The sequence below is a fragment of the Schistocerca cancellata genome, chromosome 2 (assembly GCF_023864275.1).
Source record: "Schistocerca cancellata isolate TAMUIC-IGC-003103 chromosome 2, iqSchCanc2.1, whole genome shotgun sequence".
In the NCBI taxonomy this organism is placed as follows: domain Eukaryota; kingdom Metazoa; phylum Arthropoda; class Insecta; order Orthoptera; family Acrididae; genus Schistocerca; species Schistocerca cancellata.
The window spans coordinates 882,764,336-882,836,424 of record NC_064627.1 but is presented as its reverse complement, the minus strand read 5'-3'; the positions used below and the strand labels follow the sequence as shown (position 1 = coordinate 882,836,424).

At 43.5% G+C, this 72,089-nt stretch overlaps 1 protein-coding gene across 1 annotated transcript; it reads left to right on the top strand.

The window, feature by feature from the left end:
• The first annotated feature begins 26,035 nt into the window (after positions 1–26,035).
• Positions 26,036–68,185, top strand: LOC126159529 (neuroligin-3-like). The gene is made up of 2 exons (XM_049916557.1): positions 26,036–26,366; positions 67,953–68,185. The coding sequence occupies exons 1-2, from the start codon at positions 26,036–26,038 to the stop codon at positions 68,183–68,185; spliced, it is 564 nt and encodes a 187-aa protein (XP_049772514.1).
• Positions 68,186–72,089: the final 3,904 nt, after the last annotated feature.

The window sequence follows — 72,089 nt, the reverse complement described above, 5'->3', positions numbered from 1 at the left end:
ACTGACATCAGCTACGCACCAAACACTAGAAGACACTACTTTCAAAACGATCTACAGTGGTGTGGAACCTCAGTGGAAATAAACTAACGTGATCACAGCTGTTTAGCTTTATAGCCCTAATAAGCCGAAGAAATTAGCGATATCACTGTACGTACTGCGTCTGGTGCGTCAACGTACTGGTTCACGTACATGTCTGCATCGATGGAAGAACTCCAGCCACAGAGTAAAATCTTCCAAACACTAGGACGGCAGAAGGCGGTCCTCTGACTAATATTCTCTAATACTGTCTTCTCCTCTCTGTATTCTACAGACGAGAAACGCGAACTCCCAGCCACAATTACCAAATTCAGATAACGTCTCAACGTAAGTATAGACAGAAGAAGTGCTCTCAATTACTGAACGATATGTACTCAACGACGACTTCCAACCCGGAGGTGAAGTCCAGAATCGTATAGGTTCGCATCACTACAGTGCCTAACTGTTCTAACTATAAACTCTACTGAGGGCAAAGGCAGTAAGTCCGTCTGTACCAACAAAGCTGATACTGAGCGACCGTCACACAGAGGCGCTCACAATGGAAGGCTTTGTCTCTCCACTGCTGGCTTCCCAGCAAGGCTCGGCTCCCCACCATCGTAATTCCGAAAACGAATAATATTCCCGAAACCACGGAATATTCTATCTCTCTGCAGATTCTTCCGAACGCCAACCAGCCATATTTTAGTCTTTTGTCGTCCAGTGCGGAACGTTTGCAAGGATATACCTATACTCATACAATGATAAGCTTCTGAGCAAAAATCCACGCAAATAACCCTACCTGCGCTATTTCCAAGGTGACGCTTCCTCTCAGCTGCGTCCAAGATATTCATAGTTTCCGAATTATAATCCTTCCTGTCCAGCTACAAAACCAGCCGGTCACGACCCTATTGTGCCCCAGTACTCAGGTGTCCCAACAACCGTCTTGCTACTTCCTTTGTTTAAGCAGGACCAACACACCTGTGTGGGCCTTCCACCCAGGGCTTGAGTTCCGCGTGCTGTTTCATTTCCACTGTCGTTCCAACCTCTACTAGTATGATAATGAAGTCACTGCGTCACCTTTCAGGCAATAAGCGTTAACATATACAAGGCGTATGTGAAAATGGCAGTCTCCTTTATATATTCATATATACGATGTAGAACCTATCACAAGATACCTAAATGTGTTTGTACATCACACCAAAGTATGTGAATGAGTGCTTGTAAGGTGTGAAATTGTAGCCACCTCACAACCTAGGATATCACAGTTTGGATTCCAGAAGGGTTGTTCGACTGAAAATACTATTTATATGTTCACTCATCAAGCCTTAAATAGAAATTTACAGCCATTTGATATTTTTTGCGATCTTTCGAAAACTTTTAATTGTGTAGATCATATTACTGTCTTACAAAATAACAAGTTTTGTGGAACTGATAGCTTTGTACACAGCTCGTTCAAATCATTTTTACGAGACTGAAAAATGTTGTGCTGAGTAATTGGGACCATGTTAGAAAAGTAGAAAATTTCAGTGAGTGGGGAAACGTTACAGAGGGCGTTCCACGTAGTTCAACTTTGGGTCCACTCCTTTTCCTGATATATTTGAATGATCTTCAGCTTAACATTCAGTAAGCAAAATTGGCGCTTTTTGCAGATGGTACTAATACTGCAAACAAAGGAAACTTCAGCACTGGTTGAATAAATCTGAAGCCGTTTTATTATTATTATTATTATTATTATTATTACTATTATTATTGCATACTGATGTCAATCACATAGCAATAATCTAGTGCAAGACTGTCTCGTGGACTCAAAGAATGACACACAAAATCCAGCTTCAAACACAGGTGAACGTGCCGACTAGCTGCTAGGATTCAAAGTGGCCATTTCGTCACGATAAACACCTGTGTTTGATGTTATGTGAGTCCACAGGACTTAGTCTTGCGCTGAAGATGGTCCCCCTTTAATTGAAATCGATATGCAATAATAATAATAATAAAGGACTCAAATTTATAAGACCAATGCCGGAGTTTCTATTGTTTGCAGTACTTGTTGTATGGTCGTGGTGCGCCAACTTCCGAAAGGAATCCAATCTCCAGACGATGCTAGTGTTATGACAAATGTCATTAGAGAGAGAGAGCTACTAAAGAGATGGGAAACGATATTTTCCAAAGAATTATTTGGTGGTTGTCTGAAAAGGGACTTTCCCTAACTTACGAAATAACACACTATATTTGATTCAGTACGACAAATAAGAGTCCCATCAACAACTGAAGTAGCAAATAAGTAGGAATCAGTAAATAGGGTACAATGCTCAAGATTTCTGGGTGACATACGGATGAAACTTTAAACTGGAAGAAGTATATTTCTGAGCTTCTCGAACAGTTAAATTCAACTACTCTTGCTCTTCCTATATTTGTATATCTTGAAAACAAGCGTATCAACCTCCTTTTTTGCATGTTTCCACATAATGACATCTTAGGGAATAATTTTATGGCGCACTCACAACTTAGAAAGAAGGTACTGATTGCACAAAAACGATCTTTAAGAGTTATATGAGGTGTTCGCCCACGGACGTCACATAGGTATCGCCTCAAAGAACTCATTTTAACTGCGCCATCGCAATACATGTATTCGCTAATGAAATTAGTTATAAGTAATTCATCACAATTTGAGAGAATATAGTTGCCAATACCTACAACACTAGATAAAAAAATTACCTTCACTATCCGTTCAGTGGCTCAAAAAGGAGTTAATATGCAGCAACCAAATTTTTGTTCATTTGTCCATTGACATTAAATGTCAGACAGGTAACAAAGTAACTTTTAAGTCGGGCCCGCCCGGTTGCCGTGCGGTCTAACGCACAGTTTTCCGGGCGTGAATGAGACCCGGTCCCCGGCACGAATCTGCCCGGCGGATTTGTGTTGAGGTCTGGTGAGCCGGCCTGTCTGTGGATGGTTTTTAGGCGGTTTTCCATCTGCCTCGGCAAATGCGGGCTTGTTCCCCTTATTCCACCTCAGCTACACTATTTACGCGTACACCACCATTGCCGGCCGGTGTGGCCGTGCGGTTAAAGGCGCTTCAGTCTGGAACCGCGTGACCGCTGCGATCGCGGGTTCGAATCCTGCCTCGGGCATGGATGTGTGTGATGTCCTTAGGTTAGTTAGGTTTAATTAGTTCTAAGTTCTAGGCGACTGATGACCTCAGAAGTTAAGTCGCATAGTGCTCACAGCCAGCCACACCACTATTACTCTACGACGCAAACATAGGGGTTACACTCGTCTGGTGTGAGACGTTCCCTGGGAGGTCCACCGGGGGTCGAACCGCACAGTAACCATGGGTTCGGTGTGGGGCGGTGGAGGGGTGTAGTGGACTGCGGTAGTCGTTGTGGGGTTGCGGACCACTGCGGATGCGGCGGGGACGGAGCCTCTCCGTCGTTTCTAGGTCCCCGGTTAACATAACATAACATAACTCTTAAGTCAAATTTAAAATCATTTCTCCTGGACAGCTCCTTCTATTACACTGACGAATTTCTGTTAATAAATTTATAGCCAGTAAAAAAATTAGTTGCATGAGTAGGGCTAAAAATAATAGTGTGTTCATTAATGGTAGCATAAGTCACGTATACGTGTACTGTAAACTGACTAATTCCACATTAGTTCTATAAAGAAATCGTTCAAGTGATCTAGTAACTGCTAATCAACTCCATCGTCACAGATATTAGTCCCTAAAGTGCTCTTTAAATGTCACGTTTTAAATGTTTTAGATCATTTATAATTGGTTTCCTAGAAGGCTCCACGTACGATGTATAAAAAGCTCAGCATCCCCTTAGTAATGTGAAATTTTTAATTTGAGGATCTGTCCGCTTCCGTAAGCAATCTTTTACGTAACTTTTTTGTGTTGAACATGCTGACATGTAGCGCAGAATCAAACTTTCAAACAGCAGTGCGGCTAGACCTTATTTACATGCACACATTAATCAGCTTGATGTCTTCCGAATGTCAGACGCTAATGATTTCCTTTAATTTGAAACGCAAATTTTGATTCTTTGTCCACTTCAGTACATATCTACGGATAGCTTTAATGACTATAGAACCATCATAGAAACATCGACTAGGGCATCTTTTTGTTTCATTATGCCATAACCTTCATCGTTTTCATTAGTAACTTGCGATGAAAGAAAAACTGTCTCGTTTAAAAAACAACTAGTCAACTATATAATAAGTCATCATTATCTTCGTTGTTTAGTTACTACCATGAAGTTACTGAGTTCGGTTGCCGAAAGATGTAAAGGTCAGTAACGAACTTCACTCAATTATGTTAGGCCTAATAAGACATTGATTGGTCTAAACTCTCTGTGAAATGAGAAGCAAGCCACTGAAGTAATAATAAATCGAAAGACTTGCGCTACTCCAAGAGGCATACCACAACTACTAATTTTAAGTTCCTTAAGAAAATGGAAAATGGAAAAATATTTTCATTAAAAATAGAAATACATGCCTATCAAAGCAGTTTTGTGCCCTATCCCGTCACTTGAAATCTTATATTGCAATATCCTAACACGTATTCTGTATCTAGGAACATGATTTTCCCACTCGCCCAATACACGTGAAATACACGTGGTTACCACTGATACCCAGTCACTTGTTACCACTGTATAAGTTCTAGACTCTAAAGAGTACTGGTTTGTAGTTGGTCAAAGTGCAGCTGAAAATTAATTCATATGAAGAAGATAGAGTATTTTCGATGTGCATTAATGCAGTTAACTGGAAGTAGTGAGAGCCGCCGTAAGGCGAGAAGATGAACCATACTAGTTCATATTAAGTATCACTGAGAATGCTCTTAATGTGTGAAAATATATTTAATATTTATTTATCACTTTCGTTATGTCGTTGCTGCATTTTTGTGCAGTTAGCGTCCCATTATCAATAAGGTACTGACTTGCTGAGATTAATAAAAGATATAGAAACTGTGATGGGAGAATCAGGTGGGATTGCTATATCCTCTAAATAAAACTGTATCAGCTGTGTTAGCAGTGTATTTGTCTTAAATTTTCGCCACACCTGAAACAGCTGTTAAGTAGTCCGAAGTTATGCTGTGCAGTGCCTTCAGTTATTTGCATTTCATCTCTTCCTTGTCGTTTTTAAGTCTGTGGTCAATACGCTGGGTTTGAAACCGTCAACGTTTTGCTTCTAGCCAAAATCTACTTGACACTCAATGTTGGGTAACGGGGAGAATGATTACGAGTCAGGTTCCAAGCATTTATCACCATTATGCTGGTCAGTTTTCTGCAGAGACTGAAGCAAACGGTTGTGATGTGGTTCCAGGGTGATAAAATCGTGATGGACACTCCGCTCCTTGATGAAAAGATAACATTTTCCTCGGCGGTTATCGCCTGTTGTGCTTCCTTCGGTCGTGTTATTGAACTAGGCTTTCAATGTCTCGATTGCTGTTCCTTTCCTGGTTTTCCTGGATCTTACCTATTACACTGTGTATCTCACCAGTAACGATTTTTAACGGCTATTCACAATTGATATGTGGCAATTCCTCTAGTTACGGGGACACATTCACGTGGCTCTTCATTTGTCGGAAAATACGTGCTGATCCTGCTTCACTTACAAGAGTTTCATATTTAAATTTTCTAACAAAATATGATTCCAGGACAACTGATTTAGTTCCTCCGATTCACGTACTGTGTTATAAGGTTTATCTTTGTTCTCTCTCTCTCTGTCTTTTTATTTTTTTTTTTTTTTTTGTCCGTTCTGGAACCAAATCAGCGTTTCAGCTTCAGTGGACAGCCCACAATTTTTGAAACAGGAAACACCATTCGTAAACATGTTGGGCGGCTCAACGCATCCTCGACCTGCCGGAATTAACAGAGCTCGCTCTTCTGTCATGTGCGTAAATGAAAACCGCTGAACACGAGAAGTAATCTTCACATAAAAAATTATTCCGTCCTGTATCTTTCCGATGGACATCGGTTGATCAAATGATTCAGAAGTATACAGCAGTGTTACTTGTACGTCAACAGTGGTAGATGGAAGGATGGATAATGTACTACTGAAGAATTGACGAGTTCGAATCGGTAGCTAGGCGGTCACCGCGGCGTATTGCCAAGCTAAGGGGCTTGGGTTCGGTTCCCGTCCGGGTCGGAGGTATTCTCCGTTCGGGACGGGGTGTTGTGTTGTTCTTACGTCTGTATCGTCACAGCTGATATTCCGCTGTTGATCACCTCCAGATAGCCAACAAACTGAAAAAAAAGTTGGCCATTACGGACCTCGTGTGTGGCTTCACCACATGCAATGGAAGAGCAGCATGACGAAGCTATTGTGAGTTGTTACCGTAGCGACGGCAACGATGTCATAGCACTGAGGGTTCTCGCATTAGTTTGTATTTCACGTTCTAAGTTCTGGTGATTGAGTGATACAGTTTCTTCACTATTGTAAAGATATTTTCACAGAAACAAACGTAATTCCGATGTTGTTGTTGTTCTGGTATTCATTCCGAAGACTGATTTAATGCCGCTTTCCATGTTACTCTATTCTTTTACAGACCTCTTCGTCTCCAAATACCTACTGCAACCTACATTCCCTTTGAACCTGCTGATCGTATTGATCTCTTGGTCTCCCTCCACAATTTTTACACAACACACTTGACTCCAGCACTGAATCGTTGATGTGTTGATGCTCCAGAATGTTTCCTACCCGCCCATCCCTTGTTTTGGTTATTCCAGAAATTTCTTTTCTCCCCAGTTCTATTCTGCAGATGCTCATCAGCTGCATGATCCACCCATCTAATCTGCAGCATTCTTCCCTAGCACCACATTTCAAAACTTCTATTCTCTTCTTTTCTGAAATGTTTATCGCGTACCTTACACTTCCATACAAGGTTACCAACTTTTTATACTGTCTCTATTTCGGACGTCATAGGAAAACACGTCTACCACTTTACGTATCTCGTTTCCTGACCTAATTCCCTCACCTGTTTTAAGTCGATTACTTCCCATTATCCTTGTTTTGCTATTGTTGATGTTGATCTTTCACCCTCTTTTAAAGTCATGGTCAATTCCGCCTAACTTTGTTATTTTGCTTTCTCTGATAGAATTAGTGTGCCATCGAAAAAAACCTTATAGTTTTTATTTCTTCTCCCGGAACTTGAACCCCTTTTCCAAAATTTTCTTAGCTTTCCTTTATTGTTTGCTCAATGTACAGATTGCATAACATCGGGGACAGGTTACAGCCCTGTCTCATTCCCTTCTCAACCTATGATGCCCTTCCATGTTCCTGGATTCTTGTAACTGTGTCTGGTTTCTGTAAAAGTTGTGAACTGCCTTTATTTCCATGTACATTAGTCCTGCCGACATCAGATTTTCGAACTGTTTATATCTACAAATGCTATAAAGAGAGGCTTGCCTTTAGTTAACCTATCTTCTAAGATGAATCGTAGCCTCGTGTGTTCCACCATTTCTGCGGAAACGAAACTGATCTTCCCTGAGGGCGGCTTCTACCAGTTTCTCCATCCAGCTGTAAATGATTCTTGTTAATATTTCGCCAGCATGACTTATTAATCCGAAAATTCGATAATATTCACAACTGTTAGCGCCTGTTTTCATTGGAACTAGAATTACTACATTATTTTTGAAGTCAGAGGGTTTTTCGCCTGTCTCATACATCTTGCACACCAGGTGGAATTGTTTTTTCATGGCTCGTTCTCCCGAATATTTCATAATTCTGACGGACTGTCGTCTACTCCCTGGGCCTTGTTTCGATTTAGTCGTTACAGAGCCTTATCTCCTATCTCCATTTCATCTCTTCACTTTCTGTAATATTGCCTTCAAGTAATTGGGATAACAAACAGAAAAAAACATAATTACATAATTATTCTGTAACGAGGCACCGGAGGCTGTGGGTCCCTTGCAACAAAATACTCAGAAGATATCCCTGAAAAACCTTCGAAATTTTGTAAGTGGAACTGTGGTTGATCCAGCATGCTAACGAAACCTGGAGCGAAGACTCGCCACTACTGCATCTTCCCCGCAGGGAACATGCTCTCGTTACTTTAGGATCCGAACAGGAATATTACAATCTGACCGTCGCGAAAGTTTTGTTCGTTATTTTGGCAACTTGACCATATATTAATATCAGATTTTTTTTCATTCGAAATTTTCTGAAGATGTGAATTACATGGATATTAATAAAGTATAGCATATCTTCTATCTTATGCTTGAAACTACAAGTTGCCGCCCCCCCCCCCCCCCCTGGAAAGAAGAATAGTTTCTCTGATCAGACATATAAAATCCATATACTCTGAAGAAAAACTCTTAATTATCCTCTTCGACGATGTTTGAAATGGCTCTGAGCACTGTGGGACTTAACATCTGAGGTCATCAGTCCCATAGAACTTAGAACTACTTAAACCTAAGTAACCTAACTGTAACACATCCATGCCCGAGGCAGGAGTCGACCCTGTGACCGTAGCGGTAGATCGGCTCCAGACTGAAGCGCCTAGAACGGCTCAGCCACACTGGCCGGCCTCGACGTTGTTTAAACACATCCGAAGCAAGTTGCGAGCCTACCAGTTTCCATGGAAGATGTACACGGTTATTATTATTATCTTATGCATCAACTATAAAAAATGAAAGTGTTATACACGTTTAACCAAAAAATATACATGTGAAACTACACTATATAAGCAGCCATTTGCACTATATAAAAAACTACACTCCTGGAAATGGAAAAAAGAACAGATTGACACCGGTGTGTCAGACCCACCATACTTGCTCCGAACACTGCGAGAGGGCTGTACAAGCAATGATCACACGCACGGCACAGCGGACACACCAGGAACCGCGGTGTTGGCCGTCGAATGGCGCTAGCTGCGCAGCATTTGTGCACCGCCGCCGTCAGTGTCAGCCAGTTTGCCGTGGTATACGGAGCTCCATCGCAGTCTTTAACACTGGTAGCATGCCGCGACAGCGTGGACGTGAACCGTATGTGCAGCTGACGGACTTTGAGCGAGGGCGTATAGTGGGCATGCGGGAGGCCGGGTGGACGTACCGCCGAATTGCTCAACACGTGGGGCGTGAGGTCTCCACAGTACATCGATGTTGTCGCCAGTGGTCGGCGGAAGGTGCACGTGCCCGTCGACCTGGGACCGGACCGCAGCGACGCACGGATGCACGCCAAGACCGTAGGATCCTACGCAGTGCCGTAGGGGACCGCACCGCCACTTCCCAGCAAATTAGGGACACTGTTGCTCCTGGGGTATCGGCGAGGACCATTCGCAACCGTCTCCATGAAGCTGGGCTACGGCCCCGCACACCGTTAGGCCGTCTTCCGCTCACGCCCCAACATCGTGCAGCCCGCCTCCAGTGGTGTCGCGACAGGCGTGAATGGAGGGACGAATGGAGACGTGTCGTCTTCAGCGATGAGAGTCGCTTCTGCCTTGGTGCCAATGATGGTCGTATGCGTGTTTGGCGCCGTGCAGGTGAGCGCCACAATCAGGACTGCATACGACCGAGGCACACAGGGCCAACACCCGGCATCATGGTGTGGGGAGCGATCTCCTACACTGGCCGTACACCACTGGTGATCGTCGAGGGGTCACTGAATAGTGCACGGTACATCCAAACCGTCATCGAACCCATCGTTCTACCATTCCTAGACCGCCAAGGGAACTTGCTGTTCCAACAGGACAATGCACGTCCGCATGTATCCCGTGCCACCCAACGTGCTCTAGAAGGTGTAAGTCAACTACCCTGGCCAGCAAGATCTCCGGATCTGTCCCCCATTGAGCATGTTTGGGACTGGATGAAGCGTCGTCTCACGCGGTCTGCACGTCCAGCACGAACGCTGGTCCAACTGAGGCGCCAGGTGGAAATGGCATGGCAAGCCGTTCCACAGGACTACATCCAGCATCTCTACGATCGTCTCCATGGGAGAATAGCAGCCTGCATTGCTGCGAAAGGTGGATATACACTGTACTAGTGCCGACATTGTGCATGCTCTGTTGCCTGTGTCTATGTGCCTGTGGTTCTGTCAGTGTGATCATGTGATGTATCTGACCCCAGGAATGTGTCAATAAAGTTTCCCCTTCCTGGGACAATGAATTCACGGTGTTCTTATTTCAATTTCCAGGAGTGTATTTACGCTATATAAACAGTCGAGAACACAGACTTCACACGAAAGTAGGAAAACTCAATACAGTGGCGCTCCTTATCGGATACTTGATACAGTGGAATGTTCTGATAAGTCACTCATTAACAATGTGGTACATTGTCTGAATATCAGCACACTTACATGTACTGTAAATGCCCCACTTGGGTAAGCTGTATTCGAACATACCTTCTCCAGTTTGGAATCTATTAAACTCCATGCACACCACCGTAGAACGATGAAAGCCTGGATCAGTGACAGATGCCTTGTCAAGAAGTTCGTGGTTCCAGATTATAGTGGCTTGCCACATATTTTGTATTCATCGCCCCATTCGAATTCAGTGGAGAGCATTTCGAATCCTTTCCGTATGCTGTTCCTCTGGATCTGAGGCATTCCCCAGGTGGCGAACATTGTACAAAACGCGCAGTAACGTTTTTCACAGTGTTGCTGAACAGCCCAACTGCGTACGTGCGCAGTTACGAAGCTTCCTCGCACCGTTATCGCGCTTCACGGCGTCAACTGAGGTCGGCGCTTAGCTCAGCTTAGCGTTCCTCGAAATCAGTTAGTCACTCGCGTGTACAGTTACGACCTCGTGGCTTATTGAGCGCTTAACAAGCGGAATTATGGCAGTGTTTAGCGCGCCGGCGGCCGCACGTGCCTTCTCCTGTTACTCGTCTGCAACGCGCCGCACTTGCCGCGCTTGCCACTCTGGGATTTAGACGGCGCTCCCGCCTGAAGTCCACTTGGTTTACTGTCCGCTTGTCTGTTCCGTATGTACTGTGGCGTCAGAGTTGTCGGTCAGGCCGTCACCGCGGTTTCAATGACGCAGCTTTGTGTGTCTGAATAAGGTCATCATTGCGCCGTGTACGTGTTCCTTCTCGGCGTAAGTATATTATAAAAAGGTGTTAAATGACATCCATCTGGCTGTAAATATTTTCCATGCCACATAGACATACACATTATAGGGGTGACTTGCTGCTAATATTGAGGGAGACCCATACCTTAACGGTCGAATGTTTACAGGAACCACGCAAAGTGATTACCGTCAGTCTCAGTGTATGCACAATGGCATCATCCACTGGCAGGGCTACGCTCTGATCTACATGGCCATGTATACTCCGCAAGCTACTGTGTGTTGCACTTCGCCTGACCACTAACGCTGAGAACCGAACGGAAATGAACTTAGAGTACATCTACATCTACATCGATACTCTGCAAATCACATTTAAGTGCCTGGCTGAGGGTTCATCGAACCACCTTCACAATTCTCTATTATCCCAATCTCGAATAGCGCGCGGAAAGAACGAATACCTATATCTTTCCGTACGAGCTATGATTTCCCTTATTTTATCGTGGTAATCGTTCCTCCCTTACAAGGTCTGTGTCAACAAAATATTTTCGTATTCGGAGGTGAAAGTTGGTGATTGGAATTTCGTGAGAAGATTCCGTCGCAACGAAAAACGTCTTTCTTTTAGTGATGCCGAGCTCAAATCCTGTATCATTTCTGTGACACTCTCTCCCATATGTCGCGATAGTGCAAAACGTGCTGCCTTCTTTTGAACTTTTTCTATGTAATCCGTCAGTCTTATCTGGTAAGGATCCCACACCGCGTATCAGTATTCTAAAAGAGGACGGAAAAGCGTAGTGTAGTCTCCTTAGTAAGTTTTGTTACATTTTGTAAGTGTCCTGCCAATAAAACTCAGTCTTTGGTTAGCCTTGCCCACAACATTTTCTATGTGTTCCTTCCAATATAAGCTGTTAGTAATTGCAATACCTAGGTATTTAGCTGAATTTCCGGCTTTTAGATTAGACTGATTTATCGTGTAACCGAAGTTTAACGAGTTCCTTTTAGCACTCATGTGGATGACCTCAAACTTTTCGTTATTTAGGGTCAACTGCCACTTTTCACACTATTGAGTTATCTTTTCTAAATCGTTTTGCAATTTGTTTTGATCTTCTGATGACTTTATTACTCGATAAACGACGGCGTCATCTGCAAACAACCGAAGACGGCAGCTCAGATTGCCTCCCAAATTGTTTATATAGATAAGGAACAGCATGAATCGATCGTTCCAAAAATAGTTATGTGAGTCAACAATGATGTGAGTCAATCGCATGCAAAACTGCGCGTCTTACCACGAGGTTCATTTGAATGATTACCCATTCGAGGTCTGAAAGAGGAACTTCGATAACTAGAAGAAACAAAACATTGATGTAACAGAACCAAAAACAGACATAAGTCACTGCCGTGAATTATTGCTATATTTCCCTCTGCTTAAAATTAGGATGGTCTCTGAACAACAAACTATTTTCTGCTGACCTGATAGCGTTTAACATCTATTCAGTCTTCACAGAGCAGGTGTTGTTTCAGTCAAGTGATTTCACCACCAAACTTGGCTGCGTGCAATAAAGTCAAAGTTCTGCCTAACATATCAATGTCATCGCTTCACAGTGTAATCAGCGTGCTCTACCAACTGAGCTACTCAAGCACGACTCACGCTCCGTCCTCACACCTTTAACTCGGCCAGGAAGACAAGCCGGGAGTTGTGCTTGGGTAGCTCAGTTGATAGAGCACTTGCCCCCGAAAAGCAAAGATCCCGAGTTCGAGTCTCGGTCCGGCACACAGTTTTAATCTGCCACGAAGTTTCATATCAGCGCATACTCCGCTGTAGAGAGAAAATTTCATTCTAAAAAATGCGCTGCTTGAACGCACATGTAATGTTAGAAGGGAAAAGGTGGCTTTAGTCAGAGGTGGATATTGTTCTCCAACCTCGGTGTTTTTGCGGTGGCGTCTTTTAATACAATCTTCGCGGTTTTCGAGTCGCATCACTTGGAATAAAGCATTCCACCCTACGATAGCTTTCTCCGCCTTCGTCGTCATACTGCCTAGACTGTCGGGCAGGGCCGGCCGAAGTGGCCGTGCGGTTAAAGGCGCTGCAGTCTGGAACCGCAAGACCGCTACGGTCGCAGGTTCGAATCCTGCCTCGGGCATGGATGTTTGTGATGTCCTTGGGTTAGTTAGGTTTAACTAGTTCTAAGTTCTAGGGGACTAATGACCTCGGCAGTTGAGTCCCATAGTGCTCAGAGCCATTTGAATTTTGTCGGGACAGACACGGTGTTCTGCTTATACTCTGGGACAGTGACGTGCACCTGTACACATGGCAGTAATATTACGCACACAGAGTATAATAGGGCGCTTCACTGGCATAGCTGTCGTTTGCACTCAGGCGATATCTGTGAAAAGGCGTCCGACGTGGTTATGGGACATGATGCGATTTAACAAACGTGCTGTGGTACTTGGGACTAGACGCATGGGACATTCCATTTCGGCAATAATTAGGAAATTCAATATTTGACATCAACAGAGTCAAGTGTGTGCCAATGAAGTGGTTCAAATGGCTCTGAGCACTCTGGGACTTAAATTCTGAGGTCACCAGTCCCCTAGACTTAGAGTTACTTAAACCTTACCAGCCTAAGGACATCACACACATCCATGCCCGAGGCAGGATTCGAACCTGCGACCGTAGCAGCAGCGCGGTTCCGGACTGAAGCGCCTAGAACCGATCGGCCACAGCTGTCGGCTCAAGCGTGTGCCGAGAATAGCAAACTTCAGGCATTACCTCTCGTCACGGACAACGCAAACCAGGACAATGCGACGAAATTTGGCGGTAACGGTCTGTGGCAGCAGAAGACCGACGCGAGTTACATTGCTAACAGTGCAGCTGCGGCACCCCTCCTGGGCTGTTGACCATATCGGTTGCACCCCAGACGACTGAAAAACTGTGACCTGATCAGTGGAGTTCCGATTTCATTTAGTAAGAGCTAATGGTAGGGTTCGTGTGTGGCGTAGACCATACGAAGCCAAGGACCCAAGTTGTCAACAAGGCACTGTGCAAGCTGATAGCGGCTCCACAATGGTGTGGATTGTGTTTACGCGGAAATGAGCGGAATTGAGCTCTAGTCCAGCTGTACCGATCATTGCCTGGAAATAGTTCGGCTACTTGAAGACCATGTGTAGCCGTTCTTGTACCTCATGTTCCCGGACAAGGGTGGAGTTGCTATGAATGGCAATGCGCCATGCCAACTGGTCACAATTGTTCGCGATTGATTTGAAGAACATTCTGAACAATTCTAGCGAAAGACTTGGCCACCCAGATCCCCCGACATGAGCACCATCTAACATTTGTGGGAGACAATGGAGAGATCGGGTTCATGCAAGAAATCCTGCACCGGCAACGTCTTCGTAATTATGGAGGCTGTAGTGGCAGCATGACTCAATATTTCTTTAGGAGCTTTCAAACGACTTGTCGAGTTCAGGCAAAGTCTAGCTGCCGCACTAAGCTAGGCAAAAGGATGTCCGACACGATATTAGGAAGTATCCCATGGCTTTCGTCATCTCATTACATCGATGTAATGACAGTGTCTGCAACGTGTCCGCCGCTCGTGGTCTCGCGGTAGCGTTCTCGCTTCCCGAGCACGGGGTCCCGGGTTCGATTCCCGGCGGGGTCAGGGATTTTCACCTGCCTCGAGATGACTGGGTGTTTGTGTTGTCCTCACCATTTCATCATCATCCAGGAAAGTGGCGAAATTGGACTGAGCAATGGTTGGGAAATTGCACGGGCGCTGATAACCACGCAGTTGAGCGCCCCACAAACCAAACATCACCGTCATCATCACGTCTGCAACGTTCCAGAAAGGGCCGCACTGAGGCATGCGTGGAAGCAAGTTGGGCAGTTACCACAATCGGCTCTCCATAAGAATAAACCTGATGTAAACATTGCAGTATGTATTCTTCCGCGTTTGCTGGGACCTCATTGAATTTCTGTATCACGTGGGGCTGTAGCCAAGCTGTCTCGAGTACTGTCGAGCACGATAATAAGAGTACGTTTTGTGCTGTGCGTTAGGCGCACATCGACTTGTCGGTAATACGGGACAACAGCTTTACTGGCGCATTTAATTTTCACAGCTCTGGCTGGCAGCTCGTACAGCTAGCCAGCAGTGTCGTGGACAGCCGCAGTTCACAAGTAAAAAGAGATTAGCAGAGTAACAATACAGCTTCGAATGTCGTTTAATTTCTAAGCAGAAAGAAATAATACACTGCAAATCTCCCGCAATACGCTCCTTTGACGAAGACTGCAACACATTATAGTTTTTAGCCAACGTACTATTGTAATTAAAAACAAGAATGATGAAAATTCCTGACTTAACCACAGGCTAATTTTTCTGCATAAGCTGTAACGTAAGAGAGTATTGAAAGATTTCACCTTATGGGTAAACATTGGAGCCACTGAATGTATTACTTTCAGTCACTCGTCTGGTATTCTCTTAGCCGCTTCCATATCCGAATCCGATAAATACGTTTCAGTTCTGGAAGTGTCACCTGCTGCATTGATAACGGGTCTATCAACAACAGAATCCGCGAAGCCAACCAGGCGCAGGATTTTCTCTTTATCTTTTATGACGAGCCGTTCTATATCCCACCAGCATTCGGCAGTGACATATAAGAAAAAACAGCGTGCGTTATTTTCAGTACGTCTGGCAGCTTAACAGTCTTGTTACTTCTCGGGCCAAATCCCGCAGCTTGGCTCTAGACCAGTTCTGTTAGGTTCATGTCTAATGGTGCAGTAGCAAATGTAAAAATGCAGCATTTGTATGATGTGCTCGATGCTGTGAAAATGATTGTATTTCATGTGTCTATGATACTTATCCACCTCTGTGGTATAAAATGATGGACACAGTCCAAATAAAGAGGATTTGATTTTTCATTTTTGCCTTAAAAGTTAAATTGTTATGTTTTCTTAATTTAAACAACTTTTATGAACAGTCTTTCATAAGAATCGATAATTAAGAGTTTTTGTTTTAAATAGAAACAGAAATTTCGAATTACAACATGTAATTAGAAACAAGAAGACATGCACTACTCATAAGAAAAGATGATGAATTTTATAATTACGAGACGTAGGTATTTCAAATTGAACAAAAAAATGACCTGACGATGGGGAGATTTGAACCAACGAATAAATAACTGCATTGTGTTGACATTCCATTACGCTACCCACTACGCTATACGTCCAAGGCGTGTATTTTTCTCAACTGTATTGTATAAAGCAATGGGAAAACTTCTAAGCCGGTTATCCCTGTAAATTTATGAGAAACATTAAGAACAGCTTATTTATCGGCCTTTTTAACCGTGTTCCACTTGTGTAATTCACTACGGAACAGAAAGCAACCTCAGCCATTTTCATACTGCCCATCAACAATGCGACAATCAGAGCTCAACGCAGCAGAGGCTGTGACTATACAGGATTTTTGAAATAAAAACTACGTAGGTAAAGCATGATTAAGAAAATAGTATCTAATACATAAGTAGGACCTGCTCCCTAGAGCACAACACCAGTGTACGTGTGCTGCGGCTTCTGACCAATCATCGCGTTTGTGTTTGTTTACATCTGGTTTATTCTTATAATGAACAGATTATAGCAGCTGCGCCCTGTCGCGGGTCAGAATGACGTCACATAGCCCGAGGGGCTGGTGCTGCGTTTTAAATTACCACTCCCGTTTCCCTGCAAGCTCCAAGCCTAAGTCTTTGCTTTTGCTCAATATCCAAAACCTGCCACTCTTTTTTAGATTCCAGACGCCGCCATTACGTCTGTATAAGCAGAGCATCGCGTCAGCCCTGACTGTCAATACTTATAACTCCTGATGACGATGGCAGGGACAGCTATCGAAACCTCGAGTCGAGTGTTTTATTCGAAGTGTCGCGGCTTGTAAACCGAGAAGATTTTACTGATGAATATTGTCCTGTTCCACTTTGCTTTTTCCACTTCTTTTGAAACTACACCTGTACTTTGAAGATGGTGTACGTGTGCAACACTATCAGTTGGAAAAGTTGGTTTTTCACACAGTGAAATTATTTTAAGCAAAGGGAAATACAGCAAGAAGGCACAGCGGCGAAATATGTGTGTTTTTCATCCTATAATATCGATAGTTTTCTGGGTGTTACCAAATTTCCTCTCAAATTAACTCCCGTAGCTCTTCAGAAGGTGATTATTCAAATGTCAGTGCTAAGACCTGCAGTTTCGTATGCGAATGGCTCATACTACAGATTTTGAGGTGGGCGATAAATTGTGACCATATTTTATGCATCATAATCAATTTGGTGCAAGAGTCAAAAGCCTCTGTTACTGTTTAAAATGTTTTCAATCTTTTCTTTAAGTTTTCCTGGGAATACCTCCGGGAATGAGGAGTTACTAGAATAATTCTATTCAGTAATTGAATAGATTCATTGAACGCCAAACCTTGAGTTTCAAACTTTTCAGTACTTGCAGGCATATGGGAAAAATGATTGCTAATCACAGCAATGTCTTTTTTAATACTGTAATCACTAAAAGCTTCCTTGCACTGGCAAACTGCCTAAGCTTCTGCAATATCGAAGTCGTTTACTACCCCTCTGATGGCTTCGAGGTGTTCACTGTAAAACAGCACAGCTTCGACACACGTATCCCACGAGTCACCACTAGTTCTGAAGGTAAAGGAAAATTTGGTACTTTTTCTTTGTAAGTCTTCATGCGAGCAGGAGCCTTTATAAACAGTTTATTTGTGGATGAAATCAGTTTATTTACATTCACAAACGTGGAACATATTTCTTCAGAAAGGCGATGTACTCCATGAGCAAAGCACGTCACATGAATCAAATTAGGATCAAATACTCGGAGAACTTTTCCTGCTTTGTTCATGTTATGGGGAGCAGCATCTGAAATAAACACAAACAGCCTTTCATCTGCAGAAGATTCTGGAAATATTTTTCTTATACCCTCATTCACAAATCTAGCGATCGTAGAATGATTTACTTTTTCAAGTTTCTTGCAGGCCAGTAAAGAGGAAGCAATAGGCTCTTCTTTTAAAGCACCAACAATTAAAAAAAGTTTGCGATGTAACGGTCGTAAGTGTCTATAGTTTTGTCAACTGAAATCCAGATATGCTGTCCATGAGTTCATTTCGTAATTCTTCTAGAACATTTAGGTAAATTGTCGGTACGTAATTTTTGCGCAAACTTGATTCATCTGGTGTATGTTGATTTAAGCGATATTTACGCATAAAGTCTTTGAGGATAGGACTTGTAAGTTTGTGAAGGGGAACACTGCTTGCAATGAATCCTTCACATTTATCCATAAATCGATTTTTTTGGGGAGAAAATATAAAAATGCAGTAAATGAAGCAGGCAAAAAGGAATACAAACGTGTCAAAAATGATATCGACAGGAAGTGCACAATGGTTAAGCAGGCATGGGTAGAGGACCAATGTAAGGATGTAGAGGCTTGTCTCACTAGGGGTAAGATAGATACTGCCTACAGGAAAATTAAAGAGACCTTTGGAGAAAGGAGTACCACTTGCATGAATATCAAGAGCGTTGATGGAAAACCAGTTCTAAGCAAAGAAGGGAAAGCAGAAAGGTGGAAGCAATATATAGAGGGTCTATACAAGGGCGATGTACTTGAGGACAATATTATGGATGATGGAAGAGGATGTAAATGAAGATGAAATGGGAAATATGATACTGCGTGAAGAGTTTGACAGAGCACTGAAAGACCTAAGTCGAAACAAGGTCCCGGGAGTAGACAACATTCCATTAGGACTACTGATGGCCTTGGGAGAGCCAGTCCTGACAAAACTCTACCATCTGGTGAGCAAGGTGTATGAGACAGGCGAAATGCCCTCAGACTTCAAGAAGAATATAATAATTCCAATCCCAAAGAAAGCAGGTGTTGACAGATGTGAAAATTACCGAACTATCAGATTAATAAGTCACAGCTGCAAAATACTAACGCGAATTCCTTACAGAGGAATGGAAAAACTGGTAGAAGCCCACCTCGGGGAAGATCAGTTTCAATTCCGTAGAAATGTTGGAACACGTGAGGCAATACTGACCTTACGACGTATCTTAGAAGAAAGATTAAGGAAAGGTAAACCTACGTTTCTAGCATTTGTAGACTTAGAGAAAGCTTTTGACAATGTTGACTGGAATACCCTCTTTCAAATTCTGAAGGTGGCAGGGGTAAAATACAGGGAGCGAAAGGCTATTTACAATTTGTATAGAAACCAAATGGCAGTTATAATAGTTGAGGGGCATGAAAGGGAAGTAGTGGTTGGGAAGCGAGTGAGACAGGGTTGTATCCTCTCCCCAATGTTATTCAATCTGTATATTGAGCAAGCAATTAAGGAAACAAAAGATCGGAGTAGGTATTAAAATCCATTGAGAAGAAATAAAAACTTTGAGGTTCGCCGATGACATTGTAATTCTGTCAGAGACAGCAAAGGACTTGGAAGAGCAGCTGAACGGAATAGACAGTGTCTTGAACGGAGGGTATAATATGAACATCAACAAAAGCAAAACGAGGATAATGGAATGTAGTCGAATTAAGTCGGGTGATGCTGAGGGAATTAGATTAGGAAATGAGACACTTAAAGTAGTAAAGGAGTTTTGTTATTTGGGGAGCAAAATAACTGATGATGTTCGAAGTAGAGAGGATATCAAATGTAGAATGGCAATGGCAAAGGAATGCGTTTCTGAAGAAGAAAAATTTGTTAACATCGAGTATAGATTTAAATGTCAGGAAGTCGTTTCTGAAAATATTTGTATGGAGTGTAGCCATGTATGTAAGTGAAACGGGGACGATAAATAGTTTAGACAAGAAGAGAATAAAAGCTTTCGAAATGTGGTGCTACAGAAGAATGCTGAAGACTAGATGGGTTGATCACATACCTAATCAGGACGTATTGAATAGAATTGGGGAGAAGAGGGGCTTGTGGCACAATTCGACTGGAAGAAGGGATCGGTTGGTAGGACATGTTCTGAGGCATCTAGGGATCACCAATTTAGTATTGGAGGGCAGTGGGGAGGGTAAAAATCGTAGAGGGAGACCAAGAGATGAATACACTAAGCAGATTCACAAGGATGTAGGTTGCAGTACGTACTGGGAGATGAAGAAGCTTGCACAGGATAGAGTAGCATGGAGAGCTGCATCAAACCAGTCTCAGGATTGAAGACCACAACAACAACAACAACAACCTTTGGACAAATCCCTGCTAACTTGTTGTCGCGGTCGTTTCTTCTGCAGTCCTGCGATATGAAGACTTGTCTTGACATACTGGTCTATTTGAAGCTTTTTTTTTTTTTTTTTGCAGGAAACGTTTTTCTCGCAAGCTCGACAATATAAAATAATATCTTCACACGTAAATGCTCCAGGAATGCCAACTATCCACGAAACGAAGTTTCTTTTTTCGGGTGGCATGCATGGGGCACAACACGTTACACACTACATGTAGTAAACACGATCAACTGTGTACAAATAAATAGATAGCTAAACTAAAACTATGGACGTGCGACTAAAGGCTTGCGTAGTTTAATTTAATTGTTGCCGAGGGGTACGGTATGACAGCGGAGGGGATTAAGCGGGGGCGCGGTGGCTGGAGCATTGAGCCTCTTTGCCTGTTCCTGTTCGTCTTCTGTAATGATTTCGCTAGGCATTGGTCTTTCGGTTAGCGGTTGTACTCAGTCTCGGTCGCGGTCAATCTGTGAGACATCTGAACTAGATCGAGCTAGAGAACGCCCGTCTAAATTTCCAAAATATTGTAAACATAGAGCGAAAATATGCACCGCCACTAGTTTTTAGTTAAAATGTCCTATAACCGTTGAAAAGGAGTCAAATATGCAAATGCATATGCAACATGTAAATGCATATAATCCGATCTCTAGCGATAAATAATCTCTGCAGATGTCCGTGCAATTCTTGGGGTTCCATGTTATGCACTTCCCTTGCTATTACAGATTTTATCTTATAGGAGCGCTTTGTAATCCGTCTACCTGTCCTTCTGTCAGGAATGGGTAGGCGTGTTAAGTTGAAATTTACGTCATATATAAGGTCTATGGTCCGTTGGCGGTCTAAAATGATTAAATTTATAATGCATATTTTGATACGCGCGAACTCACTCATCAAAACCCATAGGGCTCTCCCCGTTGAGCTAGAATCATGAAATTTGGCAACAAGCAAGGTCTCACAATACAAGTAATAGGAAAACCAGAATACTGCTAATTTACTTCACATGAAAACAATTGTTGTCATTCGTTATCTGGCTCACAGTCTGTCCGTTTGTTTAGACCCCCTTTTCCCCAGGAATTAGAATAGTAAAGACGAAATTACATACAAATTTAAACTAAAAACTTGAAATTAAAACTTTGTCGAAAGTCTTGCAATTCTCAGGACCAATGTATTTGTAAGTTTAGAAGTCGATAAAGGGACAAAAATAGTCCATTCTCGATTCCCGGGATGGATGAACTATCAATATATGTAATTAAGTTTTTTCGGAACACTCAGAGAGCAAGTCCTGCTTGGCCTTGGCCAGTTTTTGTTCTTATTCCATTCACATACTGATTGATGGGAAAGAAAGGGCTCTCTGTACGTGCCCAAATGTTATATGATTTTACCGTGCGCAATACGAAGTATACGATAGTGGCTACATAAATGCGTCACAGTTTATCTGTTACCCAAGAACTATGTCGTCTTCAATTCAAAGGTTCCGATTTAAATTTTCTAAGATATCAATTCTAATACACTTACGTACAACCTACACGGGATCGCTGCGACAATCCCAACAGTGCGGCTCGGTTATCTTTCGATGTCGATTGTAATAGCAATTTTGTATAAACTCCAAACGCTGAAACATTTCACCACAGTTGGTCACTTCTTGTATACGATTTCTTTCAGATGCACAACACTTTCCAAAAGTCCTTCCAACAAATCGTAGTCTTCCACTCGGTTTCGCTGATACTAACCTTATGTTGTCCATCTTGGATTGTTGTAAGGAACTGCGGCTGCTTTTGACAGTAAAAGTTAAAAAAAAAAGATTATTTGCGTCAGCCACTCTTTCATTTCATCCCAAGACGCGTTTAGAGGGGTTTACAACCTCCTCTTTAGGTGGAACAGTGATAATGTGTTGCATAACAGGCAGTCGGATGAAGCCAGTTGCTTGTTCTGGTTTCATTTTGCTACAAAAACGTGTAATAGGCACTTTTTACAGTAATATGACAGTAAGATTATAAATTTTAAACAGTGCTAGAGCTATTTACAATCTGTTCCAGGGCACAGAACTCTGTAGTTTGTTTCAGTTTCACAGGGTTGTTCTTAATTTCGTCTATTGCTTCTCTTGATGTTCTGGAAAACTAATGCAGATACACGTCTGGAACATGTTTTACTATATTCACCAGATAAATAACAACAAATTAAATGGAACTCGTACTCTACTACATCATCCTGCAGTTTTGTGATGGCTTCATATTAGCGAAGTCGCTAAATTTCATGATAAATCATTTATTGGACTTTACTCCTATGACTGTATGAACTTTTTTCTTTACTTTTACTTGTAGGATAACATATTAAAATATCTGTATATATTCGTGAATCACCCTGTATAGCGTCAATACATTAGCAATGTATTTTTTGAAATAGTACCAAACAAGGGAAGGCTACTGTCCTCGTGTCTGTCTGCTTGATGTTCTTGTTTATATTTAAGTCTATTCCTTTCTTAACGTTCTTAGACATTTTCTTCTATGAGTATAAATTGAAAAACATTTGCCACTGTTATCTGTTTAATGACCTCGATTTCATTTTGGAGCATTTCATTGCTTAATGGTATTTTGTGTGCTCTATACAACATAGATCTACAAACTACACTCCTGGAAATGGAAAAAAGAACACATTGACACCGGTGTGTCAGACCCACCATACTTGCTCCGGACACTGCGAGAGGGCTGTACAAGCAATGATCACACGCACGGCACAGCGGACACACCAGGAACCGCGGTGTTGGCCGTCGAATGGCGCTAGCTGCGCAGCATTTGTGCACCGCCGCCGTCAGTGTCAGCCAGTTTGCCGTGGCATACGGAGCTCCATCGCAGTCTTTAACACTGGTAGCATGCCGCGACAGCGTGGACGTGAACCGTATGTGCAGTTGACGGACTTTGAGCGAGGGCGTATAGTGGGCATGCGGGAGGCCGGGTGGACGTACCGCCGAATTGCTCAACACGTGGGGCGTGAGGTCTCCACAGTACATCGATGTTGTCGCCAGTGGTCGGCGGAAGGTGCACGTGCCCGTCGACCTGGGACCGGACCGCAGCGACGCACGGATGCACGCCAAGACCGTAGGATCCTACGCAGTGCCGTAGGGGAACGCACCGCCACTTCCCAGCAAATTAGGGACACTGTTGCTCCTGGGGTATCGGCGAGGACCATTCGCAACCGTCTCCATGAAGCTGGGCTACGGTCCCGCACACCGTTAGGCCGTCTTCCGCTCACGCCCCAACATCGTGCAGCCCGCCTCCAGTGGTGTCGCGACAGGCGTGAATGGAGGGACGAATGGAGACGTGTCGTCTTCAGCGATGAGAGTCGCTTCTGCCTTGGTGCCAATGATGGTCGTATGCGTGTTTGGCGCCGTGCAGGTGAGCGCCACAATCAGGACTGCATACGACCGAGGCACACAGGGCCAACACCCGGCATCATGGTGTGGGGAGCGATCTCCTACACTGGCCGTACACCACTGGTGATCGTCGAGGGGACACTGAATAGTGCACGGTACATCCAAACCGTCATCGAACCCATCGTTCTACCATTCCTAGACCGGCAAGGGAACTTGCTGTTCCAACAACACAATGCACGTCTGCATGTATCCCGTGCCACCCAACGTGCTCTAGAAGGTGTAAGTCAACTACCCTGGCCAGCAAGATCTCCGGATCTGTCCCCCATTGAGCATGTTTGGGACTGGATGAAGCGTCGTCTCACGCGGTCTGCACGTCCAGCACGAACGCTGGTCCAACTGAGGCGCCAGGTGGAAATGGCATGGCAAGCCGTTCCACAGGACTACATCCAGCATCTCTACGATCGTCTCCATGGGAGAATAGCAGCCTGCATTGCTACGAAAGGTGGATATACACTGTACTAGTGCCGACATTGTGCATGCTCTGTTGCCTGTGTCTATGTGCCTGTGGTTCTGTTAGTGTGATCATGTGATGTATCTGACCCCAGGAATGTGTCAATAAAGTTTCCCCTTACTGAGACAATGAATTCACGGTGTTCTCATTTCAATTTCCGGGAGTGTATTAATTCCTGTGTGTGCGGGTGACAAAAAGCACAGATATCTACATCTGTAGTTTTGGCTTTTTTTTAATGCTAAGCATGTGTTCACTGTTTTTATGCTGATGGTGAGGTGCAAAACGTGTGTTTTCTGACTTTCTTATTCACAAGCGAAATGAATAATCTTGTTCATGCTGTTGAATGCTTTAATTATTGCCTCCATACCTTGTTTGTTTTCCCCGTCTGATATTAATAATGCTTCTTCACGTCACCCGCACCGACAGATAGGCTTCGACAACGGCCACAAAATTCTTCATTGGAATACCTTTTCCTTCCACTGTCATTTTGTCACTTGGTGCTGTGTTACTGTGTCTGGTGTTTGTGAAAAACCATAGGTTTCAGAATATTATGAAGTATGTTTCTCGGCTCGTACATGGTTGAGTGTCTTAACCGAATCGTTTATTCAGAAGAAATTTAGTTTATCGATTCACAGTCGCATTAATCACTATATAGTCTGAACTAGGTGCCAAAGAGGTCATTTCCTCTAACTGGACACGTCGCAGAGTACCACCGGATAAACTGTTCGGACGAAGTTACCTGTATCTTAGGGAAACAAGCAAGAGTGAACGTCGTCGTTGACCCAGAGGAGCTATTGCTACATTTACTGTTGTTATTGTAATGCTTGATTCCTTACGCCGAAGTACAGAGGGGTCCATTGCGATGAATGAACGTGACGTTGTGTACTTCCAGTTAACAAGTGTCACGAATGCAAGCAATGCTGAGCCTTTCCAGTGTCATACCCTCAGAAAGAACGTGTCTTCAGACATCTGAACGTGTTTTTCCTATTCTAACCTCTTGCAATTTGCGAAACTTCATATTAATACCTTGTATATAGGCCACTTAATAGATAATAAATTATTTCTCTTTGCAGGTGCCTTCAGTCTTGACTGCTGACAGCAAGTCGCACCGGTAGAGACGTCAGCGCCCTGAGGGACCTTTTGACACGTCTTCGAAAAGCTGCTTGTGTTATCACGGTGGTGTTTTACTAAGTGCCTTACCCGACTGCGGGCGGTCAACTTGGTCATCAGTGTGTCCAACTCGAAAGCACCAGTTACGAATTTGTTTTACTGAACATTCGACGTAGGTCGATCGACTATTCTAGATATCAGCTAGTATTCTCTGCATTTGAATTTGTAAAGCAGTATTTTTACGTTGTGCTCATTGTTTGCGCGTCGGATCTAGTGCATTTCTGCCGCGTTCGCTTTAGTTTTTGTCGGTATTGTAACTTTTTGTCAGGTTTAAGCGGAAAAGACAGCTTTCTAGTTTCACTCCGCGGATTTATAGGGGAATTATTGGTCTGGGTGTGAGTGTGAGGGTAACGCTTGCCTTTCAGGCATAACGTTTCGTGGTTGTCGGAGTCCGATGTTCGTATGAAGCACTAGCAAAATAATGCTAGCCCGAAGATAGCTTTGATCGTCAGTATTGAGGAAAGTTTTGCCGACTTTGGACACAGGTGGCGAAAGCGGTTCCTTTGGAATGCAGCGAAGTGTGCCGGAGCAACCTGGTGAGTGAATGCGCGTGACAGAATATTGCTGCCGAGTAGCATGAGGTCCAGAGTGTTCGGCGCCCTGCTGGCGCTGCTGATAATGACAGCGACCGTCCCGGGGCCAGGAGTAGGCTCGTGGACGCGCGACAGGTACCGGGGTGGTGGTGGCGGCGGAGGCGGAGGCGGGGGCGCCCAGACGATGGTGACTCGCGAGGTGCGGATCAAGCAGGGCTGGCTGCAGGGCCTGGTGATGGAGCTGCAGAGCCCCAACCTCGGCCCCGTGGACGCCTTCCTGGGCGTGCCGTACGCGCTGGCGCCCGTCGGCTCCAAGCGCTTCGTGCCGCCGTCGGCGCCGCCGCCGTGGGAGGGCCTGCGAGAGGCGTTCAGCTACGCGCCCGTCTGCCCGCAGCGGCCACCCAACATGCAGGACGTCAGCGACGAGCGCTACAACTACCTCAAGCGGCTGCTGCCGTACCTCTCCAACACCAGCGAGGACTGCCTCTACCTCAACATCTACGTCCCGCAGCAAGGTAGGCACGCGCATTCGCACAACTCCCTGGCTGTTCGTACCTGTGGAAAATACAGTAATCTGCCGACCCATTGTAACTGCGTGTTGGTCCATCTTCTTAATGCAGCGCAAAAACGATTGTGCATAACATCGGTTCGACAAGTACTTTGTTTCCAATGGTACGTTGCAATAGATGTCTACGCACAGGACACGTAAATCTGGAAAATTAAAAACCAGTGACTTTCTGGGCACAGTGCCAGTGGCCAGTATTGTGCCAGACAAGGTTCCTAGGTTTCAATTCAGGCGAATTTGATGGCCAAGAGTTCAGTTTGATGCTCCTCGTACCATCGTAGCATGAAATTGGTCTTGTGACACTGTCAGTTACCCTGCTGATAGGTTCTGTCAACGTGGGATCAAATTAAGGCTGAGCACTCCGCAACAGGTGTGGGCTAATTATTTTGAAGCTGATTAATCTTTAGAGCTGAATGGAGACAAGTGTCAGAGCTAGATGCAATAAGTGTACCATTTATGGCTTCCTCTGTATGAGTACTCTCCTGTCCAGATTAACACTTTAAACTCGTGGTGTGCTAGGGGCCGTAGTTGTACTCCGTCGCATCAAGGTAGAACAGAAAGCTTCTAAGTATCCATCCAGCTGGTGACTTCTGCAGATGTCCTTGCATAGAAAAAGTAGGTAGGTAGCGATCTATGTCACTCTTCACCTGTGGTTTTAAGGTGCGAAATAAAGTTAAAATAGTGAGGCCAGTGATGTTTTAACAAATACGATATTGTACTCGAATTACGCGATGACAATGGACTGCGACAACCACAGCCGTTACGAAACACTTCAGATGAATTCGCAATTGCGAATAATGACTACTATCAGCTGTAGAATGGAATGACGACAGTGATAATTTGTACCGGAGCGGGACTCAAACCTGGATTTCCCACTTACTGCGATAAGCCTTAACATTATTTTTGGTTTAATCCTATTTTGTTCGATATTGTTCGTTGGATTTGTTTGGGGTGGACGTCCAAGACACACGTTCCGAATCATCACAGTTTTTTTAGTTTTTTATTTTTTTTATTGCAGACAGCAGCTGACCCTCCGACCTACCTTTATTGTATGATTATATGATAGCGGAACAAACACTGGTAGCAGTTACTTCTGTAAAATATCTGGGAGTATGCGTGCGGAACGATTTGAAGTGGAATGATCATATAAAATTAATTGTTGGTAAGGCGGGTACCAGGTTGAGATTCATTGGGAGAGTCCTTAGAAAATGTAGTCCATCAACAAAGGAGGTGGTTTACAAAACACTCGTTCGACCTATACTTGAGTATTGCTCATCAGTATGGGATCCGTACCAGATCGGGTTGATGGAGGAGATAGAGAAGATTCAAAGAAGAGCGGCGCGTTTCGTCACAGGGTTACTTGGTAACCGTGATAGCGTTACGGAGATGTTTAACAAACTCAAGTGGCAGACTCTGCAAGAGAGGCGCTCTGCATCGCGGTGTAGCTTGCTCGCCAGGTTTCGAGAGGGTGCGTTTCTGGATGAGGTATCGAATATATTGCTTCCCCCTACTTATACCTCCCGAGGAGATCACGAATTTAAAATTAGAGAGATTAGAGCGCGCACAGAGGCCTTCAGACAGTCGTTCTTCCCGCGAACCATACGCGACTGGAACAGGAAAGGGAGGTAATGACAGTGGCACGTAAAGTGCCCTCCGCCACACACCGTTGGGTGGCTTGCGGAGTATAAATGTAGATGTAGATGTAGATGTAGATGTAGACCGAAGACGCTGAGCTGCAGCGCCGGCCACCCCTTTTGGTTATTCGCGCACGACTCACGGCCACACCCAAACTTCCATACGAAATCAGAGTCATATATTAATACCTTCAGCTGCTGACCGACGTTGATGTATATCAAAGGGAACAGCTGAAAATGTGTCCCCCCAACCGGGACTCGAACCCGGGTTCTACTGATTACATGACAGACGCTCTATCCATCTGAGCGACCGAGGGCACAGAGGATAGTGCGACTGCAGGGACTATCTCGCCCACGACTACCGCGAGATCCAAATTCTCACCTTATATATCCACACACTACATTCGTAGCGTCCCTACCGAACACACTCATTACTCGTGGAAGACTTTCTTATCAAGTCCCGTAAGAGTTCGGCTAATATGTGTGTATCCGCACATCCTTCTTATCGCGAACGGTCGCCTTATCATTCGGATATCCGTGCACCACTCGCGTCTACACCCAAACTTCTGTATGTGGTAACGACGCGTCTACGATCTGTAGCCGCACATCCATAATGTGTATTCCCGTACGTTTGCAAAATCGTGTTTATCTGCCTATACCGGCCATGCCACTTTCAAGTACAATGTCTAATCTGTACTGGAATACACATAATGGATGTGCGAGTGCAGATCGTAAATGCATGAACGACGACATGGATGTCCGGCACAAATTTTCACTGTTGTCATTCCATTCTACAGATGATGGTAGACATTTTTAGCAATTGCGAATTCATCTGATGTGTTTTAACGAATAAGTCACGTAGCAGATAAACGCACAAATTGCTAACACTCTCTGTTGATCCATCATGGTCACGGGACCTCAGCTGGTTAAGTAATTGTCAATATCAATGAAACTCACCAGCAGCCGTGTAACTAAGATGTTATTTTATTTTGATTATCACTTTCGGCATTCCACTATTCCATCTTCAGGCCCCATATGCGTAACTCAAAATAAACTGTACTGTCGTAAAGTGCCACACATTCCTGAATGTCGTGAATTCAAACCGTTTCACAAGTCCTTCATTCGAATGTGTCTTCGAATGAAACACTTGTGAAACGGTTTGAATTCACGACATCCATGAATATATGTCACTGTTTGACAATATAGTTTATTTTGAGAGACGCATATGGGGACTGAATACGGCACAGTGGAATGCCGAAAGTGATACTCAAAATAAAATAACATCTTAGTTACACGGCTGCTGGTGAGTTTCATTGATATTGACAAAAAGTGCTAACAAGGTGTGTAATAAATATTCGACTACAGTGTCAGACGATGCAGTTGAACTCAATGGCAATAAGACTGTACTCCGAAATGCTTTGCAGTGAATCTCATAACAAATTAATCTGCCGATTTACAAGTCGCAATACATTATTTACACAGTCGGCACGCAGCTAGGACGTTAAATATGTTGCCTCGCCTCTACCGCATCGTGCGGCCACTCTTTCTCTTCAACTGCACTCACTTGACCCTTCCAGAACTCGACTACAATAGTCAGTCTCAGACACTTCCCTCTGTTGGTACTGTTGGCGCGCCGAAGGGGCCCGAAGTGCTTCGTCTCTATTATTGAGCAATGGAGTCGCCAAATACGATAAGTAAGAACGGAAATCTGATTAAATTATATGATATGTTGCTATGGAGGATCGCTTCTATAACTGTCAACCAAATATTAATTAGTTGTCTTCAAGAAATATTATTAAACGAATATATATCTGCACCTCACTCCACGTCTTGCATCAGAATTCAGATTATATTTGCTTTTTCAGTTACGAAGTGAGACTTGGGTGAATGATATTGCTCCCAGAGCCAGAAATAATAACACTTTTGTTTTGATCACAGTTTATAGTGACTTCGCTATAATTCACTCTTTACAGCACTGTGAGATACTACGGAGCGCACTAAGATGTAACGAAGTCAATGAAAACTGTGGTCAACACAAAAGTCTTATTATAGTGCAAGTAAATGACCGCAACATGTCATAAATCATTTACGCAACATTTATCTAGAGCCAGACATGTACGAGATACAAGCATGGAAAGATACAGCTGCAATATTGACGTAGGCCTACTTGAAAGTTGTCATAGTCCGTATTATTACTCTGTATTTTCGATGGAATCTCCGTGGCATAATTGACCCACCAGATTAGCCGAGAGCACTAATGCACTGCTTCCTGGACTCAGGTAGGCGCGCTGGCTCCGAATCGAATTCACCCGGTGGATTAACAACGAGGCCCAGTGTGCTGGCCAGCCTGGATGTGGCTTTTAGGCGGTTTTCCACGTCCCACTAGGTGAATACTGGGCTGGTCCCCACGTCCAGCCACCATTACACGACTCGCAGACATCTGAAACACATTCGCACTATTTCACGAACTACACTGGATGCAGACAGCTGGGGTACACTAATTCTGTCCCCCCTGGGGGAGGGGGGGATGGAGTGGTGGCAGGTAGAGCATCCAGCCACCCCTTAAACTTAACCATGCCAAATCCACACCTACCCCTGCCGACCGTGCGCACGATGCGGGACAAAATCAAAAGCAATTCTCTGTGGTATATTATTGCCCACACCAGTCTGTATTTGAGGACCAACCTTTCTGCCGAAAGTCGGCATATCCGGCTGCTACTATGAACCTGAAACAAGAAACGTAATTCATCCAATCTGGTGACATCTCTGTATGGATCCGTATCGATAATAACTGTTGCAGTCGTAACTAACAACGCCGTTGGGTCAACATTGAACTCATAGGGGTCGTCCGCCGCAGAACCCTACGCTCAACAAAATGCTCCGAACGGTGAGTCCCCAAACGCCTGTGCCTCGACAAGCATTGTACTCCGCGAGTTCTACCGCAGATCGCCACCTATCCCGCTTTACGGAGAGATCATGCCTCCGACTTCCCCATTTTATGATGAGGTGCGGATGTATCGTATCATACACTCGTGCTTTCACTGTACTAAATCCACTTTTCGTAGATCCGCAGGACAATAGAACGCAAACTGCCAACCAGATTTGCTGTTTCGTATATGCTTGTCCCTGGCCGCCGGGCCCTAGCAGTCACTCCATTCCAGAATTTCCAAAATGAATTTTTACTCTGCAGTGGAGTTTTCACTGACTTGAAACTTCCTGGCAAATTAAAAATGCCAAAACATTATGACCACTGTCCATCGAAAAAGTGAACGCAACCTGCTGACTTTGCGGGCAACTGATGCTGTGAGAAATGTACTGTATATAAGTGTAACAGTGACGAATGGGGAATCATTTTATCGAAGGTACTGCCACATATGAGGAAATGCGCTGACATAAACGATGTTTGCAGAGGGCTGATTGTAATATCACGGTGGCTGGGAAGGAGCATCTCGGTGGCAGCTGATCGGCTTTCCGCGTGCCACTGTCCTGAGATCTATGGAAAATCTCATTTCATCCATTGTTGAAATAAGACTACGGCTGGTCAAACACTAAAAGAATGAAATTCGCCAAACAACCGTGCAATTGAGAAGTTATTTTATTTCATTTTCGCTACCAGTTTCGGCATTTCATTATGCCATCTTTAAGCACCATTTGCACCTCTCAAAACAGTCGATATTGGCATACTAGAGCCATATGTTTCTGGATGTCGTGAATTCTCAAGTGTTTCTTTCGGTGACTTGACTGCAACTCAAGTAAAGTCTTCGAAGGAAGTACTTCACGAAATCCAGAAACGTATGGCCCCAGTAAGCCAATATCGATTATTCATAATGAACTGCCGAAACTGGTAGCGAAAGTAAAGTAGTTTCATTGTTAAAAATATATGGAAAGTGATCGACGGACGGTGAAACGTTGAGTAGGTTGCTAAATATTAGATGTTCACACATCATCACAGAACTTAGATTCGAAGGTTACCCTGCTCAGTAAAGCGGGTTAGGACGCGATCTCTGGCACGTCGTGCAACGATTGGGATTCACGATATCCAGTTTTATGGCGCTATACGACAAGCTCGTTGATTCGAAAAAAGCGTATGGAACCTGAAGATGGCAAAATGAATTGCGTTCGAAATAAAATAAAAGAAGCTGAAGAATACGGCTGTTGGTAAAGTTTATTGAATTGGAAAGTATGAACCACCGGATGTACCCTGGCCATAATAGACCGTCAGAGACTACATAGATTTATGTCCATTTTACATTCCGACGGACTTGCACAATTCCAGCACGACAATGCGGCACTCCACACGTCCAGAATGGCTACACAGTGGCTCCAGGAACATTCTTCTCAGTTTAAAAACTTCCGTTGGCCACCAAACTACCCAGACATGAAAATTATTGAGCATATCTGGGATACCCTGCAACTTGATATTCAGAAGAGATCTCTGTCTCTTCGTACTCTTACGGATTTATGGACAGTCCTGTACCATTCATTGTGTTCGTTCCCTCCAGCACTACTTCAGACATTAGTCGAGTTTTGCCACGTCGTGTTAGGGCACTTCTGCGTGCTCGCGGAAGCCCTACTCGGTATTTGGCAGGTGTTCCAGTTTCTTTGACTTTTCAGTGCATAAGCCTAATGGAAATGGCACCTTTGCATCAAACACCATTTATAGGCGAACGCTCTGAATAACGTATTCCTTCGTCTGAGTTCTGACCTTAGTATCCTTTGTAAAATGTTTTGGAAAAAGCTTCGCTGACGTTAGGGATTCCAACATTAAAATTCCTTCAAATTATATCTCTGTTAGATTAGTTGGGTCTGTTGCGTAAGACGGCGAACGGTGCGTCAGTGTTTTTAGTTTTTTTGACGCGTAAGTAACGATGTACTCTTAGTAATATCTGAACAGAAGAAAGAGCTTTAGCTCTTGGTAGGTAACCAGAGCTTAACAACACACACACTGCCCTTTGCTATAGGGGTACAGTCCACTAGCCGTAATTTTCTAACGACGTAATTCAAAGGGTCATTAATCTGCATGTCGTAAATAAGAAGCCCTGGAACTCCGCTGGTGTACGATGCTACGTTTACACGAAACTTCTCCCATCCCAGTCGTGTAAAAATAGGCACTGAGGACCTGATGAAACACTGCCTTAAAAAAACACTGAAGTTTTATAATTCCACATTCTAATAACTGTGGCGATTTTGCAATACTACTAATGAAAATTCTAGTTATGTACTGAATAATAATTAATTCAAGAGCTCTATGAGAAAAACGTCAACACTATCCATCCGTGGTAAATTTTCAGGCACAAAAGCAACATCATATGTCGACAGTGTACTCTATTCAAGCTATGTCTCACTGCGTGTGCTATCAAGTTAGATACGTAAGGGGTACAGTGCGATGTTTAGAGTATTTCTTATCTTCATTTTACTTGCAGATGAAGGTGATTTCCACGGGATGGCGCTTCCGTACGTGGAATTTATTGGTGCACATCATTTAAGTAAAGAGGAGCTCGTGACAAGACGAAGTAAAGAGTCAAACAGCGTAAAGGGTGCATCACAAGAAACTGTTGACAGTTTTGTGGGAAACCTCGAGGGCCGCATTCGCTTATGGACCCTCGTAAGACCTCCTTTATTGTCCTTGGGAAACACAGTCGGTGGCATAGGTCTCATCTTTTTGCATGAGCACTTTTATGTGTACATAGCAGTGTTTCTAGCTATACACTGCACTTGAGCTATGGATGATGTGAATAAGCGAATGTCTAGTGGCAGCAGATTATACACGTCCCGCAGTTGGGCCGGAATTTCACGGAACAGAATGGATGATGTTCGTAACGATGTGATACGGCTGTATGTAACTGTTTCTGTTACTCTCGAATCCATGCCAGAAAGATAGTAAGTTAATAAGGATTTAGTTCCTGAGTCAGATGACAAGGGCAAAGAGGGCACCACCGAGACAGGTATACAGTCATCAGTGGTAAACATGGAGCCTCCAGAACGGCGTTAATTCCCGCATTATCGGAACATAACCGAGAGGGAGTTGCTGATCTTCTGTGAGTTCCGGCAAGTACCGGGGACCACAAGAGGTATGAGCGGTTCTTCACGACCTGGGCTGTATACAGGCTATCCCAGAAGTGTTGCGACAAACTTAAGTGTTTGTACAGGGTGTCTTGATGAACAAATCATGGACATTGACACTACAGAGCGTCCAAGTTACGGAACATAGCGCCTGCTGCCCCTTCGGCATTAAACGTGAATGTGCACACTGACGGAAAGTCTCGCTATGTTGTTTATTACTCAGTGAGAAGCCTTGCCTCCACTGAATGCGATGCTCTGTTTCCTTGGTGGATGTTGGTTTCTGACACTGCTTTCCATCTGTAGTTTATTTTTCTCCTTTATACCGAAGAACATGGGAGGTATTAAGGGAAAAATATAGTTGGTAAATCGTGTCCGAAATGGTTATCCACCGAGCAAGAGAGCATCGAAATAATAGGAGACAAGACGTTTCTACGTAGTAGCTTGTTCTTTTTCTCAGCTGGAGATCGTGGCAATCAGTCGCAGTCAGTTGCGAGACGTTCCGCCCACGGTCTTTCAGGGAACAATTGCGTCTACCGCTCAAAGGGTAGCACTGTCGCAGGCGCCAGCACCAATAACTTCGACACCTTCTGGTGTCATTGGATGAGGCTCCCGGGCACAGGTTTCTGTCCTCGACTTGTTCGTTAAGACACCCTCTACATACACACCCTCAAAGTCTGTCCCAACAATTCTGAGACACCCTGAATATGGCTGGCCAAAATCAGCTATTGCAACTTCCTGTTTGATTCTACCCATTCTACGCCTATCTAAAGTTTTGCTAGGACCTGGATTCTGCTAATAGGTTAACCTTCTTACTTAGGAGTAGGTGCTGTCCCTAGGTCCTGCTCACCGCTGGTCACAGTATGCGATTATGATGAGCATACTGCGCTCGTGCAATACACAGGGTGGTTCCGTGATAATGCTTCAACCACTCATGAGAAGACAGAGCTTAGTTCGGTAACAAGCGAGTCGAAATACACCGGGTGGTCCATTGATCATGAACGGGCCAAATATCTCACGAAATAGACGTCAAACGAAAAAACTACAAAGAACGAAACTTGTCTAGCTTGAAGCGGGAAACCAGATGGCGCTATGGTTGGGCCGCTAGATGGCGCTGCCATAGCTCAGACGGATATCAACTGCGTTTTTCGAAATAGGATGGTTCAAATGGCTATGAGGACTATGGGACTTAACACCTATGGTCATCAGTCCCCTAGAACTTAGAACTACTTAAACATAACTAACCTAAGGACATCACGCAACACTCAGTCATCACGAGGCAGAGAAAATCCATGACCCCGCCGGGAATCTAACCCGGGAACCCGTTTAAATAGGAACCCCTATTTTTTATTAGATATTCATGTAGTACGTAAGGAGATATGAATGTTTTGGTTGAACCATTTTTTTCGCTTGGTGATAGACGACGCTTTAATACTCACAAACATATGGCTCACTATTTTAGACGAACAGTTGGTAACAGGTAGGTTTATTTTAAATTAAAATACAGAACGTAGGTACATTTGAACATTTTATTTCGGTTGTTCCAAAGTGAAACATGTACCTTTGTGAAAGTATCATTTCTGAGAACGCATGCTGTTACAAAGTAATTACCTGCAAATACCACATTAATACAATAAATGCTCAAAATGACGTCCGTCAACCTCAATGCATTTGGCAATACGAGCAACGACATTCCTCTCAACAGCGAGTAGTTCGCCTTCCGTACTGTTCGCACATGCATTGACAATGCGCTGACGCATGTAGTCAGGCGTTGTCGGTGAATCATGATAGTAAATATCCTTCAACTTTCCCCAAAGAAAGAAATCCGTGGACGTCAGATCCGGTGAACGTGCGGGCCATGGTATGGTGCTTCGACGACCAATCCACCTGTCATGAAGTATGCCATTCAATACCGCTTCAGCCGCACGCGATCTATGTGATGGATATCCATAATGTTGGAAGTACATCGCCATTCTGTCATGCAGTGAAACATCTTGTAGTAACATCGGTAGAACATTACGTAGGAAATAAGCATACATTGTACCATTTAGAATGGCATCGATAAAATGGCGGCCAATTATCCTTCCTCCCATAATGCCGCACCATACATTAACCCGCCAAGGTCGCTGATGTTCCACTTGTTGCAGCTATCGTGGATTTACCGTTGCCCTACAGTGCATATAATGCCGGTTTACGTTACCTCTGTTGGTGAATGACGCTTCGTCGCTAAATAAAAAGCGTGCAAAAAATCTGTCATCGTCCCGTAAATTCTCTTGTGCCATGGGGCAGAACTGTACAAGACGTTCAAAGTCGTCACCATGCAATTCCTGGTGCACAGAAATATGGTACGGGTGCAATCGATGTTGATGTAGCATTCTCAACACCGACGTTTTTGAGATTGCCGATTCTTGCGCAATTTGTCTGATACTGATGCGCGGATTAGCCGCGACAGCAGCTAAAACTCCTACTTGGGCATCATCATTTGTTGCAGGTCGTGGTTGACGTTTATGTTGATGGACACTTCCTGTTTCCTTAAATAACGTAGCTTTCCAGCGGACGGTCCGGACACTTGGATGATGTCGTCCAGGATACGGAGCAGCTTACATAGCACACGCCCGTTGGGCATTTTGATCACAATAGCCATACATCAACACGATATCGGCGGTTTCCACAATTGGTAAACGGTCCATTTTAACACGGGTAATGTATCACGAAGCAAATACAGTCCGCCTTGGCGGAATGTTACGTGATACCACGTTCTTATACGTTTGTGAATATTACAGCGCCATCTGTCACAAAGCGAAAGAAGTGGTCCAACTAAAACATTCACTAAATGAATATGTAATAAAAAATGGGGGTTCCCATTTTAAAAAACGCAGTTGATATCCGTTTGAGCTATTGCAGCGCCATCTAGCTGGCCAACCGTAGCACCATCTGGTTTCCCCCTCCACGCAAGACGAGTTTCGTTCTTTGTAGTATTTTCGTTTGATGCTTGTTCCGTGAGATATTTGGCCCGGTCGCTATCAATGGACCACCATGTATAAGTGAAAATCTACTCAAACTCCGCCGTAGCCTCAGGCAGCGCTAAAACTAAGGGCACAAACTTCCGAGTCCTGATCATGACGTACAGAAATGCTCACTGAATACTCCCCAATTTCTCTGTTGATGTACAAGTAACGGCGCACGAAACTTTTTATGTGAGAGACCGAAAATCCTAAGTCTACGTTACATTAATAATGATTTTTATTTACCTGCACAAGTTCCACAAGCTGCTGCTTTTACAACGGTTGTTCGAAATGGGGTCCACAGTGTCAGCGCAGGCACTGCATCGTTGCACAAAGTTCTGTCGTACCCGTTCTAATATCCCAGGTGTTCGAACAGTGTCGCAGGCAGGGAGAATTTTTGACAGGCGTCTGGTACACAAGACTCTTCATATGGCTCCACAAGAGAAAATCAATTTTGGTGATAGCAGGTAAGAGCTGGCCACGAAACAAGACCTCCTCTGCGTATCCACTTTTCAGGAAATGTCTGATCCACGTGTTCACGAACACTCGGTCCGATGCGCGGTGGGGTTCCATCATGATGGAACCGCACCCGATTAGGAGTAACAAGTGGGATATGTTCCAGGAGCCTTGGTATGTGTCTCTGATAAAAAATACCGCTACAAGTTGTCAGAAGCATCAGAAAGATTCTCGCTAATAATTTTAGAGGCGTTGATTTCCGGGCTGGAGTACCGTACATCAGACTGATAGATCTAAACTTCGTGATAATCCTTGAAAGACTGTAAAATCGTCACGTAATCACAATGTCTATATACTGAAATAGAATAGTTAGCATTTTTCGGAAGTTTATAATAATGTTATAAGGAAACTGAAGCTATTATTGTATCTATTAAGAAGAGTATGGATCCGTGAATTGCATATTCAATCAGGAATTTGATAGTAGTTTTCATACAACTTCATAATGCATCACTGCCGTCATTCCAGAACGACTGATATAATAGGCCTATTTCTCACTACAGTCGTCATATAATATTGGCAGCTATTCAGATGTTAATGGAAATCGCCGAAATGGATAACACGAGGAATATCCAATTCTGGGCTACCCATATACTGTACATTGTAAGAGCACTTACCTATTGCGACAGGCGTTTTTGAAATCTTTTGAATTTCTTCTGTTCTGTGGGCTGCGAAAAAGCCTCTTATTACCCTGCAATATCACAGGACAAAAAATAATTGATTATGCACTTATTGCCTTACTTACCGTAATAACACGCAGGACTTACGTATACTGAAAATATACTATCATAATGGAAATACTGGGCTTAATACCTTAGAATACACGCTTCAACCACCACAAAGATTCAAAATAAAAATGCACTGTTAATATATGAGCAAATTTCTTCGGTCGACAATTATTAGTGTCAGTTGCTGACACCAGGTGTCCCGCAGGTACAAAAAAAAAAAAAACAAAAAAAAGACATTAGCCTAACAGAATCCCTCTTCATCCTCTTTGGCTGAGCAGTCCACGTGTGTGACTGTCAGTGTGGAGTTTCTGGGTTCAATTCTCCGAACTGCTGACTGATTTAGATTGTTGAGAGGATAGAAACTGTGTGAACTTCGCCAGTTGGGAAGAATTTAACTGAAAGTTGCGAGACCAGGTTCTAGAAAGCTGAGAACGGCCGCGGGAACTGCACCCTAACCTCATACCTGTCCCCACCGTATCCAAGTGAAGCGCTACCGCAGGTGATGAGACATCATCCGTTCGGCACCGTATGGTTCTCTGGGTCAGATCAGCGCTCACAGTTGGACCTGCAGCAGAATTCATTCTCATGACGTGAAAATAGACATCGAAGGCAGAGTGCTTGTTGATATAAATAGTTGGCCAGTTTTACCCCGGAACAGCTGATCACACATATGGTGCGCCATGGCAGATGAAGCAGTATTCCAAAGCCACACGACATCGAACTGAAAGAAACATCTCCGCCAAAGTAAATACACTTAGGAAAAGCGTTCAACAATGCTACGTTGCGCAAGTGTTCGACATTTTTAGGAAAATAGATATAAACAAAGAGAAAAATTGTTAATATACAATATGTACGAGAACCAAGAAGACTCAATTAAAACGGAAACGCAACGCCTTCTTGCAGCGGTGTACCGTAGGTCTCTAGAAGAGCGTAGCGTTCCAAAGGATTGGAAAAGGGCACAGGTCATCCCCGTTTTCAAGAAGGGACGTCGAACAGATGTGCAGAACTATAGACCTATATCTCTAACGTCGATCAGTTGTAGAATTTTGGAACACGTATTGTGTTCGAGTATAATGACTTTTCTGGAGACTAGAAATCTACTCTGTAGGAATCAGCATGGGTTTCGAAAAAGACGGTCATGTGAAACCCAGCTCGCGCTATTCGTCCACGAGACTCAGAGGGCCATAGACACGGGTTCACAGGTAGATGCCGTGTTTCTTGACTTCCGCAAGGCGTTCGATACAGTTCCCCACAGTCGTTTATTGAACAAAGTAAGAGCATATGGACTATCAGACCAATTGTGTGATTGGATTGAGGAGTTCCTAGATAACAGGACGCAGCATGTTATTCTCAATGGAGAGAAGTCTTCCGAAGTAAAAGTAATTTCAGGTGTGCCGCAGGGGAGTGTCATAGGACCGTTGCTATTCACAATATACATAAATGACCTGGTGGATGACATCGGAAGTTCACTGAGGCTTTTTGAAGATGATGCTGTGGTGTATCGAGAGGTTGTAACAATGGAAAATTGTACTGAAATGCAGGAGGATCTGCAGCGAATTGACGCATGGTGCAGGGAATGGCAACTGAATCTCAATGTAGACAAGAGTAATGTGCTGCGATACACAGAAAGATAGATCCTTTATCATTTAGCTACAAAATAGCAGGTCAGCAACTGGAAGCAGTTAATACCATAAATTATCTGGGAGTACGCATTAGGAGTGATTTAAAATGGAATGATCATATAATGTTGATTGTCGGTAAAGCAGATGCCAGACTGAGATTCATTGGAAGAATCCTAAGGAAATGCAATCCGAAAACAAAGGAAGTAGGTTACAGTACGCTTGTTCGCCCACTGCTTGAATACTGCTCAGCAGTGTGGGATCCGTACCAGATAGGGTTGATAGAAGAGATAGAGAAGATCCAACGGAGAGCAGCGCGCTTCGTTAGAGGATCATTTAGTAATCGCGAAAGCGTTACGGAGATGATAGATAAACTCCAGTGGAAGACTCTGCAGGAGAGACGCTCTGTAGCTCGGTACGGGCTTTTGTCGAAGTTTCGAGAACATACCTTCACCGAAGAGTCAAGCAGTATATTTCTCCCTCCTACGTATATCTCGCGAAGAGACCATGAGGATAAAATCAGAGAGATTAGAGCCCACACGGAGGCATACCGACAGTCCTTCTTTCCACAAACAATACGAGACTGGAATAGAAGGGAGAACCGATAGAGGTACTGAAGGTACCCTCCGCCACACACCGTCAGGTGGCTTGCGGAGTATGGATGTAGATGTAGATGTAGAAGAGATTATAAGGGGGAGTAAAACAGGGACTTATCCAGTAATCAAAGAAGTAATGAGTTGAGATTATAATTCAGGATGAAACGATGCTAGTAATAACATTCGCTGTTGCCATCGCTACATTCAGTGAACCTGAAGATGAATTACACAACACGTCGCATGGCCACAGTATAAGGATTAATACACTGAAAAGACAAATGAACTGGTACACTTACCTAATATCGTGTAGGGCCCCCCACGAGCACGAGGAAGTGCTGCAACAAGAAGTGGCACCGACTCTACTAATGTACGATGTAGTGCTGGTGGGAACTGACACAATGAATCCTACAGGATTTTCCATAAATGCGTAAAAATACGAGGAGGTGGAGTTCTCTTCTGAGTAGCACGTTGCAAGGCAACCCAGATATGCTCAATAATGTTCATGTCTTGGGAGATTTGGGGCCAGTGGAAGCGTTCATTTCCTAATTTAATTCCCTCAGCACCACCTGATTTAATTCGACTACATTCCATTATCCTTGTTTTGCTTTTGTTGATTTTCATCTTATATCCTCCTTCAAAATACTGTCCATTCTGTTCAACTGCTCTTCCAAGTCCTTTGCTACCTCAGACAGAATTACAATGTCATCGGCAAATCTCAACGTTTTTATTTCCTCTCCCTGAACTTTAATCACTTCTCCAATTTTTCTTTGGTTTCCGTTACTGATTTTTCAGTGCACAAATTGAGTAACATCGGTGATAGGCTACCACCCTGCCTCACTCCCTTCTCAACCACTGCCTCCTTTTCATGCCCCTCAACTCTTGTAACTGCCTCCTGGTTTCTGTACAAATTGTAAATAGCATTTCGCTCCCTGTATCTTACCCCTGGTTCCTTCAGAATTTCAAAGACGGTATTCCAGTCAACATTGTCAAAAGCTAAGTCCACCTATCTTTTAAGATAAGTCGTAGGGGCTGTATTGCCTCGTGTGTTCCTTTATTTCTCACCAAACCTAACTGATCTTCCCCGAGATCGGCTTCTACCAGTTTTTTCATTCTTCTGTAAAAAATTCTTGCTAGTGTTCCGCAACCATGGCTTATAAAACTGATAGTTTCATAATTATCACATCTGTTAGCAACTGATTTCACTGGAAATGGAACTATTACATTATTTTTGAAGTCTGAGCTTACTTTTTCTGTCTCATACATTTTGCACTCCAGATGGAAGAGTCCTATCATGGCTGGCTCTCTGTAGGCTATCAATAGTTCTGACGGAATATCATCCACTCCTGGATCCTTGTTTCCACTTAGATCTTTCAGAGCACTGTCAAGTTCTTTTCGCTGTATCATATCTCCCATCTACGTCCACTTCCGTTTCTATACTATTGTCTTTTCAATTTAATCTCTCTCGTATAGACGCTGTATATACCTCTTCCACCTTTCAGCTTTCCCTTCTTTGCTTAGAACTGGTTTTCCATCAGAGCTCTTGCTATTCATACAGCTGCTTATCTTTCACGCAAAGTCCTCTTTAATTTTCCTGTAGGCGGTATCTATCTTTCCCCTAGCCAAAAATGCTTCTAAATGCTTACATTTGTCCTCTAGCCAATCCTGCCTAGATATTTTGCACTTCCCTTCAGCCTAATTTTTAAACGTTTGTATTCCCTTTTGCCTGCTTCATTTTCTGTGTTTTTATATTTTCTCCTTTCACAATAAAATTCAATATCTCTTGTTTTCTCTTTTGTTATCCAAGAATTTCTACTAGGCTTTTTTTTCTATTTACCTATTTAGTCCTCTACTGCCTTCACTATATGATCTCTTAAAGCTATCCATTCGTCTTCTGCTGTATTCCTTTCCCTCGTTCTAATTAATTGTTTCCCAGTGCCCCCTCTGAAACTTTCAGCAACCTCTGGTTCTTTCAACTTATCCAGGTCCCATTTCCTTAATTTCATAGCTTGCTTTTCTCCTCTCGATTCAAAACAGAATCTCTCAACTGCGTTCATTTATCAGAAGAAAAAGAACCTACAGCCCAAATCTTTGCTGGAAAACACCATACGCTGTTGTAACAGCGTCAGTGTACCGTGTTACAAACGAAGAAAACAGTACCTGTTTGACGACGAAGTTACTCGGCACATGAGAGGGGGCAACGCACGCACTGCTGTTGTTCGCTGGCTTTGTGAACCCCAAGTGCTTCCTGCAGTCGCGCCAGGTAGCTCATTGTTTCATTCGCGTCGTCTGCTGTATGAGCCGGGAGGCCAGTGTTCCTGAGCCAAACCGCAGCTACCAACTGCAAGATATATTGCTAGCCCACCTGTGCAGCTTGCTGTAACTCATCCAAACCTACTGAATATGTAAACCGCGAGATAATTCTCTACTACAGATGTATCTTCTTCCGCACCATTTCATTGTACACACATGTGATCTACTAAATACTTTCAACTTATACTTCCTATATCCAGGAATTACATTTTTCCTAAAAGTTATGGGAAAAACGTTTTCGGTACCCAACATTCATACGTCTATTTCCACACAGTAATGATTATAGCTGATTCAAAAGAATCCACCATCTATCGAATGAACGCATTGTTGCACTGGGCTGATAAATCACGAAAGCTCACGGCAAAGAATGGGAAGGCATCAGAATTATTACAAAGAAAGCATCGAGCTTAATTTATTCCTGAATTACGCACAGTTCTTCTTCAGCTGTGGATCACTTAAAAACTAATTTGGTTTTTTAATATCAATAAACAATAATTATCAAGTAAACGGGGATGATTCAGTGGCGGGTCACGAAATTAAAAAACAGCGTAATAAATTTCTGGACGTTTCTTACAAACCCCTAAAAAAACACGATCTAGTGCTCTTCGTTGTTTTTCCTTTCACTATGATCTCGCCTTACGGTTAACTTAGTAGCAATTTAAAAGATTCTTGAAAATTTGATAACTCACATTAATTGACCTCCTTGCGACAAAGGGCACGGACGATCGAAGGAAATTATCCGAGAGCGTCTAAGGTCCCAAAATTGGCATTTCTGATATGATTCGGTGAGTCTGAAGATGTGTCGTGCAGTAAGAACTAATTTTTACATGAGACACATGAAAATCCTAATGTGTCAAAGGAATGATAGTTGTACATTCAATAATTTCTGGCGGTAGATTAGTTTGATAACTAAAAATTCAGCACATTTTACGACGTGATGCAAAGTACAACTTCTTGTTTTTTTAATATGTCTTAACGGTCCTAAATTACATTTGTACAAGATTGAATCCAGAGTGTCGTATAGGTTTGGCAATATAGCTACCAATATTCCCAAAAGACTTTTAACACATATGTCAGTAATGTTGGACTAACACTGAAATATAAAACTGAAGTTAGAAAACAATAAAAAAACAGAAAAATCCTGTTAGATGTGAAGACAAATAATCAGCGAAAAATACCGCTCATTAGTAATTCTCAAAGTGAGGACACAGGAATTTAACTTTAAAAGACCTTATTCATCACTTGCTTTGCATTACATTGGATCATGTTAATGGATTTCGTCTATTATTTCCGTACCATGTATGTCTTAATGTCGACTTCCGTACTAAATCTTAAACAAATATGTTTCAGAAACTGCGTTATTCTGTCGTTCCACACTTAACATTTGACTAAATGAAAGTAGGACTCGTCCTGAAATATATCATCCGTTCCCAAGATCGCACCGTCTTCACCTCTCCAGAAAGCCCAATTCTTTGCTCTGTATCCGCATGTAGAGCTGTGCAGAAGATTTCAGTTTCTGGAAAGAATATCTTTTCGAACATTGAGTACTTTTTTTCGTCTTCTTTGTGATACCATGTTTCATTTCCATAGAATGGTGTAATGCAGACGTAGTTTTTGAAAAATTTCTCTCTGCTCCAAGTCTTCTTTATCACCTACTCTTCTTTCACCTCACAGAATGATCTTATCTATCATATCTTACATGTCATCAACCAGTGTTCCCCTTTCTACAGATTTTCATCAGTTTCATGTCTGATTTTACTCTATGCTCACTTAGCGGGACAATGCTTCGCAGTCTGACTGAGACTCTCATTGAACGTTCCTATGGCTCAGAGTCTAATACTATATCTCGACGTTCTGTGATAAGTCTCAAGTAGAAAGCTTTTGACGACGCGTCTTTATCCGTACTAGGGTTAAATTTTGCACAGGTGCCCAAGCGTTTGTCAGTAGTTAATTTTATTAGATCTGTTGAGCAGACCATTTCCAAACTATCTCCCGATGATGTAGAGGTGGTTAGATGGAAGGCACTTCATTTGCTGACTGAGGCACGTCCATCAACAGTAATATAACAGCAGCAGGTATGGCTACTTTACGTTCATTTAGGGCTGATCCGGATATTTTTATTTTACCCTCAGACAAGAGAAGCACTACAGTTATCCTGGACAAGAAGAATTACGTTCAAAACGTAAACTGCTGGCTATCTGATTCAGCGTATCGCAGGATCGGTGCTGACCCAACAAGAACTGTTCAGAGGAAGACTAACAGTCTCCTGAAGAAACGTTTTTTGTTGCAGAAGACTGTCAGGAGTCATAATACTTACTGTCCTGTTCCTCCTAGGTTATATAGCCTTCCGGAGATCCTTAAAGAAAGGGTTCCTCTTTGTCCGATTGCGAGTAACACTGATGTTCCGACATATCTTGTAGCAAACACCTTGCTACTCGTCCCTATAGTAGGTCGGTGTGAACATCACATTAAGGTCTCTGAGAATAACTGACGTCTATTAGAGGGAACGCGTTTGAATGACATTGATATTCTAGTAAGTTTTGATGTGTTCTCTCTTTTTCACACCCGTTCTCCTGTTTCATACGGTACTGTTGATGCTAGGATTCATATTTATTTAGAAAATGGTTCAAATGGCTCTGAGCACTATGGGACTCAACAGCTGTGGTCGTAAGTCCCCTAGAACTTAGAACTACTTAAAACTAACTAACCTAAGGACATCACACACATCCATGCCCGAGGCAGGATTCGAACCTGCGACCGTAGCAGTCGCGTGGTTCCTGACTGAGCGCCTAGAACCGCTAGACCACCGCGGCCGGCATTTATTTAGAAAACTGTTTTGCAGTGCTTGTGTTGTTCTGATAGCGATGCAAAGATTCTTAGGAAATGACAACAAGTTGCCAAGCGGTTCGCGCCTGCCAGTCATAGACTCTGTTCGGCAGCAAAGAGATACATTTACATACGCGCAGCTTGTGGCGAAGGCCTACAGTCATTCTATTCACTTATCGATGTATGTTTGACTGTAATGACACCATGATGACTTCTCTGTAGTTTAACTACCCCAAGAGCTGGATTCCATGCTTTGTCCAAATTAAAACCATTGCCTGTAGTTATTAAATTATTAGCTAATCTAATCTCTACAGCTTACCTGAAGACAAAATCCAAAACGGATTGGTTTTAATTTGGAAAAAGCGTGGAACCGGCTCTTGGGATAGTTAAATTACAGAGAAGTCATCATGGTGTCATTACAGCCAAACATCATCATACTATAACAAATGAAATATTCGTTCATTTTATTAGCTAAATCAATTAAAGATTTAATTAACGCTGACATACTTCTTTGCCACTGGTCTGCTGGATAAATTACAACTATCAATGACTAGGAAGCATGACTTGATGCACAGTATAACAAATTGCTCTCTTGCAGCACAAAGTGTAATATTTAAGAACGCAAATTTCATTTGAAACATTAACTGTCACTGCCCCACTTGACGATGTTGACTGCTATAACTGAGGTCTCGTTCTGGTGTGAGCTCGTGCATGCTCAGCTGATTGACCTCAGTGCGAGGGCGCTTCTACTGTTGAGAGGGAGGCGTGGTCTTCTGGATCACCTCCCATACGTCACTGCAGATTACAGTGACCCCTCACTAATGACTGCGGTATCGATTCGCATTGCTGACTTTGACATTGCTTCTCAATCTCTGGACAAATCCACATTACTCCCCCACCTCTTCCCCCCCCCCCCCTCTACCTGCAACTTTCATAATATCATCATGTATGGCAGACGCCTGTGACGATGGGAGGGAGGGGGGATCGGGGGATTGGTAGAACTGAATGTGAAGCAGAAGAGGAGTCATGGAAGGTGACTGTGGCTGATGACGCTCCCTGCCCATACTCCAGTATCCACATTGAGAGTGTCCGGTAACACCAGCCGAAAACCAGAGGCTGCATGCCCACGTCCAGAGACGTAGATACTGTGTGCGGCTGGACGACAAGAGGCTCTTCTGGAGCGGCGTGATGACCTTCCGTGGGTAGCTCGTCCTCAGACGGCAATCCCAAGCTGACGATCTCCCTGGGTACTACAGGGGAAGGTGCCGGCCTGGACTGGCGAAGAGATGGCTGCGATTGCAGATGAGGACCCCAATGACGTTCTGGTTCTGTGGACAAACATTCTTTTGCAGAATAACTGGTATACTCGTACAAGCGGCGCATATGGTTATGGTGGTGCCGCAGTAGCCCAAGCGAGCAGTGAACAACATGAAATGAGAATTCGATCTCTTTGGCATTGACTCCTTGTTCCCAATGCTGTTTCTTGACAAACTCTATGTGAAAGACTTCATTTTGCAGCTGAAACTTTATCCGACCCGGTGGAATGAATTGCCGTGGCGGCCACAGGAGATGTAACAGGGTACGGTGCCTTCCACTGTACAACAATTCTGCTGGAGACTTCCCGTCACATGGTAAAGAGTGGTAGGAAGACAGATAAATTTTCAGTGCCTGCTCCCATGCTTTCGTCCCTCCCATTCATTCTGTACATCGAAGAAGCAAGATGGAAATAAAAGAAAGGTGGGATAAAAGGAGTTTCTCCAAGTGACTTTTGAACATTTAAACTAACCGATCAGCTTCACCATTAGACTGTGGATGGAAAGGTGGTGTGGTCACAGAGTGTATGGGACTGGCTGCACAAAACTGTTACAGATCAGCTGATGTGAATAGTGGCTTATTGTCTGAGTCAATTACCTCAGGAAGACCTTCAAGACAAAAAATGGAAGACAAAGACGAGACCGTACTTGCAGAAGTAGTGGACGTCACAGGAACAACAAAAGGAAACATACTGAAAGCGCTTACGACTAACAACCATTGTGTGTTCCAGAATGGACCTGAAAAACCAATATGAATACGCTGCCACATTCCAGGCTGACATGGCCATTCAAAAAAGCGTTGCGGCGGAACTGACTGATTTTTCTGCACAAACTTTGCAACGAGTGGTCATTCGCTCAATCTGAGCGCCCAAGGCCTGGCAAGCACAACTCTCAACGAACTATGACCCAATGACACTGGTGCAGTAGAAACAGAATTTCCCACAGTAGGGATTAAGTAATCACAACCCGCGAATTGTCGTTCTCCATGTGCAATAGCACAATATCTACTCACGTGGAAAGCGCGTGACAATGGGATAACTGTGTAGAACCACTGGGTGGTGAATTTCAACTGCGTGGCCACCCACAGTGCATTTATTACAAAACAATCTGAAGAGCTGCGTCAGAAGCACTTGTAGCGGCAACACGCCGCAAGTCGGGAGGAAATCTTAGAAGAGATTCAATAACCTGAGAATCGATTTGAAAGCATGATTCCTCACATGAATAATATGCTGTGGTGGTACTTATCGGTAACTGAGACAACATGTCAGTGTTGGAATGCTGGGTTGTGGTCCTGTACAACAAATACTGATAATTAGACAATATCAGAGCCCAATGTTGCAAATTTTGCGCTGCCCGAGGTAAGACAGGCTTTGTAAGGTTGAACAAGTCCATCAGAGGTTGATGATCTGCAAGCATATAGAACCTACGACCGTACAAATACTGATGGAATTTCATAACACCGTGTGACTTTCTTTCTGGATTACTGTAGTTAAACTGCAGTTAAACTGCAGTTAGTTAACAGTTTTCGAGACAAAAGTAATAAGTCTGTAGGAGAAGCAGTCTTATGGGACAGCTCTGCTCCAGTACCATAAGACGGTGCATCCACACTTCCATAGGTAACACGACAGAATCCGCTGGATCAAAGTGAATCAAACGTCAGTGACTTATCAATGCCTCTTTCAATTGCTGAAATGTGTTCTGGCACACTTCAGACCACACAGTAGGAACATTTTCTGGCGTAGCCGGTTAAGTGGTGTAGTAGTTTGCGCAGTGTTAGGAATAAATTTTGTATATATGTGAGCTTCCCCATGACAGATTAGAGCTACTTAATGTTGTGGTGCGCCAGCATATCCCCAATCGCAGCCGTTGTAGCTGGATGTATATCCTGTGCATCTGTTACATGACCTATCCATCTCAAGAAAATTCAAGCGCACGTCCATCCATCCTGATTTACGTTTTCCGTGATTTCCCTAAATCGCTTCAGGTAAATGCCGGGACGGTTCCTTTGAAAGAGCTCCGCTGATCTCCTTCCCCATCCTTCCTTAAACCGAGCTTATGCTCCATATCTAATGGACTCGTTGTCGAGGGGACGTTGAACACTAATGTCCTAATCTCCTCCTCTTAGGTAGTCCATTTCCTCCTGGAAGAAGGAGCGCTTGCTTTTGTTGCACTTTAAGCCAGCAGCAGAAAGAAGTTGAAACACTCAATCTAAATTTACTAATAGTCTTTGAAACTAAAACAAACCTACGTGTTACCACAAAGTATTACTCGGACTGTTCGTCCATCGGTAAAGATAAATACGCGTCTCACAATTCTGTCTTTCAAAATTATCTGCGCTGTTCCACTCCGTCCATTAATTCCTCTCCACTTAGAAGAGGATAGCAATCCACTGCTGTTTGTGGGTTTACCGTTTCCTTAATGTCTGCACACAAACTCAAACCACCTGAACGCTCTTCCAAAGTAACAAGCGCGATGCCCACTGGCTTGCAGATTCGGGCTGGATAACTCCATTGTCTTGACATCGTTGCAATTACTGAGTCACTTGTTCACGTCATGAGCCGGGGACAGGTCTTGCGAAAAGGAGGCTGTGCTTCCTTTATAATTTCCTGTGCCTGGTTCAAATAATTCCTTTTACTTACTACGGAAGTCAAAAATGTTAGTGTGATTTTCTGAAACAAAGATTTGTAATACATTTTTCTAAAAGCACTAAATTTAAAAAAATCAAACATATTTGTCCAGAAAACGATTTTACTGTATTTAGAACTGGGTACATGAATAGAGATAAACTGTGTCACACCGTGGAAAATTGCTGACAAACCAAACACGCCAAGGGCTTGAATTTGTTTTCCATTGTCGGCCGCTGTAGCGGCGGGCTACCGATTCTGGCATAGGCGTATTTGTCAGGGAAATAGATGCAACTGGGCCCAATTGCAACTTAATCGTCTTGTTTGCCACTTAGAACTTGTTCCTCTGCCTGCATATTGCAGCAGAAGATTTCCGTGATATGGAAGTACTTGACTCGGCTAGCGTATGAGCGAATGGCATCGCCTGCCAATGAACACTTGTTGCGAATGGCATCGCCTGCATAGTGAACACTTGTTGAGAGCGAAGCTGTGCCCGGCGTGCGCAGCATGACATCATTTGGTGTCCTTGCCTTGCTTTCCGCGTAAACACGCAGCTTGAAGGTGACCTCCATGTGTACTCTGAAAGCAACCAACATTACGTAACGAACGATTTTTCCAATCATGCCTCGGAAAATAGAATACAATATTTTCCCAAAGTTTTGTGTCTTGTATGAGGCTGACAATTTTTGCTTCCACTGTTCTTACTATTCTAACTTTTTGTTTCAGCTCTTGAATACTATTCTGTCCATGAGACTGAGTGTCCGGTGCACTAAAAGCAAACTAAATACATGAAGACTCTAAAGCAACCTCTGTTAAGTCCACAACTGTTTGAGGTTCCACAACAGAGAGTACTGTTTTCAAATCGAGGTCAGGCAGTTTTAGAACTGAAGCACGAAAGCGTGCATCAAATACATTGCGAGTAATGGCATCACGTAATATCACGTCACAATAGTTAATTCCACACGAACATCAAAACTTGTAATGTGTTGTGAGACCTCTGAGTTCTGCTTTCCACTGTTTGACATGTCAGGCTGCTGCTTCAGAAGAAAAAGGTTGAACCGAGTAGCTGCTACGTAGGTTTGACAGCCATAATATTCGTCTAACAATTTCACAAGGTCGTCGCACTCGACTTTCTGGGGAACAGTTTCCCCACGCTGTTTAATACGTAGGGGATAAACTTCGAGACCGCAGTTGGACAAGAAATATGCGTTGCACTACATACCAGTTACTTTGTAGGCCGCAAAATGTGCCTGTAATTGCTCCCTGCAGTACGATCACACTTCGTCATGGCTGTGATATGGGCGAAATTTTGGAACACCTACCGGCGGTGGTGGCGATACTTCTTTGTTGACGACGCCCACGAGAAAGACACGCCACAGCGCCTACGTCACGAAGGTCTGAGCACGCTCGGACGCTCAGCTCAGCAGAGCATATTTCTACAACTGTGAATTGGGTATTTACGTACAAACAAGAATAGCATCTTTTACTGGATCCGCTATTGTGCAGTCTTACTGTTTATTAGTCCTAGGACGATAAGAAGTCCATTGGAATTCTAATAAATTGTTATAGCTGTACTGGGTAAAGTAAATCACGTCAAAATGAATATCAGATGCGTGAGACACCACATCTTCTAATAAATGTTTGTTGTATTACTAGTAATCAGTAAGACTCAATAATAGCAGATTACAGTAGAAAATACAATTCTCGTCAGTAGTTTTACAACCACTTACTAGTTAACAGGTGTAGAAACGCAGTTCTTCTGTGGAGCTGAATGAGTGAGCGATCTCAGCCCTACCCTCACCACGGCCTGTCTTTCTCGTGGAACTCCCTTTGTTGAGTGCTGATATGAACTGGGTAACAGTGACTAGCAGACGTTCTACCTACTGCACCTGAAAGTGGGCAAGGTCGCTAAGAGACTTGTAATGTGGCAGCTCGCATATGGTGAAATGCTGTAGGACACACGGCAGGGCAATTGACTAGAAGAAGAGCAACAAAATTTACAGAAAGATATAAGAGGCAGGCAGGCCGATCATCGTCGCCGTTTGTTGAGACCTGACTAAACTACAATCTTCTGGCAACAATTGTGGTCCCCTTAATTGGTCTAGGAGAAGGCTCATTACACCAGCACATTATTACATGAGTGAAGAAAAGATATGGTTAACTTTGACGCATTTCTTTGACACGGGATTGCTGGATAAATTACAACTGCCGCTGAATAGTAAGCACCACTTGACACACCTATTCACAAACTGTTCTCTTGCAGTACAAAATGCTACATTTATGGAAGTACGCATCATCTGAAAAATTAACTGCCACTGGCCTACTGGATGGTGTTGATCACTGCAGCTGAGTTCTCGAACTGGGTTGAGCTTTACCATGTTCAACATCGTACTGACCTCAGTGCGATGGCGCTGATGTTGCAGAGAGAGGCATAGTCTTCTGGAACATCTCCCGTACCTCATTGCGCATTGCAGTGAGCCCTCACTAATGTCTGTGGTATCGATTCGCGCTGGCGACATTGATGCGTCACTGCGATCTCCTGACAACATCGCACTTCCTGCCCCGAATTGCATTTTATGCTGACAATGCGCGACCCCATCTAACAATGCAAGTGGAGGAGCCCTTGGAGCCGGCCGAAGTGGCCGTGCGGTTAAAGGCGCTGCAGTCTGGAACCGCAAGACCGCTACGGTCGCAGGTTCGAATCCTGTCTCGGGCATGGATGTTTGTGATGTCCTTAGGTTAGTTACGTTTAACTAGGTCTAAGTTCTAGGGGACTAATGACCTCAGAAGTTGAGTCCCATAGTGCTCAGAGCCATTTGAACCATTTTTTTGAGCCCTTGGAACGAGAGGGTATTCGGCGAATGGATTAGCCTGCCACTTCCCTCTTATTACACTACTGGCCATTAAAATTGCTGCACAATGAAGACGACGTGCTAACAGACGTGAAATTTAACCAACGGGAAGACGATGCTGTGGTATGAAAATGATTAGCTTTTCAGAGCATTCACACGAGGCTGGCGCCGGTGGCGACACCTACAACGTGCTGACATGAGGAAAATTTCCAACCGATTTCTCATACACAAACAGCAGTTGACCGGCGTTGCCTGGTGAAATGTTGTTGTGATGCCTCCTGTAAGGAGGAAAAATGCGTACCATCACGTTTTCGACTTTGATAAAGGTCGGATTGTAGCCTATCGCGATTGCGGTTTATCGTATCACGACATTGCTGCTCGCGTTGGTCGAGATCCAATGACTGTTAGCAGAATATGGAGTTGGTGGGTTCAGGAGGGTAATACGAAAAGCCGTGCTGGGTCCCAACGGCCTTGTATCACTTGCAGTCGAGATGACAGGCATCTTATCCGCATGGCTGTAACGGATCGTGCAGCCACGTCTCGATCCCTGAGTCAACAGATGGGGACGTTTGCAAAACAACAACCATCTGCTCGAACAGTTAGACTACGTTTGCAGCAGCATTGACTATCAGCTCGGAGACCATGACTTCGGTTACCCTTGACGCTGCATCACAGACAGGAGTGCCTGCGGTGGTGTACTCAACGACGGATCTGGGTGCACGAATGGCAAAACGTCATTTTTTTCCGATGAATCCAGGTTCTGTTTACAGCATCATGATGGTCGCATCCGTGTTTGGCGACATCGCGGTGAACGCACATTGGAAGCGTGTATTCGTCATCGCCATACTAGCGTATCACCCGGCGTGTTGGTATGGGGTGCCATTGGTTACACGTCTCGGTCACCTCTTTTTCGCATTGACGGCACTTTGAACAGTGGACGTTACGTTTCAGATGTGTTACGACCCGTGGATCTACCCTTCATTCGATCCCTGGGAAACCCTACATTTCAGCAGGATAATGCACGACCGCATGTTGCAAGTCCTGTACGCGACTTTCTGGATACAAAAATGTTCGACTGCTGCCCTGGCCAGGCCATTCTCCAGATCTCTCACCAATTGAAAACGTCTGGTCAATGGTGGCCGAGCAACTGGCTCGTCACAATACGCCAGTCACTACTCATGATGAACTGTGGTATCGTGTTGAAGTTGCATGGGCAGCTGTACCTGTACACGCCATCCAAGGTCTGTTTGACTGAATGCCCAGGCGTATCAACGCCATTATTATATCCAGAAGTGGTTTTTCTGGGTACTGTTTTCTCAGGATCTATGCACCCAAATAGCGTGAAAATGTAATCACTTGTCAGTTTTAGTATAATACATTTGTCCAATGAATATCCGTTCATCATCTGTATTTCTTCTTGATGTAGCAATTTTAATGGCCAGTAGTGTATATCCCATCGATCACATGAAGGATTCGCGCAGAAGAGGTAGTGCCAACGACGTCCAGCAGTTGTTATCCGCACTGGTGGAGGAAACGAGCGCCGTACTACAATAACCACAGACCAACGTTGTGGTCAGCAAGTGTGCGTTATAGTGCAAGCATTGCCGTATGCGGCGATCACATACCCTACTATCAACATTTTGTACCGAACAAGGTGGCGAAGTGGTTAGCTCACTGGGCTTGCATTCGGGAGGACGACGACTCAATCTCGCGTCCGGCCATCCTGATTTAGGTTTTCCTTGATTTCCCTAAAATCGCTTCAGGCAAATGCCGTGCTGGTTCCTCTGAAAGGGCAGGGCCGACTTCCTTCCCAAATCCTACGAGACCGTTGACCACGCTGTTTGGTGTCTTCCCCCCAAATCAACCTACCTTCTGCAATGTAGGGGAATCATCATAAATCTCGATGCGATTATTATCTTTGAATAAAAGGAACATTCCTATTCGTCTCATTTCGTACATATTTCAGGTAAGTACTATAATGTACTGTAACAGTTTTTCTGTGTATGGTCTGGCTTTCATTGAGCTATCTTAATTGTCAGTGATGCGTCATACGAACGTTTCTTTCGTCCGTAAGCTTTACACACACTAGTGGGTAGTTAACAATATGCTGCATGATCAGTCAGCCACACTTATATTTACTGTCGTTTTGAGTTTTATGTATTCTACGATATGTCTTACTGAGAGAGACAAGAAATATTGTGTGTGTGCCCGCTCTCAAAAAGATATGAAATATGCATGAATTATAATAGGATTTACTATATAACTAAGCTACTTTCCAACTGAATTAATTGAGTACAAGAACTAGCAACTGTCAAATTCAATTTCCACTAAACCGCAATAACAAATGCCATCACCTAATGAATAATTCTCTCGACCTTCGCTAGTGCACCCTATAATGGAATGATAACTTGAGTTTAATTAGTATCGTAAACGATGCTTCGTTATGGGAAGTACGGACGGATTACTTTCGAAAGCCAGCCCGTGTGGCCGAGCGATTCTAGGCGCTTCAGTTTGGAACCGCGCGACCGCTACGGTAGCAGTTTCGAATCCTGCCTCAGGTTAGTTAGGTTTAAGTAGTTCTAAGTTCTAGGGGACTGATGACCTCAGATGTTAAGTCCCATAGTGCTCAGAGCCATTTGAACCATATGAATTTGAACTTGTTCGTTATATTCATGTCTGTGTTCACATTTTCTATTCCCCTCTCCCCCAAGAGCGTCCGTTATCAAGCTGACGTTTCCATGATGTCTCACCACGTGTCCCATCAACGATACCATTTTCTGGTCAAGTTGTGGCACAATTCTGTTTCCCAGTTTTATTCAGTATCTCCTCGTTAGTTTTTTATCCATCCATCAAAATTTCATTATTCCTCCTAATATTTAAATTTATGTTCGATGTATTTAAACCATGCTTCCTTCAGAATTGCAAACGGTTTATTCCAGTTGAAAATTGAAAATGTTTCTCAAAAGTTACAAATTTTCCCAGGAAGTTCAAAATTTCTTTGAATCGTTGCGTAGAATTCTTTCGTGGTATAAAACTCTGTTAGGCTTTCTTTTGAAAGTAATCAAATGGTCCTCATGGCTCTGAGCACTATGAGCCTTAACGTCTGAGGTCATCAGTCCCCTAGAACTTAGGACTACTTAAATCTAACTAACCTGAGGACATCACACACATCCATGCCCGAGGCAGGATTCGAAACTGCGACCGTAGCGGTCGCGCGGTTCCAGACCGTAGAGCCTAAAACCTCTCGGCCACCCCGGCCGGCCAAGTTCAAATGAATGTAGGTCGCAGAAAAATTTAGTAGGTGAAAAGGCTGGCACGGGATAGCTCGGAGAGACGCATCAAAACATTCTACAATCTTATAATAACTTAACAATAAAAATTAGTACAGCAGGAGTTACGTTTCAACCTTAACAGACCATTCTTGAGAATGAAATATTTTTTATCATCTCATCTTTTGTGTAAGACCATAAATATGACGTCCAAAACTACATTACATCGAAAAATCATAACAACCCAATACTGTGTCAAGCCTCCCATTTGCCCGGCGCAGTACAACAACTCGACGTGGCACGGGCCGAAAAAAGTCCCTTGCAGAAATGTTGAGCCATGCTGTCTCTATAGCCGTCTATAATTGAGAAAGTGTTGCCGCTGCAGGATTTTGTGCTCCAATTCACCTAACGATTATGTCGCATAAATTATCGATGGAATTCATATTGAGCGATCTGAATGGCCAAATCTTCAAATGTGTGTGAGTTCTTAAGGGACCAAACTGCTGAGGTTATCGGTCCGTTGACTTACACACTACTTAAACTAACATAGCCTAACGTACCCTAAACACAACACTCGCAAACCCGTGGCCGAGGGAAGACTCGAACTTCCGGCGGGAGGGGCCTCGCAGTCAGTGACACGGCGCCTTTAACCACGCGGCAACTCCGCGCGGAATGGCCAAATAATTAGCTCGAGTTGCCAGAATATTCTTCAAACCAAAAGCGAACCATTGTTGTCCGATGACAGGGCGCATTTTCATCCATAAAAATTCCATCGTTTTTGGGGACTTGAAATCCATGAATTGCAACAAATGGTCTCCAAGTAGCCGAACATAACCGTTTCCAGTCAATATCTCTCCACTTGGACCAGAAGAGCCAGTAAGTTCCATACGAACACAACTCACAACTTTATGGAGCTACCGCCAGCTTGCACAGTGCGTTGCTGACAACTTGGGTCGAAAGCTTCGTGGGGTCTGCTACATATTCGTACCCTTCCATCAGCTCTTACCAACCGAAATCGGGCTCATCAGACCAGGCCACAGTTCTCCAGTAGTCTAGGGTCCAAGCGATATGGTCATTAGCACAGGACAGGCTTTTCAGGTGATGTCGTGCTGTTACCAATGACATTCGCATCGGTCGTCTGCTGCAATTGCCCACTAACTCCAAATTTCGCTGCGCTGTCCTAACTGATTCGTTCGTCGTACTTCCCTCATTGCCTCATTGATTAATGTGATTATTTCATGCAGTGTTGCTGGTCTGTTAGCACTGACAATCCTACACAAAACGCCGCTGCTCTCGATTGCTAAGTGAAGGCCGCCGGCCACTGCGTTATCCTTGGTGAAAGGTACTGCCTGAAATTTGATGTTCTCGGCACATTCTTGACTCTGTGGGTAACGGAATATTGAACCCACTAACCATTTCCGAAATGGAATGCTCCATCTGTCCAGCTCCAACTACCATTCGGCGTTCAACGTCTGCTAATTCCCACCCTGTTTCTTTTTTTATTATTGTGGTTTTAGGGTGCACAACTACAATGGTCATTAGCGCCCAGACTAAGTTAGGAATGCACTGCGAGGCACAAGGTTAAAACAGCAACTAAAAGGGACACCACTATAAAAGACATATTAACAGGCAAGGGATTAAAGAAGTCGGTAGCTCGTGGTCGTGCGGTAGTGTTCTCGCTCCCGGGTTCGATTCCCGGCGGGGTCAGGGATTTTCTCTGCCTCGTGATGACTGGGTGTTGTGTGATGTCCTTAGGTTAGTTAGGTTTAAGTAGTTCTAAGTTCTAGGGGACTGATGACCATAGATGTTACGTCCCATAGTGCTCAGAGCCATTTGAACCATTTTTTTCGATTAAAGAAAACAGCATAATCAAATGTCCTTAGACAGGTTTGTCAAGTGGATAAAACTAAGTCATCCGCTAAAATGGCATCCAGAGTACATGGCAGGCCAAGATCAACGCGCAGTGTATTAAAATTCGGACAGGACGTTAAAATGTGGCGTACAGTCAGCAACTGCCCACATGGGCAGAACGACGCCGGTGCACCCGTCAGCAGATGGTGATGGCTGAGCCGGCAGTAAGCGGGCCAAAACGACCTCCTCCCGCCGAGAAGGGCGTGAAGAGGTCGTCCAAGCCGTAGGAAGAGGTTTCATCCCCACCCTGCGGCCACAATCACGTCGGAAACCTCTCCACATGAATCATCTGAGTGTAGATGACAACTCCGCTATGTGCTGCCCTTTTATGTCTAGTGTATTTTTGTCACCTCGGCGTATATTCGAAGTTACACGGGACTTTTTTTCGATGCTTAAAGATAAAAATACCATATACCTGATGACGATTATTTCCCACTCAAACCGATAACATAAATAAAATAGTTCACCACAACAGTGATTAGCACTTCAGTTTGGCATTCACTAAATAAATGGTATGTTACTTCAGTTTCCGAAAATGATTCAAAGGGGCGTAATCGGCTAAACATGTCCAGCAGACAAGAATTTTTCGAGACTGGGAGTAGGAAACAATTGAACGTCGATGCTTGGGAGTCGCGCGTCGTTAGCGAGAGGGTGGGCGTTCCGCGACCCCCGGGCCTGCGGTCGCGCTGCTTGATAGCAGATTTACGGCGACACGCTCCATTAAAAATGTCTCCACTGCAACTAGGCCAGCGACGTCGACCGCTCCGCGTTATTTACCGAGCTGTCGATAGCCGCTAGGGCCGACTGCGACGCTCCGCCACGCTCCGTGCGCTTGCATGTGCGACACACGCACGCGACGTACTGTTCCTTCGAAAGGAACCTCCGCCTTCGTGCGTGTACCTGTATACCGTCATATTATTTTACGTAAGCTGTGGTATGGCACGCTCCTATACTATGTGACATGGAACCGCAAACCTTTGTTGCAAGGTACAGTCTTATTACAAGACGGAAGCACTGGCTACAGAGATAACATTTTCAGGCTTCGTTTCTTATTACAGATGTTTCGTATTAACTTTCGTTCTAAAAAACGTAGGATATTTTCACAGCTTAGCTTTCTTCTTAGTCACCATCGTCGTGAGGCGTTGATACTGTCAAGAGCAATAACGAAATCTTAACTGAGGAACACCTTTACAACGTCAGAGTTCATCAGCCTGGGACCCTTACAGGTTTGGATTAATAGACGAAACAGGTAAGATCCAGACAAAAGCGGTGAGTCTCGTTACGGGACTGTTAAGTAGACGCGAGAGCATTGCGGAGATGCTTAACGAACTACAGTGGTATACGCTACAGGAGAGGTGTTGTACATCACGGTGAGGCTTGCAACAGAAATTCAGAGAGTTTACGTTACGGGGAGAATCAGGCAAAATGTTATGCCCTCCTACGTACGTCTCGCGAAATGAGCGCAACTAGAAATTCCCAGAAATTCTTCCAGCGCGCCAACTGCGGGAAGTATCCTCCGCCACAAATCATAAAGTGGCTTGCGGAGTACAGGTGAGGACTGATGTGATTGTTCATTGATATTTATTTGTGGTATTACGTACAGGGGATAGGCCAAGTAATGTGATCAGTAGTTCCGGCTGGTGAGGCCGAGTGGTTCTAGGCGCTTCAGTCTGGAGCCGCGCGACCGCTACGGTCGCAGGTTCGAATCCTGCCTCGGACATGGATATGTGTGATGTCCTTAGGTTAGTTAGGTTTAAGTAGTACTAAGTTCTAGGTGACTGATGACCTCAGAAGTTAGGTCCCATAGTGCTCAGAGCCTTTTGAACCATTTCAACCAATGGGGTGGTTGTATCTGACTGTCAACAGCGCAGGTAAGGCATGTGTCGCGCTGGGACGGTGTGTTTTCAGTAAGAGTTGTTTACGAGTAGCGCGCACTTCGTATTTGTATTAAGAGGCCGAGATCGACGAGCAATGAAAGACGTAACAGAGTTCCGAAGAGGGGACATTTTGAGGGCCCGATTAGCTGGAGAATCAGTAGCCAAGATAGGCAACCTGTTGAATTTTCCAAGAGCAACTGGTTCAACAGTCATGACAGCCTACACAATATATGGGAAGACCTCATCGTGTAAACGAAATAGTGGGTGCAAATCAAAACTAAATGACAGAGATGGTCGTACGCTGACATGAATTGTGTCAAAACAACACAAAACTACGGCGGCTAAAGTGACCTCAGAGCTCAACAGAGATCTTCGAGACGCCCTATCCTCCGATACTGTCCGCCGAGAACTCCATAATGCGAATATTCGCTGACGAGTTGCTATACCAAAACTATTATTGATGACAACCAAGGTAAATGAGCGTAAAACATGGTGTCAGCCTGGACAACTGATCAGTGGAAACACGTCATAAGATCCGACGAGTCAAAGTTTTCGTTATTTCCAGCATCGGGACGGGTTTACGTCTGGAGAATGCGAAAAGAAGCTTATAATACTGATAGCTTGATTCTAACGGTTAAGCATGGAGGTGGAAGTGTGATGGTATAGGTAGCCATATCATAGTATTCTGCTGGTTCCATCATTACAGCCAACGATTTTGTGAAAATTTTAGATGATCATGTGTCTTTCCTGGCGAACGCAGGCGCCGGGCTTGAACGTTATCGGACGCTTGTGGGTGTTACTGGAGCGCAGACTGGAGCAAATATCCGCCTTCCGCGTCACTACAGGAGTTAGAAAAGGTTCTGATCGAAGAGTGGTATAACATCCCACTGGATACTATACAATCATTATATATGCCAGTATCCCAAGAATAATCGCAGCTGTATTACGGGCAAATGTGGCTACAACCACTTTTTAATAAACCATTCCCAAGGAAGTACCGGTGCTCACATTATTTTGCCTATCCCTTGAATGTTTGAGAAATATTCGGCTACCATTTATGTGTCCAGCTATATTTCTTAACAGGCGTATTCGGTACAAATACAAAGAAAAAAGTCATTCTCAGTTGCTGTAGTTGGTTATATCGCCCAGCAACAGTTTTAACATTTGGGTAATTTTAATTCATCGATTATGGACATTGAAAACTCTCGGTACCATGCTGGAAATGGGGGATGAATAACGCACGACGAGAAACTGGGCTGAATATATTGCTAGATATTGTCCTTCACTACCTATTTTACCATGACGTATCCATCGAACAAGTCATCAAATTGTGCAGCTGCGTTAACTAGACAGTAAAAGAACTATGTCTTACAGTTGTGTTATTAAAAGTCAAAGTCTTACAAAAATTAACATCTGTAAACTCCTGACGTTGTACCAACCTATCTTTTATAAAGATGTAATAATTTTACCAACGAAAAAGGCGCCATTAAATTGATCCTTCTTCCCTTTCTGGCAAGGAACGGTACAGATGAAAGTAAATTCACTGTAACGTTTCGCCAATGATAATTGGACAATTCTATTTTAAATTTTGTTTTATTTATAAAATAAGTAACCTACCACTCTTCCTGTTTTACTTATACGATGAAATTAATTTCTGGCCTTATAATTTAAACTGGAAGAGACTTACTTGGCAAGATGTAGGATCGACTTAAAAAAAAAAAAAAAAAAAAAACAACTAACGATAGAGCATTCGTGGCGCTCAATCGATGGTGACTCATCAAACGAGCACCACGAATACTCTATCGTTAGTTCTTTTTTTTTTTTAAGTCGATCCTTCATCTTAATTCAAAGTCCGACTAACCTTTTTGCAAAATAATTTCCTGTATCTGGACATTAACTACGTATTGTTACCAAACGCGCCGTTAACGAACGATGACAGTTTCAACCTAAATATAACTTTCATTCAAGGTGGTAAAGCCAAATCTAAACTTTTCTCAAACTCAAAATAATGTTTATTTACAACAATTACTAATGTAAAAGGCAATAATAACACCTTCCTCTTTTTTTAGTGCTTTTGAAGTTGATCCTATTGTTTGAGTCCTTATCATACATATTAACAAGAATCGAAAGGAACCATTTCAGTTAAAGTCCATTTTTCGTAAACGCATGAAACACAGTTTGTAGTACGTTACGATGTACACAAAGCGCTCGGTAAAGAATAGATCAACGTCTTTAATAAATAAATTTGAACAAGAACAATTAGCTATTAGCAATTGAAGAGGAACGGAAACGCCTGAAAAACAATAAAAAAAAGCTGCAAACGAGGGATTAGTAAAGAAAACAACTCAAGAAGTGAGTGGGTTAAAAAAATGTCTAACAGAAAGTGCGGTAGCAATACGAAATAAACAGCATATAAAAGTAACTTTCAAAGTCTACCCTGAAAATAAACAACTCAAAAAATGGCTCTGAGCACTATGGGACTTAACATCTAAGGTCATCAGTCCCCTAGAACTTAGAACTACTTAAACCTAACCAACCTAAGGTCATCACACACATCCATGCCCGAGGCAGGACTCAAACCTGCGACCGTAGCGGTCGCGTTGTTGCAGACTGAAGGGCCTAGAATCGCTCGGCCACACTGGCCGGCATAAGCAACTCAGTAATCAGTAGAGGAAGTACACTTAAGGAATTGTGAATAGAGCCCACCAGAAAGCATTGGACAGATACATTAGTAACAAGGATCGTGATATTCAAGGTCACCAGTATAGTCTTCAGGTCGTGGTCGTGCGGTAGCGTTCTCGTTTCCCGCGTCCGGGTTCCCAGGTTCGATTCCCGGCGGGGTCAGGGATTTTCTCTGCCTCGTGATGACTGGGTGTTGTGTGATGTCCTTAGGTTAGTTAGGTTTAAGTAGTTCTAAGTTCTAGGGGACTGATGACCGTAGATGTTAAGTCCTATATTCCTCAAAGCCATTTGAACGATTTTTTCACCACTATATAGCATATAAGACTTTGAAAAGCTTAAATAAAACAGAAAATGACACTATTCGTTCAAATAACAATACGACGCACGAGAGGATTACAAATTATAAATACCTATGGTACGGTGCTCAGGAAGAAAAATATCCAGATATAGAAGTAAAATACCTTAATTACATAAGAAATAAAAGAACTCACAGCAGCCTTGAAAACCACACAAATACAAAAGCAGTTGCTCTGGATGCCATTAATGCAGGTTTAATTTAATATGGATGACTGTCACCCTTAAAATATTATATCTGTTTAACACTTGCCACAAGCAAAAATATGTACGACGAAACGCGGAGAAAGCAAAAGCAAAATCGATGTATAAGAATGGGGAAAAAGTACATGTGAAAAATATGTAGAGGTAAGCCTGCTTCCATTTTACAACAAATTATTGTAAAGCAGAGAGAGGGTAACGAGCGTACAGACATTGCCATTATCGATTTGGAGAAAGCTTTTCATAATGTCGTTAGAGAAATGTTATGGAGAGTAATGGAGCACAGATATTACTCTTTTTAACTCTGTAAACGATATATAATAAGCTGCGAGAATAACTGGCTTGGTTTCTTATATTCAGCTTTGAATCTCTGAAGTGATCAAGATTGTTAGCACTAGCAAACAGAATTTCGTAAATTAAAATGCAGGCAGCTTATGAATAATTACAGTGAGCCTTCCACTGTAAGACCTGTCAATAGCATAACAAGCGTACTAATGGTACAAAATTAAAGAATATTACACAATACTGGTACAAAAATGAGTAATTATTCAGACTTAAAGAAATTTACATTGACACATGCCTCTAAACAGATAGTGGCTACATGTAGCGAAGATGAATAGTGAAGTTACAAGTGAAGTGTGTCAGACAAAAGACGGATATTGTTTTACAACAATAACATTTTCTAAACTGATTGCTCCAGATTTTTCAAATTATGACTGCATGTCTCATATTGACATGTTTTTTCTTCATCATAAATAACACGTTTCTAGTCAGACTACTGTATTTGCTCCAAAATAAAATAGTTTTCTTAAAACAAGAAAAAAGGAGAAAATTACTAATATGTCGTTGTACCCTTACAGTGTACATCATATATCAAAATTCAGTATAATGAAACCCGAGTAATCTTTCCTGTAGAAGGCCCATACCCAGAACCAGCACAAATAAATAAATAAGTGAGACAAGGCTGTAGGCTATTCCCTAAGCTATTCAATATATACACTGACGATGCAGCTCGCAGACTCAATTCTAAATCAGTGGGTACAATACAACTAAACAATTTGGTGGTGCTAAAACCACATTATGACCCTCTTCAACTGTCAGTAGCCTCTTTCAATCAACAGACTAGGTTGGCATGTAAGCTTTTGTTCTGTACGTATCCCTTGACGTTTCCACTGGGACATCGGAAACAGTGGACTTCAGGATTTTTAGGAGTGTGGAAGTCTTGCGTACAGACGTATGACACAAGTGACTACCAATCACGTGACCACGTTCGAAGTCCGCGAGTTCTTCGGAACGCCCCATTCTCTTCTCTCACGATGTCTAATGACTACTGCAGTCACTGGTATGGAGTGCCGGGGAGTAAGTAGCAGCACAATGCACCTAGTACGAAAAACGTATGTTTTTGGGAGTGTCCGTGTTGTGTACATAGTTCCCCGTAGTCAGCGCGTACACAACTTTCCCACTAGAGCGCGCCCCGCTAAGCACAGCAGCACAGGCGCAGCGCTCGTCCGTGTCCGCACTACAAGATGGCGCTGCCATAGAGACGGACCAAATTCTGCTTCCGCCTATCTGCGTATTAATATGTAACGCAGCCAATGAGATTGCTGCTAACGTAGAACCTTTTCTCCTCGCGGGTTACACTCGCGCAGTGATACATGTACACACGAGGTATTATAACGAGTGTACAGACGTCCGATTAGTCAGTCTGCGTTAGTCTGTACCAGTCTGCATTAGTCTGTACCAGTCTGCATTTGTCTGCACCAGTCTATGGTCAAGTTTCAGTCTGCGCCTAATAAGATTACCATATTCCTGTACATAGTCATGAAGATAAATGTATAGACACTTTTGTCAAGTATCAGAGATATATGTGAGAATAAGATTAACGTACCAATACCAAAGGAACTTCAGATTATCAATTGTAAATAGCATCCATTACGGTCGGAGGAAGGCAACGGCAAACCACCTCCATTAGGACCTTGCCTAGTAAGGCGGTGTGGGTCTCCCGCATAGTTCCCCTACGCTCTGTAAAGAAGCATGGGACTTCATTTCCATTTTTTTCCAAATAGCTTCCACAAGTTAAATAATTTATATGCTTGTTATTATTTTAATAAATGTGTGTGAAAATTAATAAAGTTCTGTTTAACCTTCCGTCGGGCGCGGCTGTTTAAATTGATACACCTCGAAGTTTACTGTAAATTATTTGTCAACGAGTGGCAGCACTGACGCCTGCTCGCTAGTAGCTAACCTTTTCCGAACGCTTGTCGCTGTTGTGTACTTCAGTGTCGATACTACTGCTTTGTTGTCGATATATGTGCTGATTGATCAGTTTGATACACTGCGCCCGTTCGTGTTGCATTTCAACAATTCATTTCTTTGGTTATCAACATAACTTAGTAAGTAGTACAATGTTACTATACAATGTGTAATGCACTTATTTTCTTTTTGGACCGTTTAATCGTCAGTTAAGAATGTTTGAGTGTCAGATATCAAATTGATACACTGCGCCTGACTGCATTATTTTAAAGGAATTTTATTATTTTAGGTGTGAGACACTTGATCATGGCAGGCTACAGTAAGACGTACAACCTCCTTGACCCAAATCATATTGCAGAAATACAAAAACTGTTGTTCGAAGAGGATAATGATCAAGTTCATTTTGAAGATGAAGTAGACACAGATTGTGATGACGCAGTTGAAGTTCGGCAGGAAGATTCATAAACAGAGGAAGACGACAGTGAAAACGACGAGGAAATACTTGAAGAAAGCCAGCATTATTATACTGGAAGCGACAAAGAGACAAAATGGAATAAAGTTCCACCATCGCAGAGAGTACGTTTCAGGGCCCATAATATTATTCGAAAGTTACCTGGTCCTATAGGTGCAGCGAAAGCATTGAGAACGCCTATGGAATGTTGAAATTGCCTCATAGATGACGACATTTTGTCGATTATAGTTCTGTATACCAATCAGTATATTGAGAGCATCAATAGATATTATTGAATTAAAAGCTTTCATTGGTCTTCTGTTTTTGGCTGGTATTAACAAAAGTAACAGACAAAGCTTAGAAGATCTGTGGGGAAGTGATGGGGATGGAATTGAAAAAATTCGTCTCGTTATGATCATCAAACGTTCAAATTCATCATGCGGTGCCTTAGATTTGACAATCGTGTGACTCGTGATGAAAGGAGAAAATTAGACAAGATAACAGCGATTAGGGAAATATTTTCTCTGTTTGTACAGAACTGCCAAAAACCCGTCACCCTCGGAGAGAACGTTACAGTAGATGAGAAACTTGAAGGATTCCGTGGAATGTGCAGTTTTCGCCAATACATACCTAGCAAACCAAACAAATATGGAATTAAGATATATGCTCTTGTGGATTCCCAAGTATTTTATCTCTATTATCTGGAAATATACGCTGAGCTGCAGCCAGAAGGATTGTACCACGTTAGCAATAAACCTTCAGATTTTGTTCTGCGACTATGTGAACCAATTTATCAGTCAGGCCGAAATGTGACAGCAGACAACTGGTTTACTAGTATTGGTTTGATAGAAGAGCTAAGAAGAAAAAATCTTTCTTTTGTTGGGTCGATGAGGAAAAACAAGCGTGAGATTCATCTGGAGTTTGCTACCAGTAAAGGCAGGGTTGTCCATAGTTCACTTTTTGACTTCAAGAAAGGCTGTACTCTAGTTTCCTACGTTCCTAAAAAGGGGAAGTGTGTTATCTTGGCATCAAGTTTGCATGAAGATAATTCAGTAGATGCTGACACTGGAGATAATCAGAAGCCATCCATTGTAACATTTTACAATAGAACCAAAGGTGGAGTCGACACTACAGATAAGTTGACCGCTTCATACAATGCAGCAAGAAATGTGTGCCGTTGGCCCATGGTCATATTTTTTTGCAATGATCAATATGAGTGGAATCAATTCACAAATAATTTACTATGGTAACAACGAGAATTTTATCCGAAGATTAGGATTCCTGAAGCAACTCTCACATGCGTTAGTTCTACCTCACTTGGTTCGTAGATGCTTGGACACCTCAGGAATTCACAGACATCTTCAACTGCGGCTACAACAATATAGGCCAACGTGTGAAGAAGAAGCAGAAGACACAAGCGGAAACGAAGAACAAGGGACTGGGGTCAAGAGGAAAAGGTGTAATACCTGCACAAAGAAAAAGACCAAATATTGTTGCAAAATGTGTCAGAAGCCTGTCTGTTTGATACACATTGAACCTTTTTGCTCTGAATGCGGAAAAATTCCGCATTTGCTACCACAGTCAAAAAGTGACGATGAAACAAATGAATGAGTTGTAATATCATTGTTGTTCTGCTCCAGTGTCATAACAGCCTTTCTGTAAAGATAATTGTCATTTGTAATGTGTTTCATTAGTGAAATATAATGAAGAAGCAAATGAAAAAGCGACGTTTTTATCATTTGTTGCTAAAGCCAAACTTTGACGATAAGAAATCTGAATTATGAATATTTCCACTGCAATTGTGCTCGTATGTCATCTTTTTCTTTCTTTAAATATATTTGGCACTTATGTTTTGTGAACAGAATTTAATACATGATCACGTGAATAAACGGTGTGATCAATTTGATACACCGCGCCCGATCTCGCTGCGACAAACACCGCGCCCGACAGAAGGTTAAAGTTGGTCACCGTCAATCTGCTACTCTAAGCGTGCAAGTGGCATTTCTATCGTCTGACCTAACGGCAGAAGATAAACACGCCACGATAAGACCACGAGACATATTGCTCACACTCGCCTACTTCGTTAGAGCGACAAGTCAAATAATCTGATGGTGTGTGTACTGATGGTCTTACAGTACGCACACCACGGTCCGGATAGTTTTGGTGACATAGTGTATACGATCTGTGGGAAAACTGCCTTCTTATTACGCCGCTTCTAAGAAATTTACCCGCAATGCTTATTACGCTTACTTAAGCCTAGAAAACACCCTTCGGTTTACCTTTATTTTTGCTGTCGGACCTGGCATTGCGCAAACACCGTCTTGCGAATTCTTGGCGCGGCTGCCGGCTGAACTAGATATCGAGTCCGGGTCGAATGCTAAAGGGAGCAGACCGGAAGCCGGTCACGTAATTCAAGGATAGGGTGAGGCGAGATGATTGGGCGTTGCGATCCCCACAGTCTGCGGTGGCCGCGAGCACGTTACGCTGGCGGGCTCCAGACCTCCGACGCTCACCGCATACCACCTGCTGGGCTCCGCTCCGCGAAAACGGCAGCACACTCCTGGGGTCGCACTGCTGCCTGTAGAAGGCCGCCGTCTCGATATTAGCCCTGGAGGCGGGCGCAAGATACCGTCTATCGTGCTATTGCTGCTGTGGTCGTCCTGCGGGTCACCGTTCTTGCTGCTGGATTAAGTGAACTGGCAAATTTAGCGCCCTTGCTATACCGAAATCGGTAGTGCGATACGACGCTATCGTTCTTGCGCCAGAAGTGAGTATGACTTCGACGACTACGCGCGGTACGGGGACGATGCATAACTATCGTTCACTGTTTCTATAAGGAGAGTCAGTGTATGAGACACTCGATCTTCCACTACCTGCACTCTACCAATTTTCACCGGCCCTTCTCGTATTTCAGCACAGTCAGGGAGAGAAAACGCTGCGAAGAACCGTGAAGCTAGAGTCTGAAACACCCCAGTTTAATTCCTTGACTGGATTTTGTGTAATTTACCGAAGCCGCCAAACAGTTAATTATTACAGGGTGTTTCAAAAATGACCGGTATATTTGAAACGACAATAAAAACTAAACGAGCAGCGATAGAAATACACCGTTTGTTGCAATATGCTTGGGACAACAGTACATTTTCAGGCGGACAAACTTTCGAAATTACAGTAGTTACAATTTTCAACAACAGATGGCGCTGCAAGTGATGTGAAAGATATAGAAGACAACGCAGTCTGTGGGTGCGCCATTCTGTACGTCGTCTTTCTGCTGTAAGCGCGTGCTGTTCACAACGTGCAAGTGTGCTGTAGACAACATGGTTTATTCCTTAGAACAGAGGATTTTTCTGGTGTTGGAATTCCACCGCCTAGAACATTGTGTTGTTGCAACAAGACGAAGCTTTCAACGGAGGTTTAATGTAACCAAAGGACCGAAAAGCGATACAATAAAGGATCTGTTTGAAAAATTTCAACGGACTGGGAACGTGACGGATGAACGTGCTGGAAAGGTAGGGCGACCGCGTATGGCAACCACAGAGGGCAACGCGCAGCTAGTGCAGCAGGTGATCCGACAGCGGCCTCGGGTTTCCGTTCGCCGTGTTGCAGCTGCGGTCCAAATGACGCCAACGTCCACGTATCGTCTCATGCGCCAGAGTTTACACCTCTATCCATACAAAATTCAAACGCGGCAACCCCTCTGCGCCGCTACCATTGCTGCACGAGAGACATTCTCTAACGATATAGTGCACAGGATTGATGACGGCGATATGCATGTGGGCAGCATTTTGTTTACTGACGAAGCTTATTTTTACCTGGACGGCTTCGTCAATAAACAGAACTGGCGCATATGGGGAACCGAAAAGCCCCATGTTGCAGTCCCATCGTCCCTGCATCCTCAAAAAGTACTGGTTTTGGCCGCCATTTCTTCCAAAGGAATCATTGGCCCATTTTTCAGATCCGAAACGATTACTGCATCACGCTATATGGACATTCTTCGTGAATTTGTGGCGGTACAAACTGCCTTAGACGACACTGCGAACACCTCGTGGTTTATGCAAGATGGTGCCCAGCCACATCGCACGGCCGACGTCTTTAATTTCCTGAATGAATATTTCGATGATCGTGTGATTGCTTTGGGCTATCCGAAACATACAGCAGGCGGCGTGGATTGGCCTCCCTATTCGCCAGACGTGGACCCCTGTGACTTCTTTCTGTGGGGACACTTGAAAGACCAGGTGTACCGCCAGAATCCAGAAACAATTGAACAGCTGAAGCAGTACATCTCATCTGCATGTGAAGCCATTCCGCCAGGCACGTTGTCAAAGGTTTCGGGTAATTTCATTCAGAGACTACGCCATATTATTGCTACGCATGGTGGATATGTAAAAAATATCGTACTATAGAGTTTCCCAGACCGCAGCGCCATCTGTTGTTGAAAATTGTAACTACTGTAATTTCGAAAGTTTGTCTGCCTGAAAATGTACTGTTGTCCCAAGCATATTGCAACAAACGGTGTATTTCTATCGCTGCTCGTTTAGTTTTTATTGCCGTTTCAAATATACCGGTCATTTTTGATACACCCTGTATATGACCGTGTGCTTAATGGATGAAAGTCTATCGGCTTTTCTGCTGTGGTTTCGGGGGTATTTCAACCGAGTGCGGCTGTTCTGAGACTGAATAGTGGAATAATTCAAAGTTTGTCTATTATTAAGGACCGCAAACGTTGCGATGTACAAACTGATATATACTTCCTACTAACACACAAATTCTGAGGCAGTAACTACCTTCGCCTTACACGTCTAATTACGGTTATATCTTTTTATTGGTTGCTGATTTTCAGTACTTCGTCACACGCAATGATGGTGGTTAACATTCACAACAATCCTCACTGCAATCCATGGTTGTTGCTGGCCCACGCGGTTGACGCGAAACACGTAATCCGGCACTTGTCACTTTAGGTTTCATATCACTCGCGAATCGGTATTAATGAGGGTCAACCCCAGGGGGACGTGCTCACTCGTCATACTCCGGTGAAATTTTTTTACCGTTTACGACTCACTCCATCACCATTCTTGCCTGTCTCTCCAGCACTACTTGTCACTCGACACACTCCAGTGCTACTGCGCACTCAGCACTCATCTCACTGCCTCCTGCAGCACTCGATAATCGACTCCTGCCTACTATTGACCTGGGAATCGGATACTAGCATCTATGGTCGTGGGATCACGGATCCCTTACAAGTCCCTAAATGAACTCCCGAAGTGTGAGTAAAGTACATGTCTGGCAGTTTCGTTATGTTTCTGGATGTGAAATTCCTTGACATTATTTCTCATTTTTTACCTTTTACTTTGGAATCCCCTGTTTGTGAACTGTTAATTATGCCCAAAGGCACTCGTGAGTGTTACACGGTGTTCCGAAACTACGCATTCAATAACCGTCTTGAGGTCGAAGCACTTCTGTCAGTGTTTGCATTATAAACAGATTATTTTTTTAATTAATTTTTTTTGAGGGGGGGGGGTCCACAGTGAGCAAAACACGGTGTTATCTTTTCTTTCATTTCTCAGACATATTTCGCTAAAGTTGCAACATAATCAGTGGGCTTTTATTTTATTTCTCTTCACCACACACTGTAATTTTCCTGTGTTTTTGTGTATATTTTAACTAAATTCTTATTTACGAATATATATTCATTTCTGTTAATGCTTTAAAGGTTTCATAGGTAAGGATTTGGTAAAGTATCCTTTCTAACAGGAGTTCTCATTTTAATTACAATCCATTGCAAATAACATGAAGAAAATATTTCCTTGTTTGCTTTCAGTGGTGCAACGTGGAAAACACATTAACGAAAATCTTACGTTAAAAATATCACTTAGCTCCACAAGTTTCGAAACTTATATATTTTTCTTAACAGTCGGCTATCACATCGAAAATCTGCAAGGATCGCTCTAAAATCTTTGTGCCAGCCCCGTCCATAGTAGAGTTCCTTCCCAAAGACACAGGAAACATTTAAGGAACCAAGGTGAAACGTGGGTAAACATGGGTGCTCAACAGCATCCTACGGCTCGTAGAGATGTGTGGCGTTTGAAAGACTAGCTAACAATCTGTTGGAACTTCAAAACACCGAACAACGATCAAAGGACGCCGGCTTCCTAATAGTTTATGCCTAGCTATTATTAGCGGGTAAAATTTGGTAGAGGTATGTCTGTTGTGAAACGATGTTCTCGTCCACATCCAGAGTATCTGAAAGTCCTTTACTACCCAGAAAATTAATTTTAAGTTCCCACAGCTCACGTCACCAACTAAATGTCTCCCACTCCTTACCCTGAGGTTCCAATCCAAGTCGAGAAGTAAATATTCATCGTCAGAGCTGATCTGTATATCATGTGATATTCAGCTAAAATTCTTGATTACAACACAAAAAAATGGCTCTGAGCACTATGCGACTTAACTTCTGAGGTCATCAGTCGCCTAGAACTTAGAGCTAATTAAACCTAACTAACCTAAGGACATCGCACACATCCATGCCCGAGGCAGGATTCGAACCTGCGACCGTAGCGGTCGCTCGGCTCCAGACTGTAGCGCCTAGAACCGCACGGCC

Coding starts and splice junctions, on each gene's coding strand:
- LOC126159529 (XM_049916557.1), top strand. CDS start 26,036: ATGGTGACTCGCGAGGTGCGGATCAAGCAGGGCTGGCTGCAGGGCCTG. Junction 26,367..67,952: donor CATCTACGTCCCGCAGCAAG/GTAGGCACGCGC, acceptor CGATCCCCACAG/TCTGCGGTGGCCGCGAGCAC.